Source organism: Zootoca vivipara, chromosome 14 (genome assembly GCF_963506605.1).
Source record: "Zootoca vivipara chromosome 14, rZooViv1.1, whole genome shotgun sequence".
NCBI classification, from domain to species: Eukaryota; Metazoa; Chordata; class Lepidosauria; order Squamata; family Lacertidae; genus Zootoca; species Zootoca vivipara.
The window spans coordinates 6,893,141-6,946,961 of NC_083289.1; the positions used below are offsets into that span (position 1 = coordinate 6,893,141).

The 53,821-nt window shown below is 42.9% G+C and overlaps 1 protein-coding gene across 7 annotated transcripts; it reads left to right on the forward strand.

Moving 5' to 3' along the window:
• Positions 1 to 3,746: 3,746 nt before the first annotated feature.
• ZNF280D (zinc finger protein 280D) lies at positions 3,747 to 46,241 on the forward strand. 7 transcript variants are annotated; one of them, XM_035130599.2, is made up of 22 exons: positions 4,211 to 4,876; positions 5,006 to 5,089; positions 9,478 to 9,626; positions 10,922 to 10,987; positions 11,085 to 11,383; positions 15,836 to 15,929; positions 16,749 to 16,772; positions 18,377 to 18,496; positions 21,994 to 22,097; positions 23,321 to 23,544; positions 24,419 to 24,576; positions 25,095 to 25,195; positions 25,295 to 25,441; positions 26,263 to 26,397; positions 27,146 to 27,468; positions 31,326 to 31,463; positions 33,396 to 33,458; positions 34,095 to 34,213; positions 34,307 to 34,343; positions 39,877 to 39,925; positions 41,131 to 41,186; positions 41,830 to 46,241. In XM_035130599.2, exons 3-22 carry the CDS (start codon positions 9,485 to 9,487, stop codon positions 43,814 to 43,816), a joined length of 4,386 nt encoding a protein of 1,461 aa, XP_034986490.1. In that variant the 5' UTR covers positions 4,211 to 4,876; positions 5,006 to 5,089; positions 9,478 to 9,484; the 3' UTR covers positions 43,817 to 46,241. The 7 variants fall into 7 exon arrangements, with proteins under 7 accessions (XP_060138656.1, XP_060138657.1, XP_034986489.1 ...); XM_060282673.1 differs by adding an exon at positions 3,747 to 3,885 and having other exon boundaries at positions 4,758 to 9,626; XM_060282674.1 differs by lacking the exon at positions 4,211 to 4,876 and adding an exon at positions 3,747 to 3,885 and having other exon boundaries at positions 5,006 to 9,626.
• The last annotated feature ends 7,580 nt before the right edge of the window (positions 46,242 to 53,821 follow it).

Sequence of the window (53,821 nt, forward strand, 5' to 3'; positions counted from 1 at the left end):
CTCTTTAACGTAGAGTGGCTTTATCCACCAAAAGTATACCTAGTGGGCCCTTAAGGATAACACGGGTTCTTCCCCATAGTGGGAGTTGGCAACCTCTGGACTGACTGAAAGTGTTCTGCTGGCTGGCTATTTGAGGATGCAGTGCAGCTTGCAAAATGTGTCATCTTTGCCACCTGTACTGCAGCATGGTAAGCACAATTATGCGCCCTAACTGGTGTTTGGTCAACGTCAAAACAAGACTTGTGTCCTAGTCATCATCTGGCTTGCTTTATAGCCTACAGTTTCCCAGAATACTAAGACGCCATCTTGGCTCAGCAACACTGGAAGGAACAAGCATCCATTGTGTCAGCCACTCATCTCTTCTCACCATTCCACAGCAACAGAACACTTGGATTTCTTCATTATTTTGAATAGTTATTTTATGATGCTTGCTTTTTCCTATGTGAAGTCTCATGAGGAAGAAAACAAAACAAAACCACCAAAGCAATATAAATGTGCTAGTATTTATTGATGGTCAAGTTTGGTTAATTAGAGCAGTGGGTGTTGATTGAGAGAGATTAATGCTTTATTGATCATACACACCATAGTTTGCTGATTGAAGGTATTTATCTACTGCAATTGACCTCTTTTTTCCCCCTTGCTGCTGCATACCATAGCTACTAATAGTTTGCATTTTATTCAGTTCGGTTTTTTTCCTTTGTGTTAATTGTACTTCTTGACATGTATCTTTAATGAACCTCAGTAAAAAATAATTTTAAAAAATATATTTTGGGACTGAAATTATTTTGTGACGGCAAGAAGAGTGCAGGGGGGACTGCAGCTTTAAATTTGTTAGAATGCAGTGCAGGCATGGTGGCTTTAAATAATATCCACAACTTATTCCCAGTTGTGATTAAAATACTTTATTATATTTACATCCCATCTAGGTCAGCAGTCACCAGCCACTGGCATTCATTGACAAACAGCAAGTGATCAGGGGCCATTAAGCAAGCATCTTCAGCTAAACTGATCAGCTACTCATCATTGCCCATTACAAAGCTAGCAAGCTAAAAATAAATAAAAGCGGAAAGGGCCATCTCTCAGTTGACACCCTAACCCAGGCATCCCCAAACTGCGGCCCTCCAGATGTTTTGGCCTACAACTCCCATGATCCCTAGCTAACAGGACCAGTGGTCGGGGATGATGGGAATTGTAGTCCAAAACATCTGGAGGGCCGAAGTTTGGGGATGCCTGCCCTAACCTTTTACATGCTGTAGTTTCAAGGAGGGGCCTGTTACAGAAAACAATAGCAGATTGTGAAATAGTCCCATTTGAAATAAAGAGCAAATTAAGAGCTATAAAGCTTTAGAGTGGAATGCCTTAACAAACAGAATTTATGTCAGAAAAATCTGTGCTGCTTTTTCTCTTTCCCCCTTTCAGATAGCTCCTTGTCCCAGGAAAATATGGGAGTTGTTGAAAGTATAGGTTACATTTGTTCCCTGATGTAACTATTCTGAATGGAAAGCAGCCTCAGAAAAAATAATGCTGCCACCTTCTCCTGCCATTTTTCTAGCCTTATCAGCTGGCTGAAAAATAAAATATTAGCCTGTCTTCAATTGTCAAAGTGATGAGCTCTTTTCCACTGACTTGAACATGGTCTTCTGAAAAAACTAATTTTGGGGATTGGCAGATCTGGTGGGTAATCCTGGATTCGAGTAAAGTATACGAATAGCTTTCACACGAAAAATGAATAAATATGACATTTTAAAGGATTGTCAAACATGGATAAGTATCTATGTGTTGCAGAAGTTTGACATCTCCACTCCATCTGCCCAAATGTCCAGAACCAGCTTGCTGAGGCAGTGTTGAAATTCTGTAGGGAAATCCTTGCACAAAAAGAAAGATTGCAAGGAAACAGAGTAAATTCCATCAACTAGCTGGTTTAATTAATTAAAATAATACAGATTTTAAGAGAGTTAATCTGAGCTGAGGCCTGTAGCTGAATCAGGTTGCAAATGTGAGCCCAAGAGGTTTAAGGGCACAAAAGGCAGCCATTCAGCTACATTTGGGACGCTTTATACAAGAGATGGGATGCAGGTGGCGCTGTGGGTTAAACTACTGAGCCTGGGGCTTGCCGATCAGAAGGTCGGCAGTTGAATCCCCACTACAGGGTGAGCTCCCGTTGCTCGGTCCCAGCTCCTAATTTCTCTATCACATTCTATATACTGTACTAATAATGGGCTCATTCCCCGAGCGTGGGCCCTAATTGTAGCCAAAATGGTATCATATATGCACAAGAGCGGGTGGCGCTGTGGGTTAAACCACGGAGCCTAGGGCTTGCCAACCAGAAGGTCGGCGATTCGAATCCCCGCAATGGGGTGAGCTCCCGTTGCTCAGTCCCAGCTCCTGCCAACCTAGCAGTTCGAAAGCACGTCAAAGTGCAAGTAGATAAATAGGTACCGCTCCAAGCGGGAAAGTAAACGGCGTTTCCTTGCGCTGCTCTGGTTCGCCAGAAGCAGCTTAGTCATGCTGGCCACATGATCCGGAAGCTGTACGCCGGCTCCCTCGACCAATAACGCGAGATGAGCGCCGCAACCCCAGAGTCGGTCACGACTGGACCTAATGGTCAGGGGTCCCTTTACCTTTATACAAGGGATGGGGGGTGGGATTGAGGTTTCTCTTCATCTGTTTTCTCTTCACTTTCCTCAAGCTAGAAGGGAGTGTTGTGTCCTGGGTGGGTGTGTAGAACAAGATAGCAGCCACGAAAGTAAGAGTCCCACGTGAATGTGGCATTCCTGGCAGCAGGGCTCCTATGTTTCGGGCAGTTGCCTGGCAGGTAATTCAACAGGTTTAGCCTGACTGTCAAGCAGAGTCAGTGCCTTAAAGAGCATGAGAAGTGCATGGCTGCCAAAGGGGCCATTCAGTCTGGCATCCACAGGGACCAACCAGGTGCCCATTATGGGAAGCCCACAAGCAAGATACGCACTCAATAGCAGTCATGTGTCCCAGTTATTTGTCCCCCCCAGTGACTTCACCCCTTTATAAAGCCCTCCAAGCTGGCCGCCATCATCACACACACCCAGAGTTTACCTTTGATGAGGCCCTAAGCTACTGAAGGTAATGGGGCCCTTTATATGTCCAGCTGTCCTCTGCCAACAACAAATCGTGGCTGTTTTTTTTTGTGTGTTGAATATATGCTATATGGTAATTTAAATGGACCTAATAGGTATCTAAAGGTTGCCATGCAACCGATCCATCCATGCAGAAAGTCGGCACCCTATATATAGAAATGAGCAAACCAGTGACATTTTAGGGAGCCGGCTAGCAGGTGGAGCCCATTACTTGTACATCATAGGAGCCTACACAACACAAACGCTGTTGCTGTATGTAAGTTTTTTAATCTTATATTTTGGAAATGTACATCCAGTTTTTCCCCTTTAATCTTTTTGGGGGCCCTAAGCTATAGCTTATTTAGTTTATAAGTAAATCCGGTACCGCTCGACCTCCCCCCACCCCGCCCCGCCCCGTCTTGTGGCGGCCAGTTCCGCAGCCTAAAACCCTCCGCGCCGCGTCGACAGCGCCTTCCTCTTGCGTTATACCCGGAGCTGCCTCCGCCCGCGCGCTCAGCTATCGCCAGGGACTGCGGCCGCCCTGAGGGGAGCGGAGGACGGCCCGGCGGCCTCACGCCACGCCCCTCGCGCGCCCGCCGCCAGGAGGCCGCGAAAGACGAGGAGGAGGAGGAGGAGGAGGAGGAGCTGGAGGCGGCGCTGCTGCTGCCGCTGCCGTTGCTGCCGCGGCGCCTCCACAGGCTCGGCCTGCCCCGCTCTTTCCACCACCCTCCCGGCAGCCCGCGCGTCGCCCCCCCTCCGCCCGCCCCGCTCCTCCTCCTTCCTCAGGCGCAGCACGGTAAGCCCCTTCCTTCCCTCTCTCGCCCGCCCGGCCCGGGCCTGCTCTCCGTCACGGTGGTCCCTCAGGAGGGATTGTTTCCCATGAGACCGCCGCCGCCGCCATCTTGGCTGGGAGGGCAGCCTGGCCTGGCTGTGACCCCGTGGCTTAGGCAGGCCACCTCGCCATCGCCGCCGCCTCCTCCTCCTCGGCAGGCCTGCCTGCGGGGCGGCTGTGCAGAGTGAGGCCTGAACGGGCCTGGGTTTCCCCTGGCGTCGGGGGCCGACGAGGGGAGGCGGGCGAGGGCTGGGCCTGGTTTGGCGGGAAGCTCCCTCTCGGGATGGGGAGAAGGTAGCCTGGAGCCCCGGGGGCGGGGAAGGGGGCGGTGGCGGCCCTCCGCGCAGCATCTCGGGCCCAGCCCCAAGCCATGTCGGGGTTGCACCACTTTCACACAAAGGGCATTCTGGTGTGCTTGGAGGGAAGTAGCGAGCGCTAAGCTAAGCAACTAGCTTTCTGCGCGCTGAGCTCAGGGCCGCCGCCCCCCGGCCCATGTACCCGTTCTGGCTGCTTCAGGCAACCTTGTCCCAGGAAGAATTTGAAGAAAGGCTTGCTGAGCCGGCTGTAGCAAAAGCAGCAGGGAGCCTTAGTTCAGGCACCCCCAAACTTCGGCCCTCCAGATGTTTTGGACTACAATTCCCATCTTCCACGGCCACTGGTCCTGTTAGCTAGGGATCATGGGAGTTGTAGGCCAAAACATCTGGAGTGCTGCAGTTTGGGGATGCCTGCCTTAGTTTGATGGGGAAGGGGGAGGGGTTAAAATAGGTCTGCTCTTGTTGAATAATGTGCTGTTTGAAGTGGGTTAGTTAACACGTGCTTGTTGTTTTTCATAGCAGACTTTCCCGGGAAAGGGGTGGTTGTGGTGAGAAAAATAATAAAGGCCAGGAACCAAGCTTTCAGCTCTCCCTGGATGATCTGTGCAGGGCTGCTACACTTGCAACACTACTTCTTCAAGGTGATCCCAGGATATACAGCAGTTTGTAGCCATTTCAGTTCATTAAGTAGGATTTATAGAATCATATACAGTATTTGTACAGTTGGAGGAGACCCACAGTGTCATCTTGTCCAACTCCCTGCAACATAGGAATCACAGCTGAAGAATCTCTGGCAGATCGTCACCCACCTGTTTTAAGAACCTCCCATGAAGGAGAGCCCACCATCTCCTAAGGTAGTCTCTTCCACTGTCAAACAGCTCAGGCAGTTCCTAATGTTTATTTTGAATCTTCTCTCTTGTAATTTGAATGCATTGGTGTGTGTTCTACTCTCTGCAGCAACTGAAAACAAGGCTTGCTTCATCTTTCATATGACAGTCTTTTAGATATTTGAAGATGGCCATCATATCACCTCTCAGTCTTCTCTTCTCTAGGCTAAACATATGCAAGTCCCTCAACAATTCCTCACAAGGCTTGGTTTCCATACCCTTGAGCTTGTTGGCCACCCTCCTTTGCACACATTCTAACTTGTCAGTATCCTTTAACTGTGATGTCCAAAACTGGACACAGTACTCTAGGTGGGGTATGACAAGAGGAAATGGAGGGGTCCTATTATTTCCCTTGGCCTGTACACTAGACTTTATTAAACCTAGAACAAGCATTATACCCATATCCTTCCATTCTGTTTGTTGCTTAATCAAAGATCTTCTGAAAATTAATTTTATTTATAAGATATATTTATAAACTGGTAACTCGTAAAAAAAACCCAAGTCAGTATACTGTACATTAAAATCATTGAAACTTAATAAAGCTTTAAAATTATAACATGCATAACAAATGACCAACACTATTTATAAATACAAAAGGAAATCAAAATTTTAAAGGCAAAATTTTGAAATCCTGAGCTAATAATAATAATAATAATAATAATAATAATAATGTGTACCCTGCCAATCTGGCTGGGTTTTCCCAGGTACTCTGGGCGGGTTCCAACAAAGATTAAAAATACAAAGAAATACATTAAAAACTTCCCTGAACAGGGCTGCCTTCAGATGTATTCTAAATGTCAGGCAGTTATTTATCTCTTTGACATCTGATGGGAGGGCGTTCCACAGGGCGGGTGCCACTACCAAGAAGGCCCTCTGTCTGGTTCCCTGTAACATCACTTCTTGCCATGAGGCTCTCTGTGCTGGACCTTAGTGTCTGGGCAGAACGATTAATATAAGATTATTATAGTAATCATCTTGGAATATCCTTTCTCTTATGTGGAAAAAATGCAGGGGGGCTGTTTCTTCTAATATACTACCAGCTGTATGAAATCCATTTTCATTTTAAATCTGAAGATATACGAACAAAACATTGAGTCTCCTGATGGCACCCTCACAAGAACTAAGGAATTGAAGTTAAACTGAGCACATACATACAAACAAAACACCTTACAGTCTTGAGACATTTCAAGTTACTGATTGGAAGTGGTGTTTTATTGCTAAAACAGAACTGTTTCATTTAAAATTGGTCCAGTTCAGGCATAACTATCTGAATCTATCTGAAAACACACTTTGCTGTTTTCAGTCAGTAATGCTGTTTTATTTGGGGCTGGGAAACGTGGCTCTACAGATGCTGCTGGATTAAAATTCCCATCATCCTTGACCATTGGCCATACTGACAAGGACTGATGGGAGATGTAATCCAAAAATTGAAAGACAAGCATTTGGAGAGGCCTAGTGAACAGGACTGCAGCCTTAGGTTACTTTTATTGTGTAACTGTAACAGACTGAATATTGAATCTGTGTGTGTGTGTGTGTGTGTGTGTGTGTGTGTGTGTGTGTGTGTAAAGAAAGGCTCTCGGTCAGTAAGGTAGTTTTTAATACGGTAATAGTGTCAGACCTTCCATAGTCAGATCATTGAAGGCAGCTTTCTAGCACTAATTGGAACTCTCCCATCATTTGTAAGACAGAGCACTTGGGGAGATACAGCACTGTGCTGCTTATATGGTAAAAAATTATATTTTAAAAAAATGTACACAGCACAGTTGATCCAAAGGCAAAGGAGTCCACATTACATTGTTTAAGAAGAACGTTAACATTTCTGATGTAACAGTTGCCCTTTGCTTTGCCTTATGTGACTTGCATGCTCTAGTCTGTGCTAACAAAAGGACAGACAAAGCTAACTACCAATTCTTATATTTTTAATAGGAGCTCCTTTGCTTTTTTCCTGCATAACCTGAGATCCTAATACTGTACGTTACACACAATGTTAAACACAATGTTAAGGATTCATCCACTGCCATTTTTAGTAAGTTGTAGAGAGGAGTTCAGTGCAGTTATTTCAGCTAAACTTTTTTTTTCATTTAAAAAAAATCTAGGCAGAAGGGTTCTGTAACTCTTAGATTTTTACATTGTGTTGTGAGTTCTAACAAAGATGGTATGTTGTTGCAGTAGACCAACAGAGCCAGGTGTGGTGGTGGTGGCTGTTTGCTTTTTTAGATTACTGTTGTTTTCCGAGCACTGATCCCACCGCATCAGCTATTATCTTAAAAGATACTTCCACCTTGCTGGAATAATGGATTTAACTGAGAAAATCACAAAAAAATCAGTTTCATTTAGGGATTTTCTTTCCTGACTGTAGTTTTCAGATGTTCTCAGCTTTGATTATTTGGGATGTGAAGGGAGAAATACAAACTGCAGAGCAACCTGGCCAAGCTAAGGCCATTAAACAATTGAGGGCCATTGGCAGTGCAAGTTGACTGTCCTTCCTCCCCTGCCCTGAGATGTGAACAGACACTGGGGTAAAGAAGGTTGCCACGGTAACTCTGCATTTGAGGAAAAGGAAAAGGGATTCTGGTAGCAAGATGTTAAAGGGAGGAGGGGGAGGAGGAGGAAGAGAGACTGGGATCCACCTGTGGGCAGGCTGGCTGGGGCAGATTCCTTGGACTCCAGGGCGACACTGTTGTGTGGACAAACCCCCCTTGAAATGATCATCCGTAAGATCTGGGCTTTCGCCATTCAAACGGAAGGTGTAAATAGGTGGATAAACCATATTTCTTAAAGCTACAACAGTCTCTGCTGTGTCTCAGTTCTCCAAAGGATCACAGATCCCGGGACCTCATGAGCTCTTGCCACTGCTCAGCAGAGAGGGGGAGGCATTCAACTTTTGTAACAATAATTATTAAATATGATTTTACTTCTGTTGAAGAATTTAATTCAGTTGACTGCCTTGTTTAGGCTTGTTGGTCCTCTGCTACAAAGAGATTTCACTACTTTTCTGTTTATCCTTCTCTTTGCTGCATGCAAACTGCCCTGCCCACCTGAGTGTTTTTCTAGGAACCATCACTCATTTGTTGTGTGTAAGGTTTGTGTTCAGCTGTTTCAATCCCTGCAATCGGTAATTAGAGAAGTCCTGTGTCTGAAACCTTGGAAAGTTGTTGCCACTTGGGGTAGACAATACAGAGTTTAGATCAGGCATCCCCAAACTTCGCCCCTCCAGATGTTTTGGACTACAATTCCCATCATCCCTGACCACTGGTCCTGTTAGCTAGGGATCATGGGAGTTGTAGGCCAAAACATCTGGAGGGCCGCAGTTTGGGGATGCCTGGTTTAGATGGACCAGGATCTGATTGTGTGTAAGGCAAAGTGTGGCTTGTCAGCATGTGGTTATTAAGCCTTAAGCTCTACAGTTGAGACCTGCTCAGTATTTCTGGTGATAAACCTGCTCTTATTTACCTGAGGCAGAGACAATCTGTAACTTGTAAAGTGAGGAGATACCAAGGCTGCTTCAGGAAAGAAACAGAATACCCTGGATGCAGAGGTTTATGATCACCCCAACCAACCCTGTCAGAAATCCACTCTTTCTCGGGAAGGTACTTGAGTAGGTGGAGGAATCTGGTTCCCTTGATCTGTTGCAGTTCAATAGTCCTGGTTTCAAGACTGTGTTAGCCTTAGTTGCCCTAATGAATAATCTTTTGGGGGGAACCATGCAACCCTCTTGGTTCTGTTCAAATCTTGTAACTTTTGATACCATTGACTACGGTTTCTTACTAGACTGGGTTTTGGGTTGGGAGTGGTGTTGCACTGGTTCCCCTGCTACCTATAGGACAGTTTCAGTGGGTGCCATTGGGTTGCTGCACTTCATCTCCTTGGCAGTTGCTCGGTGACATGCTATAGGTATCATTTTGACCCCAGAGCTGTTCAACATCTATATGAATGTGTTTGGAGCATCATTAGGAGATTGGGAGTGTGGTGCCATCAATTTGCATCAATAGGCCCATCTCTCTTTCTCTTTTAAATCTGAGTTGGGTGTGACTAGCCTGCACTGGTGCCTGGATTCAGTGGTTGGCTGGATGAGGGCCAGTAAGCTGAGGGGGAATTTTGACATTACAAAGGCCTTGTGGGTGGCTAGTTCCTGGTTCTGGAATTGGGCAGACTGCCTGATCTAGATGGAGTTGCACCTGCCCTCAAGAAACATACGCTTAATCTGGTGGTTATTAATCTGCTTAATTATTTTTGTATTTGTTTATGTTTCGTTTTATTTTACATGATTTATATACCTCTTAATCATTAGAACCTCCAAGTGGTTAACATAAAACCTCTAAGTGGTTTACACAAAACTATTGTTTGTTATCTAGTGCCACGATGGCAGAGCTCTTTATGGAATGCGAAGAGGAAGAGCTTGAGCCATGGCAACAGAAAGGGAAACCAATTGTTGTGGATGATGATGATGACGACGAACCCATATTTGTCGGGGAGATCCTGAGCTCAAAACCATCGAATACCTGTAAGGTGACATTTTTGGAAAAATATTGCTCTTAGTGATATGTCTTATATTGAATGTTTCTGTTCTTGTTGAGGGTTTTCTAGCACCTTGTTATAAATGAAGGGTGCCCCAAAATAAGTGATTTCTGAACAACTACCAGAATGATTTTGTTTTTCTATGTAACTCACAGTGGATGATTGCAACCTGATCATGTCCATATTTCTGACTTCAATATAATTTATTTTTAGTGTGCAGTTGCACCCTTATTTTGACACTTGAGATAAAGGCTTACACAACTAGCACAATCCAAGCTTTTAGGATCCCATTTTAATGAATGACTTGCTCATACAAGTTTTAATTTTTTAGCAAGTGTTGGAGATGTTTTGGGAAACCCAACGGCATAGTTGTACATGTGTGTGGTAAGAACTGCAAGATGAAGATACGGTGGTACCTTGGGTTACAAACACCTTGTGTTACAAACACTTCGGGTTACAAACTCTGCTAACCTATAGTACTGCGGGTTAAGAACTTTGCCCCAAGATGAGAACAGAAATCGTATGATGGCGGCGCGGCAGCAGGCCTCATTAACTAAAGTGGTACCTCAGGTTAAGAACAGTTTCAGGTTAAAAACGGACCTCCAGAACGAATTAAGTTCGTAACCAGAGGTACCACTGTACAGGTGAAACTCGGAAAATTAGAATATCGTTGAAAAGTGCATTTATTTCAGTAACACAACTTAAAAGGTGAAACCAATATATGAGATAGATGCATGACATGCAAAGCAAGATATGTCAAGCCTTTATTTGTTGTAATTGTAATTATTTGTCGTTATGCGGGTCAATTATAAATGGAATGTAATTAATGAAATGTAATAGCGATGTTTATTTATGTTTATTTTTGTATTATTGTAACTATTTATTTTATTAATGTGGAATTTCCAAAAGAAAGCATTTGTAAAAATTAAAAGAATAAAAAATAAAAATTGCATTACTGAAATAAATGCACTTTTCGACGATATTCTAATTTTCCGAGTTTCACCTGTACATTAATTAGACAGGCATACTGAAAAGGACATGCCTATGATTGTCCTACTTCATTCTTAGCGGGTATTTGAAAGGAATTTAGCAACTGGCTTTACTTGTGTGAAGATTGCCAAACATTTGGGTACTTATTTTAGAATTGCTTGTAACTTCTTGGTGAGGAGTAGCTTGATTTGTTTGCATTCTCTTCCATATGTTCACACCAGTATATTTTACATCTCCTTACTTTCTAGTTGAACTAATTAACAGACTTAAACAATTCTCACTTTTAAACAGATATATTGAACAGAGTCAACTCCAGTTCACCACGGATTGGAATGCAGAATGGTGCACCCAAAAGAGGTATTCTGATGTGCTCAATCTGGTGACTTTGTAGAACTGAACTCCTTATAGTCTGAATGTGGTGGAGTTTAATATATTTCATAATTATTTGTGGCAGGTGCTGTGGCTGTTTCTCCAGGGTTTCCCACTGCAACAAGACCTGTAACTAGTACTCTAGCTGTTCAGCCGCAGCCAAGGGTCAGTAATGTTTCAGGAACCTCTCAGGTCTTGCAGAGACCTCTTCCTGGGTGTTCATCACTGCAGGAGGCAGCCAAGGCAAGCACTGGAATATCTCAGCCCATCAATAGATCTGCCACCACTCAATCATTAGCAAGGAACCTCGGCATACCTGTAATGGCTCAGTCTCCATCCAAGCCAGTGGCCACAGTAACAGCACAACCAGTATCATTAAATCGGGTGAGAATTGACCCTTTTATTTTATTCAAAGAGGGGTTTTCTTTTATTAACTGAACAGTGCTGGCATAACAGTACTCATTAAAGACTCTGAAAGTCATTTGGTTTTGCTGACACAGCATAGCTTTGCCTGAAAATTGGCATGTTCAGAAAGAGTAATTTGGGAAAACAAACTGATCAAAAGTTGAACTCTTCAAGACTTTTAAAATAAAATTACTTAATGTTCTTATAATAGTAATCATGACTTTTCATATGGTCTGTATCCTATCATCTCTTTACAATTAGTCATGTTGACTGAGGCTGATGGGAATTGGAGTCTTCTGGAGGACTGTAGATTCCTCCTCTTTGACTTTTATAGATTTTAGAGTTGCAATGTGTAATTAATTAAAACATTTATGGTAATTCACTAAAGAGCTCAGGCTGCTGATTTAAAAGCAAAGAAATCATTACAAGATCTCATAAAAATTGCAGCTGGCATTCCTTCCTCCCTTTTTCTTTTGCATAGGAAGGAGATGTCCTATAATATGATACCTTCTATGAAATGTGCATGCATAATTTGGCACATTCTTTACTCCTCCCTGATCCTAAATTGCAGAGCTAGTGAGGACCGATTAAATGTTTGCCTCCTTTCAAAGACACGCTCCCAGCATTTTATAGGTAGATTGGTAGAAACAACAAGGTCCAGCAGAACTGGTGAGAAACGGGAAAGATTTGTATGTCATTTTAGCCACTGCCTGTGGGCTATTTTGCATCTTCCCTGAGTTCTAAGGCAGGAAGGAGTGAAACCAGGATAATGAGGATTCCTTTTATGCGGACCTGTTGGTGGACATTTCCCTGGATACCCGTAGGGATTTTCTCAGTTTGGAATCTATCCAATCACGATTTCTTAGAGCCATCCTTAGGATCTCCGCTTCTTTAGCGGATGCGGTCATGAGATTAGAGGTTGGTTGGCAAGCATTCTGGTACGTGGCCTTGAAGGCAAAACTCTGGCTATGGCTTAAGCTATGTTTTAACCCATGGCCCCCTTGATATTGAGGGATGATTTCCAATCATCATGGGAAAAGGAGATCATAAATGAAGTGCAGGCCTGCGGATTGTCACATCTTTTCCTGGAGTCTATGACATTTAGTCAAGCCAGAGCTGTGATCTCTCAAAGACTGAGTGACATTGCTAGACAAGAGGACATTGCCGTTGTGAAACCTGGGATGTTCTTGGGGGATCAGCTATTTCAGATTACACCAGTCCCTTATCTTGCGGAAATCCACTATGTGGAATACCGTAGACTCCTCACAGCTGCTAGGTTTAATGTCCTGGAATCGGCGGTATTGTTGGGAAGGTACAGGGGATTCCCATATGCCCAGAGATCTTGTCATTGTGCCCTGGGGGTGGTTGAGTCAACTAAACATATTCTTTTGATCTGCCCATTCTATGCAGATCTTAGACAAAAACTTATAGCTTCACTCCTATGCCAACTTAGCTCTCTAGCCAGAGAAAGACAGGTTTTGTTTTTGCTGAACAAGTTTACTGGAACAACAGCCTCCTTGGTGACCAAATTTCTTTTTCTGGCCCTTAAGCGTCGTAAGGTTAAAATTGACAGCATTGGCATGGGTCTAGCCTATTTCTTATTGTCGGTTTAAGTCTTAAGTTCCTTTAGATGTTTGATATTTTAATTTTTGTATGCATAAATGTTTATTTCTGAATGACGGTCGAATAAAGTCTGATTGATTGTTTGATTGACAATTGAACACTTAACTCTTGCTCAACTGTTTGTGTGGAGGAATAACTCTGAGGTGAAGTTATGGCCACCCTATACCTTTAAGAAATCTAAGCTGCTCGAGGGAGAGGTTTGAAGACAGTGGGAATGCTTGCAAAAATTAATAATTTAACCACTGCATCTTTACCGAACTATTTCACTGTGGTTCTATGCATGCTTACTTGGAAATAAGCTCCCTTGAGCCCAGGCAGCTTAACAGATTTAACTGAGCTGGTTTTGGTCTGTTTCAAGGTTTATTGTTTGTTCTGTGTTTTATTGTACAATTGTACCTTGGTTTTCGAACAGCTTAGTTCTCGAACATTTTGGCTCCCGAATGCCACATACCCAAAAGTGACTGTTCCGGTTTGCAAACTATTTTTGGAAGCCGAACATTCGATAGGGCTTCTGTGGCTTCCGATTAGCTGCAGGGGCTTCCTGCAGCCAATCAAAAGCCACACTTTGGTTTCTGAATGTTTTGGAAGTCGAACGGACTTCCGGAATGGATTCTGTCCGACTTCCAAGGTACGACTGTACTTATTTTTTGTTGTATACCATCCTCAAATCCAATATGAAGGGTTGGGAGAGACGTCTGTCTGACACCTGAAGAACCATTGACAGTCACTGTCAGCTTCTCATGTTTCCTGAAGCAGTAATGTATTTAATTTGCTAATTACAGTTAGCAATCGATTTAAGATAGGGATGGAGAAACTGGTCTTTCATTTTTTGAACTCCAGCTCCTATTTTCCCCTGTCAGCATGGCAGATGGTGAGGAATAATGTGAGTTAGAGTTCAAGAACATTTGGTGGGCTACAAGTTTCCCACCCCAACTGAAGGTGTAATTTTAAGCATCTTAACTCATAGAAAGAACAACAACAACCCACTGAAAATAGTGTAGGATCAGTATATTATTCTATGGTTTGTACGTTGCAAGTTGTGCCTGCTGCCAAGTTGTAAAATGAAGTGAGTTGCTGTGGCTATTCCAAGTGGGAGGGCTGGAATTGATAGCTGAAAAGTCAAAAGTAGAGAGCCAGTGATCAGAGCTGGGAGCAATCCATTTGAGATGAGGAGTACAGAAAAGATGTACCTGAATGGTAAAGTATCCAGTATCATGAAGATGGTGGCTTGTTGTACTTGTTTTGCATTGAAATACTACTTTTTAACGGCAACTGAAATGGCTGTTGCTTCCTGCCAATGTTGTAACAAGTTTCACTTGGGCCAGTTAAGAACTCCTATGGCAGAGCTGGAATTCGATGCCTGTGACCACTAAGGAAAGAATAATAGAATTGTAGCATTGGAAGGGACCTTGAGGGTCGTCCAGCCCAACCTCCTGCAATGCAGGAATCTTTTGCCAATGTGGGGCTCAAACCCATGACCCTGAGATTAAAAGTTTCATGCTCTACCTACTGGGCTATCCCTGACTGGGACTCCAGCTCCATCAGCCCAAGCCATTGGTTCGGAATGATGTTTCCCTATCCTGTAGGGAGGGTGTTCCTTGGGTTGCATTGATGTAGATAGAAATGAAAGCAAACTATCACTCTAGAACTGGCAGAGGTATGCAGTGCCTCAGTTACCTCTGTTCTGGAAGACTCCCCTGCTTACATCAGTCTTAGTTTGATTTGCTATTTAGTTTGATTTGCTATTGTAGCATTGGTATGTATTGGCACTTCCCTCCCCAAAGGAGCTTACAGTCTTATACCGGTGACTCCCCACTTACACAGGGGTTACATTCCTGGGCCACTGTGTACATGAGGGAAATGCACTTAAGTGGAGAGCCTGCCACACTACATAGAGTTTCCTGCCCAACAGTTGTTGAGTTGGGTAGCATGGCAGCAGTGAGAGTTATTGTGCACCTTTTTGGAGTCCTTTGAGTCTTTTTTGTGGACTTTTGGCTCATTGGCATCCTCTTAAGGGTCTGCTTGCGAGCTCCAATAACTTTCCAGCTCTCTCAGCATTTCAGGTTAGAATTGATTTATTTCAATCGTACGCAAGTGGGGGGGGGGGGACGCTATTATTCTAAAGGATATAGGTAAACAGAAGCAAATTTCAGTCCTTTCAGTTGCAAATGTTTGGTTTAATTTGCAGACTCAGTTACATTGGACATGGGAATTAAGAGGTTTTGCCAAAGACGTCTTGGAAGCAATGAGTTCTAAAAAGGGAAGTAAGAGAGGTCCCATTGGAGTACACCCCATTACAAAAAAGAAGAAAAAACAAAATCCCAACTCTTTCCCCCCTCTTCCCAGGACAGATCAATCTAGTTAGGTTTGTCTAATATATTATTTCGGTAGTTGCCATTCTTCAGGGTTACCAGTAAAGTATTTTATGTATAAAAGGATGCCATCTGGCATATGGGACCTTTGGACTATTGATGATTGAAAAAAGATCCAGGGCAGCAATATAAGAATGAAGGGCAAGGCAAGTTTCTGACTGAATCTTAGAATACAAGCTGTGACTTGTACAGACTTCTACAGAAAGGAAAATATTTCTTTGCAGAAATTGGGTGACATATTTAGTTAGATTTGGATTTGGATTTGGTTGATTTACCTATTAAACACAAACATTCCTAATTGCTTTGGATTATTTTTTAAACCCTACTGAATTTATGCATATGAAGGTAGCATTATGTGTTGTTTTTGAAAAGATAACCCAGAAAGAGATTACTAATTGGAATATTACAGCTGAGCTAATTAACAAATTCTTCACAGGTTATACCAAATAATCCTTCGCCTGTAGCTTTTGGTTTAAGGCAAAATTCAGGAGTAATGCAGTGCCAGAGTGGATCTGCAGTGACTACAACAGGTATGAGTAGTACATTTTCAAAGTTTATTATTCATATCATTAAAAGCAAATCTATAATAAAAAGAAAAAAGAAGCATTGCCAAAACAACCAATAAAATGTGTTTTTTCGGGGGGGAGGAGAGGTGCTTTTTAAATTGTGCATACGTTTGGTGCACCAGGATCATATTGGTAAATTAAGGGTTATTGGACATATTTGTCATGATCCTCAAAGTAAAGAGGATTGCTTGAGCCTCCATAAGTATAACTAATATAAAAACAGACATTGAAATCCTTATTCTGGCACCTGGCTGTATTCTTGAAGAGGTGTTTTGATGATGGTGTTGCTTGTCTTCTGAGGTTTTTGAACATAAGGCATCTTTATTTTAGACTTACTCTGAATTCTTGGTTGAATTTCTTCTAGCATGTGCAGACTAGCTTTGCAGTGATCGTCCCCCATCATTACACGGAGGTTATGTTCCGGGCGCCCACACACACAAATGAAATTGTGTAAATTGGGGGGCACCCTCTAAAAAACCTCTAAATGCCTATTTCCTCCTGTTCTATGGCTCTTTTTCCATACAACTTTCTCTTCAACTAGAGTTGAAGCTTTTGGGCCAGTGAGAGGACGTGTGGGAAAGTGGCGGGTGGCAGCTGCTGCGCTTTGCCACACATCAGCTGTTAGGCAGGGAGGCTGAGCAGCCTGAACAAAGCCTCGCTGCACCCTAGGTCTTTTGAGGGCTTCGTCTACCTTCACTGACACCCTCTGGTTCTGGGGAGCTGAGCCACAAGGACTCTCCTGCCATTTCCAGGTGTGATTCTTTTTATTTATTTATTTATCAGCACCATGTATATATGCAGTCACATGTGAGTATTTATTTCTTTGCTAGCATGCTACTGAGAAGCTAGATGTCATTCTCAGTTACTTAATTATACTTGCCTGCTGCTTGCCTAGTTCCAGCTGAGATGCAAACCTTGCAAACCTTTACCTGCAGACTTCTCATAACTCTTCCATATTTGGGGGGGGGGCCTTTGGGGGAGGCCAGATTAGAACCAGTCTTCCTAAGTGGCCAGTTTTCTACATGGTGATAATTTATTTTTGTTTTATTTGTGGAGGAGCATTCAGCTATGTAACTTCATTGTAATAATGGCTCTGAATACAACCGGAGCAGGTTACTCCACCTCTGGGTAGGAGCAGCTTCACCTTCAGAATTAGAGATGGCATGCCTCTGAATACAAATTACTGAGGGAAAACTCAGACAGGGTGGTATATAAATTTAACAACAACAGCAACAATAACAACAACAGTAAGGCATGCTCCTGCAACCTTAGTGCTGCTTTGAATTCTAGAGATGGCTGAGAACTGGATATGGGCCTACTGGTGGAGGCTGAAGTAATCATGGTTACTGGATCAATGATTCAGCCCTTCTGGGCCGTCTTGAAAGCATCAGGAGCTCCTGAATTTGTTACTGGATTGTTACAGTGGGTAGGAGCAGGGGTGTTCCAAGGTGGGGGTGGGGCGGGTCGCTCCGAGTGCCATTCCAAAGGGTGTGGGTGTGTGTGACAAAATGCTGACACCCGATCGGCAGCACCTCGGATGAGCGTCGCTCCGGGTACCGGAGCAGGTAACTCCACCTCTGGGTAGGAGCAGCTTCAGCAACTTTTGTCTGGTGGGGAAAATGCATCTCTTTGTAAAGGTCAGACCACAGCAGACTTTCACCTGGTGATAGCCTCCAAAACCTTGCAATGCCCTTTGCCTTGGACAGCCTTGGACTAGTCAGAAACTTCAGCTAGAGTTGAATGTATCAGGCTGTTTCACAGTGGGGTAGTGGATGGAGCACATGTCAGTGAACCAGCACGTGAACTGGTTATGATTCAAGATGCTGGTTTTCACTTTTAAATTCCTAAACAGCTTTGGATCAATGTTCTTGAAGCCTTGTTTCCTCCTTTCCTTGTTCTCTTGCATTGCATTGTGATCTTTTAAATCATCCACTAGTGCCTGCTCAGTAAAAATGACAGTTTACCAAATTATGTGCTTCTGTCTTGAATAAACTCTTGATATGTCTACTGATGCTGAATGCCATGTATGTCCTAAAGCTAATAAAACAATCAAATTTAATTAATTCAAACAAATAACATTTTGCACAGTTGTTATGACTTGATAACTCTGCTCACAGTGACCTTGCAAGATATGGTTTTGTGGGTTGTGCCATTTTTGTTGATGATTGTACTCATTTCTGGGATGCTGATTTCCTGCTCTAAGATAATTTAGTCCAGGTTAGAGGACTTTGACTCCTCCACAAAGGCAGTGATGCTCCAAATTCTACCATACCTTGAAGGACTCTGCAGCTTGAATCAGCTGGAATCAGAGTATTGGAGAAGAAAGCAAGTCAAGGCTTGTTTGGGTTGGTGTTAGCAATAGTACAGTATATTAAAATTAAGACTTACTTAATTTTCAAAACTGTTTTTAGGCCTGTCCAAGCGTCCTTCCACTTCTGAAGCTCACAGTATTAATCCAAAAAAGGCCAAGGTTTCTGGAAGTGATTCACCTTCAGTTATATCTCCAAATGACACATCATTGCTTCAGAAAGGTAGGAAAGCATCTTATTGTCCCAGCTGTTACAGCATTTTCATGAAGAGATATATCAGAAATGTTTTTAAAAAAACAGAACAGATGGTCTTTACTGGAAAAATTTAGTGTCATTACACAGTGCATTGGTGCGGCAACTATTCCAGTCCTAGAAGAATTCCACAATTTTTGGTGCAAAGAGTGACTGTTTAAAAATGTAAGATTAACTTTCGAGAACATGTAATGTAGGTGTAGAAACCTGGGGTATTGTACCTAGGAAGCCAGAGACAGGCAGGTACCACTCCCTTGCCCCAGGCAAAGGTGGAAGGCTTCCACAGAGAGGGCACACCAACTGTGGATTCAGTGGCGTAGCATGGGTTTCTAGCACCCAGGGTTCTAGCACAAGTGTTGCACCCCCTTGGTAGACTGGGCAGCTGGGGTGGAGGTGTACGCCAGGGGGTGCACACCCTGAGCTCTCGTGGAGGGTGAACAGAACCTGTGAGGACCCAGCAGTGAGCAGCTCTCGGTGACCACTCCCTGAAACACAGATGGGAACATTAAAATAAGCTACTTTCGAAACTTCTTTGTGGGAGGGGGTTGCTGGTGGTCTGTATGTCACTTTGTAGTCACATCAGCACCATCTTCAGTTGGGGACTCCAAGTATAAGGTGGCTATTTTGCCTAGAATACCCCCCCCCCCCATGTTGTTGGTTGTGTCCCTAATAAACTTATCTTGCATTCACAGCCAGAGTACAGAAAAACAGTGAGAGAAATATGCTTGTACAGTGGTGCCTCGACTTACAAATTTAATCCGTTCCGAAGGCACCTTCGTAAGTCAAAAAATTCGTAAGTCGAAAAACGCCATTGGAAACATGATTTTTCATAGGAATGCATTGAAACGGAAAAATTCGTAAGTCGAAGCAAACCTATCTAAAACCGCTGCGGGTTTTTTCCGGATGTCAAGACATTCATAAGTGCGCGGCCATTACCCCCATTCATAAGTCGAAAAATTCGGTTGTCGAGTCATTTGTAAGTCGAGGTACCACTGTATAAGAGTGCTGTTTGAAGGTGCACGATGCAGTGTGATTTTCAATAAAACTAAGGGTGAAACATCAGGGCTTAGATTGAAACATTTTAAATTTTGGCCATGCTGGAAATAGACATGCTGCCAAGGAGTGTGGTGGAGTCTCCTTTGGAGGTCTTTAAGTAGAGGTTTGACAACCATATGTCAAGAATGCTTTTATGGTGTTTCCTGCTTGGCAAGGGGTTGGACTGGATGACCTTTGTGGTCTCTTCCAACTCTATGATTCTATGACATACCGTGTTTCTCTGAAAATAAGACACCGTCTTATATTTATTTTTCCTCAGAAAAAAACACTGGCTTATTTTCAGGGGATGTGTTACTTTTTCCCCTCCTCCTGCCGTGGGCGGCATTGCTGCTGCGCCTATCACTATGTCTTATTTTCGGGGTATGGCTTATATTCTTTGAATGCTTAAAAATCCTGCTATGGCTTATTCATTACCTGGAGATCGGACTACATCAAATGAGTTTGTGGAACCAAAGGGGATGGGGGGTGGCCCCCAAAAAGTGTTGGAACCACTGCACTACACCCTGGAGTAGACATTACTGGGACAGATGGGGAAATAGTACAAGACAGCTTTTGCATTTATAAAGTAGCTGTCATCATCATCATCATCATCATCCAAGACATCTGTTCCCCTCACCCCCTGCCCTTGCACAGGGCAAGATGCTCTGAAAAGGAATTCCCGCATCTGCAGAAACAAAACCTGGGGAACAACAAACTACACCTGCAGTCTGCTGGGGTCCCAGAGAAAACCTTCTGGCCCTTCCTTTTGCCACTCTTTTTGTCTCAGAGGAGGGACCTACTGTGGATGTGGGCCACTCCACACAGCCCAGGGCCAGCCGATGGTGCCAGTAGGGAAGTGGGGGGGGGGGTTGAGCGTGGAAGGGACATGCAGAGGGGTGAGGGTAGCAAAGAAATGGCCAAATGTCCCCTCTGCATGAAGGCACAAAGCATGCTGCAGACCATGCCATTCTCGGCACTGTAGAGGAAGGAGGAAGGGAAGTGGCAAAGTTTTGACTGCTAGCCATGCAGCATAGTGCTTTTCTTTCTCCACACAGATTTACAATTAAGAATTTGCTATGGTTAGGTTTCTTTAAAAAAAAAACAACAGCAAATACGTGCTTCCTGTTTCAGAAATGGTTTTCAATTGAAGATAGGCAGGACTGTATCATTAGTTTTAGCAGGTTAGTGAAGGACTTCTGCATTTATATATTTATTAAGCTTCAGGGGAAACTGAGTGTTGTTCACTCAGGTTTGTTTGAACAGAAGAGAGTGAGGCCAGAGGCCATTCAATGCAGGAAAGCAGTGTCGCTCCCACCACCTGCTTCCCCTACCATTGCCTTTTATTTGCTCAGGGTGGAAAGTCAGTGCCACCCATTTGCATTACTTTCTTCCAGCACCCTGCTCTGATTCTGCCCCTTGATCTGGCATATCCCCGCCTCCCCCAATTACCTGCCTCCACGACTTTGCGAGGAAGCACAGGGGAAGCAAAACACAGAACAGAAGCTCCTCGCTGGCTTGCAGCCTTCCCTTCAGCTCTAGGAATGACAGCTCTTCTGCTGCTATTAACCCTTGCAGAACTGAGCGACAGGAACCTCAGAGGGACAAGGGACACTTGTGGGTTTTGCATTAATGAGGGAACCTGTCACGGGGGTACCTGAAAGCACCTCTCTGAAATGTGTGCTGGGGCAATTGCACCCTCACACTGCCCATGTTATAACTCTCCTTGTGAATCCTTCTCCTTACAAGGAGTGGCTTGGTGTCTACCCATCTTACCAAGCTTTAAAGATTGCACTTTAATCCTGTTGACTGTTTTATACCGTTTTTATGATTTTGTGCCTTTTAGTGATTTCTAGTTTTTGCATTTATATTTTAATTGATTTATTTTTGCAAAGCACCCAGAGAATATAATAAGGATGGTATGAAAATACTTATAAATTTAAGAGTCTGGAATACAGCAACTGATTTCGATAGCATGTAGAGTGCAATTATTCTCTCAAAATTATCACCATTTCAGAAGGCCATATAAGCAGCAGGTCAAGCATAAATATAAGTCCAAAAAGTAATTAGTTCACTTTTGCATTTCTACATTAATTAGTGATAACACATTGACAGCCTGAAACAGAAAAGTTTCTTTCCGTTTACCAAAACTACAGTACTTGTGCCACTTGGGGAAATCTTTTGTTTGTTGCAGGCAAGCTAGCAAATGACTTACATGTTGCCCTTTGAGGAATATGCACACAAAGAGATGAGGTGTTGTTTTTTAAAAAGAACAATTATAATGTTACTGGTTATATATCTTATCTGCTTTTGTTGGTGAACTCTGTATGTTTGTCATAGTTACTCAAGCAGTACATCATAAAATTGTAAATTTGAAGAAAGTGTCCGATCAGAAGTGATAATTAAGTGATAGGGTGTACTTTTCCTTTTTACAGGTATTGCATCAAGGAATGTTAAAAATGGAGCACCTTTTCCACAAGCATGTCCAAAGTGTAATATTCATTTCAATCTTTTGGAGCCATTAAAAAATCACATGAAGGTAGGGACCTGTTTTGGCAGGGGAAGGGGAACAAAATGAAATTATAGATGTGGCATTGAGTATTAATATGTTTTAAAGATGTTAGAACTTCAAAGTTAATTATACTTAAGCATGTAATGGTTCTAGGTAGTTGCTGTTCTGTGGTGCTTTGAACATTATCCGCTTTCAAAAGCAAATTTCATGCATGGCTGTCAAGATGATAAATAAGAATGGAAAATGGGCCTGGCTTCTGAGTTGTGCCAAAGGCCCATCTAGCCAAAAACTCTGTTCTCACAGAGGCCAACTGTTGCCCTTTGTGAGAATCATGATTTTTGCTTTTAAAAAATAACTTGGTTTTGCATATTAATTTTTATGGCTGCTTGTGGTTTTTACTGTGTGAAGAGCACTTTAAATGGCAGAATGGCTACAGCATTTTCTGTTTGCTATGTTTGTTTCTATGTATGTAATTAAGGATATTGTAACTCTTAGAGAAAATACATATTAAATTAAACTGACTAGTATTAGCCCTGTTAGTACAGAGTTGTTGTATAAATGTGCAGAATTCTGTACAGCTTGGATCTAGTAGCCCCTTCCCTTGAAACCATTCCAGCTTCGTTATAAATATATTATGAAGAGATCTTAAATTTTCTCTCTTGTTGCTTTTGATTCTTTGCATTGCTTCCTTATATATTAATAATAACAACAACAACAACAACAACAACAACAACAACAACAACAACAACAACAACAACAAATTTATTTATACCCCACCCATCTGGCTGGGTTTCCCCAGCCACTCTGGGCAGCTTCCAACAGAAAAATAAAATACAGTAATGTACATCCCATAGAAGTCAAAGCTGGTTCCACTGTTATGTAATGCATAGTAAGCTAAAGATGCATTTTTATAACAGATTGTTTATGGAATTGGAGACTCCATCAGTATTTATGCTAATCACACTTGGGTGGAATTAAGTACCCTTGATCTCAAGTTACAAAACCGTCACAATTCTAGGTGTGTTTCCTTAGAAGTTATCTGAAATCTGTGGCCCTTGCTTTGTTACAAATGTGTTAAAACTTCTGGCCCCACTTATATGCATGCAGGTTACCCGGGCTCAAAATACCAGGTCTTGGGTTTGGAGAGGAGGGTTCACAAACATATTTTTGTTAGGTTCTAGGCTATACTTCAGTTATTTTCTTTAAAAGAGAAAATTGTTTAGTTGTTCTTTAACTTGCTTTTCTTTCAGTATTGTTGTCCAGATATGGCACATACCTTTCTGGGAATAACGCAAACAGACAGTTCAGGGACATCAACTAAAATGGCTGAAACTGAAGGAAAACTGATCATGTTAGTTAATGACTTTTATTATGGCCAACATGAGGGTAACATCCAGCAGGTGCGTCAGGAGCAGAAGACTCATACAACCTTCAAGTGTGCCAGCTGCATGAAGCTTCTCAAGAGCAATATCAGGTATTTTTATATCCTGAAAAATGTATGTGTGATAAAAACTTTGAGCCCAGGGTTGGCCAGTGTGTCGCTCACACTGTCACTGTAAGACATCTATTGTTTGTTGCTTAGTTGTCTAAGTCGTGTTCGACTCTCTGTGAACCAGATCATGCCTTAGAAACTCTCACTTTCTTCTCAAAGCTTCTCCTTTTTTATGTCCATGGAGTTTTCTTGGCAAAATACTGGAGTGGTTTGCCAGTTCCTTCTCCAGGTGGATCACATTTTAGTCTAAACTCTCGGCTATGACCTGTCCGTCTTGGGTTGCCCTGCATGGCCTAGCTCGTAGCTTCTTGGAGCTATTCAAGCTCCTTCACCACGACAAGGCAGTGATCTATGAAGGGGAAGACATCTATAGGTAGTGTTTTTTCCCTTTGCTTTTGTTTTGTTTTGTTTTTTGTGCAAAGCTGATTTTACATTCTTTCACAAAATGGTGTTTTCCTAATGCTACACTCAGAACAGTCTGAAGATCATACTGGAGATTTAGACAGTTGATCTTTGGGAGTCCTTTCATAAGAGAAATGTAATCCCTGGAAATGGGGGAGTGACAGTGTTTCTCGGGAGAATCTGCCCTATTTTTCATTTATAATCTTTGAGATCCCACTTGCACTAATCTGCTTGAAATGATAAATAGTGATAGCAGCGCATTTTAGGTTACTGTTTTTTTCTGTTTCCCCTCTTTTCCTTTCACGTGTTTGAGGAGCTTGCACAGAGGAAGGTACTGCAGTCCATTAAAGGGCATTTTTAAAAACATAATATGCACCTGTCCAGTTCATTCATTAATGGTTTTTTTTTATTAAAAAAATGTGGTCTGTTGAGCTGTTCTTTGTGTCACTCCAAGGTTTATGAACCACATGAAGCATCACTTGGAGCTGGAGAAACAGAATAGCGAGAGTTGGGAAAGTCACACCACCTGTCAGCACTGCTACCGTCAGTTTCCAACACCCTTCCAACTCCAGTGCCACATCGAAAGCAGCCACACCCCTCATGAGTCATCGAGTAAGTTTTTCAGATGCTGTGCCTTGTACAGCAGCCATTGGTCTAGATCAGGGGTAGTCAACCTTTTTATACCTCCACCCACTAATGCATCTTTCTTGATGGGAGGAGGATTCAGCTTGTGCTGTAGAACCCCCTACCGCCCACCTAGAATCCTGAAATGGCCACTAGTGGGCGGTAGGGACCAGGTTGACAACCCCTGGTCTAATTGGCAGCTGTGCTATTTTGTCATGGTGGGGGCACATGCCCTCTGCCCTAGTTGGGGCATGGGCATGCAGCAGCCCAAAGAGATATGGGGTATTATGGTTAGAAATATTTGGCTTTTGTTAGCTTAAAAGCATCCCTGCTTCTCATTGGGAGCAAAGTAATAGGCAAATATTTTTGCCACAGCATGATTAAAAAATTAGGCTGCCAAAAGACTTGAGAGCTGTCCTTGGATTAATAGGCACCACCCACCATGTCCTCCCCCATGGTTCTGATTAAGAAAAAAAAGTTCACCTCTTGTTTCTGCTCTTTTCTAGCTCTATGTAAAATATGTGAACTATCTTTTGAAACCGAGCAAGTTCTTTTGCAGCACATGAAGGACAATCACAAGCCTGGGGAGATGCCCTACGTCTGCCAGGTACCTCAGAGCATCCTCCCCCTTGTGCATGGATGTATGTCAAAGACTTGTTTCTAAAGAATGTTGCTTCAAGGCGGTCCATCTCTTTTTCCATTCTAGGTGTGCAATTACAGATCATCAGCATTTTCAGATGTGGAAAAACACTTTCGAGCTGTTCATGAAAATACAAAGAGCCTGCTGTGCCCATTTTGCCTCAAAGTTATTAAACTTGGGGCACCATATATGCATCATTTCTTGAGACACCAGGTAAAAATACTTCATTATATTTGGAGTATAAGCACTAGGCAAGAGGGATGCAAGATGTCTCTGTAGAAGCAACAAGTAACTAATAAATTGTTAACCCCCTTTCCCAAAAAGCCCTGGTCTTCTAGAAGTTATAGTAACAATAGAGCTTAGAGCCTTATCCACAATGAACATTTGCTGACAGTTAGCATACTTAAGAAAAGTTCAGTTATGTTCACAAAGCTCCAGATGTCAATTTAAAGTTGAATATGGCTAATGCGAAGAGTTTTAAAAAATGTTTTCAAGGTGGCAGACGGAACTTGGAAGAAGTGTTTGATAGTAGGAATGGATGGTGCCTTGACCCATACTGTTTTCTTGCAAAGGCTTTGTTTAAGGAGCTGGAAACTGTGTGCTGTATCCAACATTCTGTGTCTGCTAGTGCGATTGTGAGCTTTAATTTTGCCTAACAGGAATCCAGTGCAACAGTTGTGCTAGTAGAAACTCACTATGCAGTGCATTGGTGATAACTTTGTGCCTTCTTTGCGGCTGCAAGGTTCCCCTGGTGCAAACATTTCACTAGTGGAACAAGTGCACTGAACATCACATTGGATACAACCTTATCTGATGGTGTGTAATTAATGTGAATTGTTTGTGATTATTTTCTATCAATAACTTAGTGCAGGGTTTTGTTGATAATGAATACAATTAGTCCTTTATTGCTTGCAGCCACTGCTCATCACTTTTGCACTGTTTATGATTTTTGAAACCCCCTGGAATGTTAAGCTTCTATTCTCCATTTCATCAGTATGTTTTGGCTTAAATATATTTTTCTTTTTTAAAAAAAGAAAAAAGGAGTACATCGTTGTACCAAGTGTAGACTCCAGTTCTTGACATGCAAAGAGAAAATGGATCACAAATCTCAGCATCACCGGACATTTAAAAAACCTGTTCAGTTAGAGGGATTGCCTCCAGGAACCAAAGTAAGCTTAAAGCATCATGTAGTGCTTATTTGGGGGAAATGGCTACAGAGAAATGGCAAGAGAGAGTGGTGTGTGTTCATGTGTTCTCCACTGCTGCTGGGGTTTTTTGTGGGGAGGGGACTTGAAAATCATACAAAGGCTCTCTAGAGGCTCTCTGCAAAAAGGTTCAACTCTAGGCACCTTTTAACAACATTTAAAACCTTCCTGGGAAATCTGCAGCAGATAGAGGCCTTCTTTGTGGTGGCATCTGTTCTGCTCTCCTAGATTTGCAGAAGTTCAGCCCTGCTTGGGTTGCCTGACCTGACATTAGATGGGTGACCAGCTACAAATAAATTTGGACATACACTATGCAAAACAGATAGTTTCATCCACCATGGACCCTTTAATGGATTTCCCCCTGCTGTGTGTATGTGTTTGTGTGCTTTATATGAGTAGGTGGGAGGGGAGTTTGGCTTTCATTGCTTTAATGTGTATTGCAGCAGAGGCTCTAGCTGTGATTGGTTGGGCACTGATCTCATGGTGGGCATGCTGCTAGCCATTGCCTCTGACAAAGTAGTCTGAGGGTTACAATAACAGAATTGTAGCGTTGGCAGGTACACCAAGGGTCCTTTATTCCAGCCCCTGAAATGCAGCTTGCTCAGAACTGCTCAGCCGTGTGTTATCCATGCACAGTTCTTGCAAGTCTTTTCAGCAAGATAAATGATTGCCATTCATTTAGGAGAGAGTTTACCGGGTCTCATGTTTCTAGGTTACCATCAGAGCTTCTGCTGGATCTCTTCAGCCTGGATCAGCAACTGCATCTCCTGTCATCCCAAGTGCATCTACTTTACACTTGTCCACCAGTGCAGCTAAAGTGACAAGTGCAGCTAAAGTGACAAGTGCTAAAACGGCTCATAACAAAACGAATGCAAATAAAGTAAAGCCAAAATTGAAGCCGCTGAGCATACAGAAAAAGCAAGGTCTGAGGACCACCCATGATAACAGTAGTAGTAGCAGCAGCAGCAGCAGCATTGCCGCCAGCGGCAGCAAAAGAAACACTAAAATTGCAAATACAGCATTAAATAATCTAAGGTATGTCTTCTGGTAGCTTTCCAGAGTGTAGTTTTGAATGTTAACTGATCGGAATAGAAAAGGAAATAGAACTTGAGCTCTTCTGAATCAATAGAATGGTAACAAGATTAATTTTGATTGGAATGGCCAACTGTTTGGGCCTTGTTCAGTGGGTGGGTATGTTCTGATCATTAAAGAGGGTTGGCGATGCAAGTGTCACTTGGATCAGTTCCCCAGGATAAGGGTTCCCTTTCTCCCAAATAGGACCTTTAGAGGCAGCAGTTTAAGTAGGAATTTATTTCAATAGATCATCTTAAGGACTGTACAAGTAAGAATAGTATGTTTTTCTTAAATTGTGTAGGTTTTTAAACTTATGGGCTATCGGCTTTCAAACACTTAGTGACAGCAGCTAGCTTAATGCGAACCTTATATGATACACAGTAGACTTAACTGAGCCAGCCTAAGACAGGGGGCTGGCACTCCAGTTTGAGCACTTTTCCTTTAAATCCTTCCCAAAGCTTCCCCACTGCTCCTTTCTTTTGCTGTGACTGACTAAATAACCATGGCTATAAAAGTGTGTGCACAAAAGAGACTTTTTGCCCAAGAGCATGTGCCTCTGTAGGGAGACATTGGCATGGAGAGATGCAGTGAGATAGAATCAGAGTTAAGTTCCAAGTGTCATCTAGTCCAACCCCCTGCAAGGAATCACAATCTCTTTTTTTTAAAAAAAAAGATTTTTATTGATTTTCAAACAAGACAGACACAAACAAAACATATAATATAACACTGTCCCTTCGTTTTCCCTCCACCCACCGGTCCACTTCTGCCACCAGTGGAACCCGTGTGCTTTAAGAATCAAAGGGGTCCAATTGAGAGTTGGGTTCAGCTTCCCCCCTCCCTCCTCCCCCCCATATCCCCCCCCTGCCACTGAGAGAACAGGGAGGAAGGAGTTATGGGGATTTGCATCCCCCAACTCTTTCATAATCATATTTGCTGACATAAAACACAGAAAAGAAAAGAAAAAGAGAAAAAGAAAATTGGGAAAAGTTGGAACTTCCCAGTTCTTATTATTTTAACATTTTGATTGCGACTCCCTCGATAGTCTTCCTCATGGTTTTCCTAAAAAAATTCTGATTACTTGTGGCGAATTTTCCAACTCAGTTTCAAATCTTAATCTTATAGTAGTTAACTCAATCCTCCTCCTTTTCCATGCTGCCCTCCCACAGTTCCCCTCCTGCCACAAGAAGAGCCCGCAGGGCACAGCACTTCCAAGGTTCCATTTCCTCCTCACCCATCTGGACACCCCCTGCCACTGAGTGTCTCAGAATAAGGAGAGGGGGGTAGGCAGCTTTCTGCCTAAACACCTCACTTAACTTATAAAAATTTACAATAACTTAAAAATTCTTTCCCAAACCATTCTTATACTCCCTTAGGAAAACATAACTTTTTTTCCCCTTTCTTTTTAACCTTCCATCTCCTCTCCCTAAGTCTTTTTTCCCCCAATTGGTTCAGCAATTCCATTATCAGGCCAAGATTTCGAAAACCGTCTTTCAGAAACCAAAACAATACCTTTTAACTAAAAATTTTACCCCACACCCATTCTTTCCCAAATCCATCTCCAGACCTTTGCCCCCCCCTGCCCCTGTCCTTCCCATCCCTCAAAAATACCACTCCACATTTTAACCCCTCCAGGATTTTCAATTCCATTAGTCTTTAAGTTCCTTTGTCTCTCATCTTCTTGTTCTGCTTGTTTTTCTCCCTTTTGAAATCCATATTTTGCTTCATCCCAAACAAGTTTGTCATAGTCCAAATCCTCTTCAATGCTTTCATCCAGTTGTTTCTCCTCACACACAATCTCCGACTCAGCTGTCTCCAAATCTAAATTATCCTCTAAGTCCTGGACTTGGACTTCAGTCTCGACTGATGATAAATTGGGATGTTGCCGTTCCTTGTAAAAGTCTTCCCATGACAGCAAATAGCTCAGCACAGTCTCCTGGAAGGCTCGAGAAAGCTTTGTTTTCATACTTCTCGTAACCGCAGATAAACGGGGTAGGGAACAATGGATACTGGAAAATTCCTTTCTCAGACGATCGACTCCATTTTGGCTGTTCTTTTCCTTGGTTCTTAACTCAATCCCAAATCCGTTCTTATTTCCAATTTACAAAGTTCTATCACGTTTTCAAGCAATTTTTTACTGTTCACAACAATACAGTCAATCCACCCGGTCTTTAACAGTTTGACAGCTTTTGACAGCTGTCAAAGCGCTCTTCCCCTTAATTCCGCTGTACCTCAAGGGGGGCCGGACTCGGGGGCTGAGATGGTTCCAAAAGAGTCTTTTTTTCCCTTTCGGGTCCACAACTCCAAATTCTTTCGTTGTTCGGCTTAGGTTTTTTTTAAAAAACGCCTCCCAGTTTCCCATTAGGAAGAGACCGGCTTCCGTTTCTTTAAAGTCTCTCCTATTTTTCCAATCGGCAAATTTAAAGTCCAGATCAAAATTCCACTTACTTCTTTGGAAATCTTTGATTTAAATCGGAAGAATCCGCCGCTTGCCGGGTCAGGACTCGGAGCTTCGCTTCCCGGAGGTAAGATGTGGCCCAAAATGGCTCCCGCGGTTCAACCCCGCCAGTTCGCGATCGCTCTATTGAGCTCTCGCGCGGCGGGGGATCCGCCAAACGGAGCAGCCGCTGGACGCCTAAGTCACCGGAACTCTCTATCCGGTGCTTTTACGGGGAGTCCGCTCGCTCTGCGGACTTCCCCCCCCCTCCGAGAAGCCAGGGACCTCGGCACGCGAAGTCCCTGCGTCCTTCTCACCGCCGCGACGAACCGGAAGTGGAATCACAATCTCTTTGTTCCACTGTCAAACAGCTCTTACCATCAGAAAGTGCTTCTTGATGTTTAGTTAGAATTTCCTTAACTTTTGCCGCCATTGGTTTGGATCTAGCCCTTTGGAGCAGCAGAAAACAAGCTTGCTTCATCTTCTTTGTAGTGGCCCTTTAGATATTTGAAGATGGTTATCATATCTCCTCTCAGCCTCCTATTATCCAGGCTAAACTTACCCAACTCCCTCAGCCATTCCTCATAATGCTTGGTTTCCAGACCCTTTATCACCTTGGTCACTCTTATCTGTACACGTTCCAACGTGTGGGGTCTGATCATAGTCTTGTATTGGTTCTCTGCTACAGTAGCAGTAAAAACTATGCAGATAAAATACATTTACAGTAAAAACAGTCTTGGGCATGTGCCTGAACTGGAGCCAAGTGGAGGGCGCCTCTGCCCCATTGCTGTTAAAAGCAAGAGAGAGGAAGATGTTCATATGAAGAACCTTTGACAGTTGCAACCTTTATACACATTTATAAACCTTTTTCACTTCTTGAAGTTGGTTAAGCATTGCAAACCTGTTTGCCCAGTATCCATAAGGCCTTGAAGTAAAGAAGGCTATTTTCAGAATGCCACATGCCCCTTGGAGCTCCTCCCATCAGCTTCCCAGCGGCCCTTCCCACTTCATTCCCTTATGCCACACCGACTCCCACCCTGGAAGGTCCTCTGGAAAGCATATTTCTAAAGATTGGGGGATGTTATAAAACAGAATTCAAAATCCAGAGTCTTTTCTCCAGCCCTGTTTAGGGAAGCTTTTAATCTTTAAGAAATTAGTGTATTATAATATTTCTGTTGGAAGCCGCCCAGAGTGACTGGGGAAACCCCGCCAGATGGGTGGGGTATAAATATATTATTATTGTTGTTGTTGTTGTTGTTGTTATTATTGTTATTATTATTATTAACAACTAAGCAAGCTTTTCTGGAAATAAATAATGATTTGAAACGGGAACTTAACCTTTTTCTTAATACTGCATACTAATTCTGACATTGGTTCATATTAGGTGCCCGAATATTCAGAAGTGCATTGAGTGTTATTCTGATATAAGGACATTCGCCAGCCACTTTCCAGCCTATGTTCACTGTAGTTTATGCAGATACAGCACTAGCTGCAGCAAAGCCTACGTGAATCATATGATGAGGTAGGAAATCTTCAGCCTCAAGTTGTTAAATTATGTCTGTAGTTTGTTTCTGTTCTGGTAGATTTCTGGTCTTTTTATATTGCAGCAAGCCTGTGCCTCAGTGCAGCCCTAACACCGCCTCCCCTTGTATGGGCACTGACCCTAACCAGGATTACTCCTGGGTAGGTTTCCCCCTTAAACAATATTTGAAACCTGCTTGTTGGTGGTTGGAAGCCTGGTTAGTTTTCAGTATGGTTAAAGCTGAGGCTGGGGGCTTCTGCTCTGGGAGAGAAGAGGTGGGCAAGGAGCATACTGTCTCTCAGCCAGTGCTATACTGCAATGCCACAGCTGCATTAATGGAAGATTGGGGCTCTGCATGGCTTTAGTGTCCTCTGTCACCTGATTTATAAAGGTAAATTGGCATTTTATGCTTCATTTTTTTAGAAAAAAAAAAGCTAGGCTGCTTTCTTCCACTAAGGAAGATTACAGTGTAAAAATAGAAAAATAATCAAAGCAATACCAGAGCAGCACAATAAAATTCTGTAATAAAATCAGTAGTCAGAAAAGCAGTGAAGAAAATCCAGCTCTTCAGAAGTAAACAAACAAACAAACAAAAAACCTCTGTTGGTTTAGCCTCCCCCAGAGATCTCTTTAAAGAGTCAGGTTCTCAACTGGTTCTGGAAAGTATATAATGACGGAGCCATAAATGCCTTCCTAGGGAGAGCATTCTGAAGCATTCATGCTACAATTGAAAAAGCTCCTGTTCCTCTTGCCCATTTTTTAAAAAACTCAAGTTTTGACCTAGAGCATAACGTATTGCCATTTTAACATGCTACAATTTGTTATATTTTAGGTTTTTGTAAACCCACCCTGGAAGCACTGCTGAAGGCAGTGGATAAAAATATTTTATTCATTTTATTCATTCATTCAGAATACTTATGTCTTGCTCTTTAACCCCAAGCAGTTCTCAAAAGCAGATTACAAAAGATTCTCAAAATTTGGCCACACTCAGATCTGGTACAGGAACAACTACTACTTGGCATGCCTTTGGAACCAGGATAGTTGAGCTTATTATTCTTTCCTGATGTTGTAACCAGGGAGCAGCTGCTACCAAAAACTTGGGAAACAAAGGAGAAGAGGCTGGGCAAATGGGTCTCATTCTTTTTCCTTCCTGACAGTAGCCATCTTGAGAAAGGGGGCTGAGCCAGTGTCACTGGTTCCTGTCTATGATAGAACATATTTAAAATAAATAGGTGCAGCACATAAAAAAGTAGACTTCCCAGGATAGGTTGTTGAAGAAGATTGATCTCAGATGGACTCTCCTTTCAGTCTTAAAGGTAGAAACAAAACTAGAGACTAGGAGAACATATAGGTAAGACGGTTGCCTATTGTTGCTTTTGTTTATATAAACCAATTTATATTAAATTAAAAAAATAGTCATGCCCTTTAGCTGTTATATGTTTCTTCTAGCAGTTCTGGTCACGTGGACTTTGCAGGGAAGTGGAAGCCCTGTAGAAGCCTCTGTGGCTTACTCTGTATATCACTGGTGTAGCTTTGACAAGCAAAGCAAGAGATGCTATTTCTGGTAATGTACATGAAGTTGTAGGAAGATATATTTGGATCCAAGGAACCTGTTCCATACACTTTCCTTTGTATGGATAGGCTTGCCGATTTCTCCCTGCTTCTCCTCTCCTCTCAAAAGTTGCTCTGGAGGAATCTCCGGTTCTTAACAGAGGTGTCTGGATAGCGGCTGAAATCAGTGGCACACCCTCCTTCACTAGCAGAAGCATCTCCCAGTCATGCAGCAGAATCTTTGGGCTCAAGAATGACTAGGCATCTGCTTGTTTTTATACCTTAGATTGCAGTCTTATTGTTTAATGTTGTATTATATAATATGGGGGGACGGGGACATTTCTTTAGGAAGTCCATTTCAGCTATTTTATTATCTTGTAGTTTTCACAGTGCTCGACAAAGTAAACGATTTTGGATTTATAAGACTCATTCAGAAGATCTGAGGTAACCATCTCCTTTTTCTTTTTTAAGGTGTACATTTTTTGCAACATGCATCACAATCCTTGGATAAGTCCCCAAGTGTATTTTAGATTGCAATTTCAGTTACTGTTGAATTGGATTTAAGATGTGTGCATGTTATCTGGATTCCATCTAACTTTTATTTCTTATATAAAGCTTTTGTTTTGAGAATGCAAAGCTTTCTTCATAAAATGAGACAACCCTAAACTAATATCCAAGCCAAAATTCTTGATTTTTCTGATGTTCTGAGATGTGATGCTGATTCTTTTCTTTGTTAAATTTTGCTCATCATCATGATTTGTTGTTTTGAATCCATTTTTCCACATGTCAGCAATTGCACGTATCCAGAAGTTATAAGGAAAACCATCCAGGGAGGGGCGGGCACTGATAACTTTGCTTACCAAAAAAAGTGCAACCTTTACTGTAGTATTGTTCTTTCCAATAATATTATTCATATATGCACTGCTTATGAGAAATTCTTGGAACAAACATGTTCCTAATATGTTTTATGTATATATTAGTCCAGTGCATAGTTGACTTCACATGACATGGTCAGAAGAAGCTTTTTGTAACCTTTTGCCTCCCTTGCACTCAGGGTTACTTCTTCCTTTTTTTCCCTAGGGGTGTTACTCTTGTTTGTCTTAATTGTGAGTTCCTAACTGATGCTTCCGGCTTGGATGATATGGCTACGCACTTGAACGAAAACCTTACTCATACTTGTCAAGTGATTATCGAAAATGGTATGTGGCTCATGTACCTCTGACATAAGCCAGATGTTAGCCTGTTGTCTTTTTGATGGTTTTTAACACTACTGATCTTCTCTTTAATTCCAGTTCCCTCAGACTATCTGGTTGCTGAAAACCTTTCTCAGTAAGTTTCTGGGATTAACTGTTTGTCAGTTGGGTGTTTGTGTTGATGGTCTTTCAGCATAGAAACAAAGAGTAGATACCTATTCTATGATACAGAAGCAAGTTTGGTTGCAAATTCCCTTTTAAATATTTTTATTAAGCTTTATTACATACACCATAGAGTTTTCTTGGCAGGGATACTGGAGTGGCTTGCCAGTTCCTTCTCCAGGTGCATCACGTTTAGTCAAAACTCTCCACTATGACTTGTCCATCTTGGGTGGCCCTGCACGGCATAGCTCATAGCTTCTCTGAGTTATGCAAGCCCCTTCGCCACGACAAGGCATTGATGCATGAAGAGTCGGACACGACTAAACAACTAAACAACAACCACATTACATACACAAAATAAGGGACGCAGGGGGTGCTGTGGGTTAAACCACAGAGCCTAGGGCTTGCCAATCAGAAGGTGAGCTCCCGTTGCTTGGTCCCTGCCCCTGCCAACCTAGCTGTTCGAAAGCACGTCAAAGTGCAAGTAGATAAATAGGTACCGCTCCTGCGGGAAGGTAAACAGCGTTTCCGTGTGCTGCTCTGGTTCGCCAGAAGCAGCTTTGTCATGCTGGCCACATGACCTGGAAGCTGTACGCCGGCTCCCTCAGCCAATAAAGCGAGATGAGCCCTGCAACCCCAGAGTCGGTCATGACTGGACCTAATGGTCAGGTGTCCCTTTACATACACAAAGGCCAGGATTTTTTTAAAAATGCAACTTGCTTCAAGTGTTTTTGGGGACATGAGGTTTATGTTTGGCAAATAATACCCCCCAATACTGTGTGTCAAGCCATATTTCAAGCATATGTGTTTGAGTGTGTGTGATAGACAGTTGTTGTTGTTTTTTTTGGGGGGGGGGTTTAAAATCTCTGCTTAGCATCCCTGAAGTGCCTTCTTTTGGAATCACAACCCAAGTCTAATTACAGTGCTTTATCTAATAAATTGTAGTGTTCTGATGCATCCTTATAAATGAGGAAGCAACCACCCAAGCTGATGGAGTTCCTCTGTGTACTGCATCAGGCCAAAGGGGGCCCATCTAATTCAGCCCCCTCTTTCCCACAGTGGCCAGCCCTTCTCTGCTGCTGCCCCCACCATCCACAATTGGCATTCAGGGTACACTGTCTATGAATCTGGCAATTCTGCCAGCAATCATAACAGTTGATGAAGCTCTTCTTCATGATTTGCCTAAATCCACCTTTAAAACCATCTGAGCTAAACTATTAGCCACCTTCATATCTTGTGACAGTGAGTTCCAAAAGCATATTGTGCTTTGTATGAAGAAGTAGTTTGCTGTTGTCGAGCCTAGCCTGAGCCTGTTGCCAGTTGTTCAAATGCCTTTTGTTACACCCTGTTAAAAAATGAGCTCCCATCTATTTTTTGTAGTGCTAACCTGTTTGAGGGATGTGAAATTTACCATTGTTGCAGCAGCTTGTATTCTTACAGTGGTACCTCGCAAGACGAATTTAATTCATTCCAGGAGTCAATTCGTCCTACGAAAAATTTGTCTTGCGAGTCGCGGTTTCCCATAGGAATGCATTGAAACTTAATGCGTTCCTATGGGCTCTGGGGGACTGGCGGCGGCGGCGCTTGCTTGCTTGGCTCGGGGAAGGCAGGGAGGCAGGCGGCGACAGCCCCGGCAAGCAGCGCCCACTGCGCTTTGGCTCCGGGGGTTCTGCCGCCTGCCTTCCCCAAGCAAAGAGAGCAAGCGCCGCTGCCGCCGCCAGTCCCCCGAGCCAAGTGCTGTGCCCACTACGCTTTGGCTTGGGGGACTGGCGGCGGCAGCAGCGCTTGCTCGGGGAAGGCAAGCACCGCTGCTGCCGTCAGTCCCCCGAGCCAAGCGCTGCGGGCGCTTGGCTCCGGGAAGGCAGGCAGGCGCTTGCTCTCTTGCCTGACTGCCTTCCCCGAGCCAAGAGAGCAAGCGCCGCCACCGCCAGTCCCCTGAGCCAAGCGCTGGAAGCTGACAGCTGATCTTCCTTTGCCTTCTTTCCGTGCTACAGCTGGTTCCCTCTTGTGTTCTGCTCGTCTCTGCCAGGGCCGAAGCGCAGCAGCGGTGAGCGGCAACCGGAAGAGACGAGCGGAACACAAAGGGGAACCAGCTCTGGTGCGGGAAGAAGGCAAAGGAAGATCAGCTGACCCGCGCTACAGCTGATCTTCCTTTGCCTTCTGTATCAGCTGTAGCGCGGGTCAGCTGTTGGGCGGCTTCGTCTTGCGAAGCGCGGCCATAGACAGCTTGACAACAGCTTCGTCTTGCGAGTCAACCTCAGATCGCAAAACGCTTTTGTCTAGCGAAAAATTTGTCTTGCAGGGCATTCGTCTTGCGAGGTACCACTGCATTTAGTTGGTCAAATTAAATATGTTCAGTGTCTCCCATACAGTGGTACCTCAGGTTACAGACACTGCTAACCTGGAAGTAGTACCTCGGGTTAAGAACGGGTTAAGAACTTTACCTCAGGATGAGAACAGAAATTGTGCACCAGCAGCAGGAGGCCCCATTAGCTAAAGTGGCATCTCAGGTTAAGAACGCTTTCAGGTTAAGAATGGACCTCTGGAACGAATTAAGTTCATAACCAAAGGTACCACTGTATACAGATTTTTTAATTTTTATTTTTGCTACGTCAGACAGGTTTTAACATAAGACAGCTTATCATACTTTTTTTCAACTACAGTAACAAATTATCAACCTTCAGTATAAATAAAACATTATTTTCTGTATCTCTGGGCCAGCTGCTGGCACAGATAAAAGCCTGTTCCTCCTTTCTGAATATACATTGTATTTGGTAACGGGGGTTCTCCACAAAGCTGATACATAGCAATGCAAGAAAAGGAAGTCTTTTTTCCCTGGTCACTTTCAGTAACAGTATTGATTGTAAAAGTTCCCTCCTCTTCCATATGGCTTTGACATAACATATTTTGCACATGGTGGGTTGTTTTCCTCTCACTACGTAGTAGAAACAATAAACTGCTATACAATGTTTCACAATATAAATGTGATTTTCATGTTCTGCATATATTTTTGACATATAATCCTGGTTCTATGTAGTATTTTAAAGTCATCAATAAGACCTTACAATAAGTTAGATATGCTTTTAAATACAGTATATGCTTTTAAGGCCAATCCTATGAGGAATCTTTTGATAATTGTCAAATGGGTGCTAATGACATACATCCTTTTAAAGTTACAAAAAATGGAATGAGTTATGTCAGCCTGTTAGCACTGGCTCTCGCCTTCATAATTAAACACATGCAGCTCCTTATTATGCCAAGGGCCTTGTATGTTGCTGCAGCCTTAGTAGGGTCATTAATCATTTAATTCATGATTAATAACATTTCTGTGTAAGAGGTGCAGTTCCATACTTCAGCAGATTAAAATTGACTTCAGTGCCACATAAACAAAGAAGATACAATCATCAGAAATTTCTTTAAACAAAAGCCTTTTGAAAGGTTAAATTGTATGTTAAAAATTATGAGTCTACAAGGTTTTATAGGAGAGGTGCTCTTCTTGCTCTTTCTGCAGTAGAGTTCTAGCATAAAATATGAAAATCAATCATGGTGATGTGATAAGTTGCTTGTTTATTGTGGTTTAGAAGTCAATACATTTAAATAATGTATAACTAATGAAGTATGCCTTTGGGAAATATTTGCAGAAAAATCTACCCTTTAAGTGATAGATTGAGGTCTATATTTACCAACAAACACTACAGGAAAGCCCTTCATTGTGGGACAAAAATGCAGAGTTATGGCTGGAAGACTTTTTCCATGAGCATCTCAGTTAAAAATAGGCAGGGAAATGGGAGCCCATTCTTTCCAGCAAATCTCTGAACTTTTAGGTATGCATTTTGCTAATAATTTGGTTCAGGAATGGCAACAACCTTGCAGTTCAGAAAGTGCAGTTGTTGGGCATTAGTGCTTTACAGAATGCAGAGGCAAAAGAAATGCAGGCCTTGCCCAAGAAGCTTAGTCTAACCTAGGTGTGAACAGGAGCTGCCATGCTGGTTGCTCACATGTTAGTCCCATTTCTATATAATTGGGTGGGATTAAACAAGTCTGGCTGCTCCCGTCAGATTTTGTTTAGCCCCAAAGTTGAATGGGAAACACAGCAGAGGGGAGTGGAATTTCCTCTTAAATAGAAATTAATTTACTTAATTTGAGCAATTCATACCTTATCCTTCTATTCCAATAGCAGCACTCATGGTGACTTGAAAAAGAAAAAATAATAAAAAATCTCACCAACAATAGACTATTAAACTATTAAACTGAGACAAGCATCACAGATGAAAATGCATTATGCTGCAGAGTTATCTGCTAAACCAATTCCTAACAGAAACAACTACCTGGAACAAGCTGGGGAGGAAGAGAGAGGTGGGGCCAAGTGGGCCTCTATCTTTAGGTAGTTCCACAACCTGCATGCAGAATGTTGTAGATGGAACATGGAAAGAGTAAAACAGCCCTACTTCTCCTTGTTTCATTAGGGAAGGAGGAAACCAATGACTCACAGTGGAGATTTTCAGAATACCGTATATTCTGGCGTATAAGGCGACTGGGCGTATAAGACGACTCCCTACTTTTCCAGTCAAAATATAGAGTTTATCCCAAACTTCCAACACACACCAAATAAAAATTTTCTGTATCTCTTCCTCTCCCCGCTTTTTAAATACCAGTAAATGAAGCCAAAAGAGAGACATCAGTGCTTAAATGCACAGATGTTTAAATGCACTTACTTGCAGGCATGCTAAGAACTACAGGTAGCATTTTGAACTACCGTAGATTTCATTCGGAGGGAGGGGAGGGGAGGTGGAGAGAGGGAGAAGGGGAGGGAGCGCAGCCCAGAGCCGGCTCCACTCGCACTCTGGAGGCGAGTGGGGGGGGGAGAGAAAGAAAGAAGCTGCTATCTTTCCGTGTTTTTCTTTCCCCTCTTCCTGCAGGGAAATAAAGCAGCAGTTGCTTACATGCGCATAAAAGGGTGCCGCTTTCTTTCTCTGCACGGAGGAGGGAGGAAGGAGGAGGAGGGAGGAGGGAGAAAGAAGCTGCTTCTCTTTCTGTGCTTTTCTTTCCCCTCTTCCTGCAGGGAAACAAAGCGGCAGTTGCTTACACGCGCGTAAACAGATGCCGCTTTCTTTCCCAGGAGGGAGGAGGGAGAAAAGCTCCATGAAAGAAAGCGGTGCCTGCTTGCATGCGAGTAAGCTGCTGCTGCTTTCCCTGCAGGGAAGAGGAAGGAAAGCCCCGTGCCGCGTCCCCTCTCGCTTACACGGTCGCTGCATATGGTGGGGATGCGGCTGCGGCCGTTTTTGAGCTCCCCCCACCGTATGCGGCGACCGCAGAATCTTATTCCCGGCGGATAAGACGGCCCCCCAACTTTTGAAAAGATTTTCCTGGGTTCAAAAGTCGTCTTATACGCCAGGATATACGGTAGTTGAAAATTTTAAATGTGTGTTAGTATTAATTTCCTGGACTTTAACACATTGATGATAATATGCTGTCTGAGAATTAACAAATGTTGTTTCATTCTTTAGCCTGGTTAGTGATGCATTATTGAACACTGGAAGTGAAGAAACATCCCAGGTAGCGTACATTTGTGTTCTCAACCTTTTGAACTGGCATGCACCTAGAGTGTATTTAGAAGTGTGTGTGTAGCTTTATTTTTATTTATCTGCAGCATAATAATCTCCAGTGTGTATATATTCTAGTGGTCTGTTAAGCCAACTTTCAATAGCGCAACTGTTACTTTCCTATGTGTATGTTGTGTGATATTAATGCTTGAACTATTAAAACGGGATCCGTTCCGGAGGCCCGTTTGCAATGTAAAAAGCCTGCAACCTGAAGTGCCGTATCTGCACAGGTGCGCAGTGCGATTTGGCACTTGTGCACATGTGCAAAGCGCGATTTGGTGCTACTGCGCATGTGCGAGTGGCGAAACCCGGAAGTAACACTTTCTGGTACTTCCGGGTCACTGGAGGACGCAACCTGAAAAAAACGTAACATGAAGCAAACGTAACATGAGGTGTGACTGTATAGTAACTTTGGAGTGAAAAAAGAATCCTAGATGGAATCCCAGATCCCAAAAGAATTCCAGATGGGCCCTGCCCATGTGGGTGGGGAGCAGAAGTTGCCACAGCACATCCACACTCTGCAGAAAGCTTTCTTTTAAACTAAGATATCTCAAATAGAAGGCATGCCTAGGATGGGAGCAGGTGAGCAAGGTGGGCTAGCAATGTGCTTTTGTCATTGGAAAGCTTAGGGTGTTACTGGCTTTGCTGAGTGAAGGAAATCTGAAGAACTTGCACTGCTTGGGTTCCTTAAAACTACAGGGCTAAGTCATATTTTGCAAGCAGGTCTGGTAATACCTTGTGTTCCCTAACCTGCATGAAGATGCATGGCATGCCTCCATCTGGTAAGCCAAAAACCTGAGAGGCCATGTCCCCCTTTCCTCTTTAGCGACAATTCCTTCCCTCCCCTCCCAGCCAGAAAAAATGGTTCTCTTTCTGATTCTGTCCTTGCCACAAATTTTGGGCCTGTGTGATCACCAGTTCTCTGTGCATGTCCCCAATGCTTCCTTCTTCATTTTCTCATTTACTGCAGTTCTAGACTCATAATTACAAGAGCTTTTGGGATCCCCGTTGTTCTACAGGTCTTGTTAGATATTCATTGAAGGTCACTCTTCATTGGGAGCCCAGGTTGTCTTTTGGAAACACTCGTTTCTCTTTAGCAATACCTAAAATTCACTGCATTGCATTGCATTGTAAAAAATAATATTATGTATATTTCAGAAAATTCCAAGGCTCAATACACCTGAAGAGCAAAAAGAAACATCTGTCTCTGCAAGGTAAATATAAGCACTGTGTCTTCTCACAAGGTAAAGTGAATCCAATATATTGCAGTTTCAAACTGATCTCCAAATTAAGTATCCCAAGTGGGAACCTGCAATAAGTTTATAATGCTGCTCTTCTTCTTCATGGTTCCAGACAGTGATGTCCTTTTTCAGGGTAATCTACTTCTTTCTCCTGGTTTATTCTTTCCCTTCTCTATCCTGCCTCCCGCCAAAAATGAAGAGAAAAGAAAGAAAAACATTCCATGCCTTCTTGGCATGATCAGTCCTAATTTGGTTGTTTTGTGGTGTTATTGTCGTCATCTTCCCCCCATGCTTGGACTCCCTCATACTTGTTCATGGATGGTGCCTTTTTGTCTACATAAGAATCTTGTTTTTAAGGTAGGGACCTGCACATATTTGAGAGAGAGAGAGAGAAAGAAAGAAGATTTAAAGTCCATCTCTTCCCCTCCTTCACTTTTCTATGTCTTAATGCACAATAATGGACAAAGTTGGGTGAATTTATCCCAAGGTGTGAGCTCTTACTGCTTTATAGTAAGGGAGGAGTTATTTAATTTCGAGGTTTTTTTTAAAAGGCGCTACTAAAATATAAGCAGTATGTTTTCTTAAAGTACTAAACTGTTGGATTTGCTTTTTTCAGCCCAGAAATAAAACACATTACAGAAGAAACAGATAAGGACCATCTGGAAAATCAAAGCAATGAAGCTGCTTTAGAAGTTGAGTGTGAAGAAAATAAATTGCCTGTTCTAGAAAACAGTCTTGCTTCAGAGCTTCAGGCCTGCTCAAATGACTTCATAAGCTCTGTAGATGGGGGAGAGACAGAGGGCCTTGGAAATCAAAGGGATGGAAGCCCTTTCACAGCTGAGTTCAAAGAAAAGATACCTCCATGTCCAGAAAACACTTCTGGCCCAGCGTTCCAAGCATGCTCAAAAGATTCTTTGGGAGAAGGGAACTCAGATGACCTTGCAAATCAGGGTGATGAAGAAGGTTCTTTAGCTGCTGGGTGTGAAGAAAACCCAACATCTCCGGTTTTAGAAAACTCAAATAACCCAATAAACCCTGCAGAAAAAACAGACATAGAGAGCTTTGTAAATCAAGGTGAGGAAGGTCCTCTAGCTGCTGCTTGTGTAGAAAATATGCCTATGTCACCCATGGAAGACTCCTCCATTTCAGAACATCATACTTTTTCAAAAGGCTCTTCAGGAGAAGGGGACCTTGCAAATCAAGGAGGTGATGGTCCTCTAGCTGCTGGGTGTGAAGAAAGAACACTGCCTTTGGTTCTAGAAAACTCCTCTGGTTCAGGACTTGACTCAGCCAGCTCAAATGATCCTGCAAAAGAAGGGGACACAGGTGCCCTTGCAAATCAAACTGATGAAGGTCTTCTAGCTACTGCTTGTGTAGAAAATATGCCTATGTCAACCGTGGGAGACTCCTCCATTTCAGAACATCATACTTGTTCAAAAGGCTCTACAGGAGAAGGGGACCTTGCAGTTGACCTTGCAAATCAAGGAGATGAAGCTTCTTTAGTGGTCAAATGCAAAGAAGAGAAATCTCCATGTCTAGAAAACATTTCTGATCCAGGGTTTCAAGCCTGCTCAAAAGACGGTTCAGGACAAGAAGAGACAGGTAACCTTGGAAATCAAGATGTTGAAGAAAATCCATTGCCTTCAGTTCTTGGAAATCAAGAAGTTAAAGAAAATTCATTGCCTTCAGTTCTAGAAAACTCCAAGTCAGGATTTTCAGCCTCCTCAAATGACTCCATGGACCCTGCAAGCAAAGACACAATAGGCAGCCTTGCAAATCAGGACGGTGAATGTTATTCAGCAGATGAGTGTGAAAAAAGTACATCGCCTTTGGTTCTAGGAAACCTCTCTGGTTCAGGACTCTTAGACTGTTCAAATGACCCCATAGATCCTCTAGAAGATGAAGATGCAGAGACTCCTGCAAATCAAAACGATGAAGGTTTAGCTGCCAAGTGTAAAGAAAGTCCATCAGCTGGAGAAGAATCCTCCATTTTAGAACTCCATTTCTGTTCAAAAGGCTCTGCAGAAGATGCTTCAAAGGACCATCTTGAAAATCAAACTGATGAGCATGAAGAAAGTACTTCTGTATCAGCTGTGAAAGACTCCTGTCCAGGATCCCAAGCCAGTTCAACTGAGACCTCTTGCGAAAGCACAGAATCTAATGATTTGGGTAATGGTGATCAGATAGAAGAAGGAAAATCCCCGAATGCTTCAGATAATAAAACCAACTCTTTCCAAAGTTCAAAGGATGCAGTCTCTGCTGCCGAGACAAAGGTGGCTGATTTGGATGAAGCTGAGCTAGCAGAATTGGCATCTGATGAAGAAAATGTCAGTTTTGAACAGTTTCTGAGGAGAAGTGAACCTGAATCTGTGCATTCTGATGCGAGTGAGCAGGGCAGTGTTCATCTGGAACCTCTGACGCCATCAGAGGTCCTTGAATATGAAGCTACAGAGATTCTCCAGAAAGGTGGGGCTCCACCTTCAGCAAAGAAGGCTGAGCCAGGTTCTGAACTAGAGGATCCTGCTGCTTCTGGAGAGAGCAGCCCTGCTAGCCATGTGGAGTCACCAGTAAGCCAGGCAGAAGAGAGTGAGGAAGCAAGCTGAAGCAGAATATTTGCATCACTTTGAACCAGTTGCTGTGTATACTCTTACAGGTGCCAATTGGGAAGGAAAGTGGGGAAACAGAACCATGGATTATGTAATAATGCCGAAGCTCAGCAGTGACAAATGAGACATTAGACCCTCTGATATGAAAGAGCTATCAGAAGCCAGAACCATTGCCTGCAGTGACCCAACCCATGAAGCCAAGAGGGAAATATGTTATTTATTTGATTCAAAGTAAGATCCCTGTAGGGGCCGCAGTCTTTGTATACTTGGGGTACCGGTGTTTCTCTATAAAAGGCTGTTTGGTCCACCGTCAGTCTGGAGAACTGTGAGCTTGGGTTTGATGTTGCATTCTGTTCCCGTCACGTCATGCTCAGAAGGAAACTGTGTGAAGGTCTGGCACCTCAGGATTGATGTGATCTTACATGATAATATGCTTACCTTAAACTTTCAATGAAAGTGGAATTATTATTAAAAAAGTAAATAGAGTTGTGAGTTTCTCAGTGTGCAAGCTGTGCAGAAACCTGACACTTTACTTGTTTGAAATAGGGCATGTGATGGCCTCTGTGTCTTGATTTTATTTTTATTTTTGTTAATTCGCAGCAGGTCCCCAAAACACAAGGTGGGTGGGAAGAGTTTAAAAACTAATATGGAAATGTGTAAACTGTTACAAAAAAAAGGACTTGAGAGTCATTGATACATTCTTAGTTGAAATTTATGTAAAACAAACAAATGGGTAGGGGTGGGGGATGGCATGAAAATCATTTTGATACGTAGCTAGGTTAAGGAATGTGTGTGACATCATTTAAAGTAGCTTGCCTCAAGTATTACCCTGATTTAAGTGCTCTATATGAACTTTTCAGAAAGTGATTTTGAACTTGTTGAGAATTGTTTTCAATAAACTTACATGTTTTGAACTTCCGTTAGGACACCGATGTACATATTTTGGATTAAATATTTGCAAGAAAATATGATGAGTTATTTTGTTGTTCATGTGTGTGTTTTTATTAATCACTTCGCTAGCTTGTGTTTTGCTCACATTTCTTTTATTACCCCCAGGCTGTAACTGTTTTGCATCTCCACCCCAGAATTACTGAAGGAAAACCATGTTTAAATAGTTAAAGACCTTAAACCACAGCCTGGACTGCAACAAAATGTGAATGTATCATAGGAACAGTGTTCAGTTTTATGCGCTTATGGCACGTGTGAGGTTTTCTGAGTCGAGGCAATCCCTCTCTTCTCATGGGTCCTTCTCCTGCCTATGCTACAGTTGCCTGTAAGTTCCTTGTTTTGTGCGGGGATACATTCTGGATACCCACATGTATCAGCAGAGCACGCATAAGCCTGTTCTGCCCCTTCTTGTGACATCTATATGACGTTTTGGGGCTGCTTCTGGGTTTGTCATGTTTGCGATTATGCGTCATTTGGCCACTCCTAAATCGGTCGTTGCCTGTGCATCCACTTTGGCCTCCCTTCCTGAAAATAGCCAACCTGTCAGGTCCACTGAAACTCTGGCCTGGGGATGTTATTTCATGCACAAGTCCCTGTATACCACACAATATATTTTTCTTGTGCCCATCATGCCTCTTCCTACCATCCAGCTGCCTGAGAAGAGCCGTATGTGGAATTGGGAGGCAAAGTGAGGCAGCCAACTCTGGCACAGTGGGTCTTTGGGCATTGGTGGGTGGTAGAGTGGAAGAGTTAACAGGACCAGTCCATGTGGCACAATCCCTGGGAATGTTCTCTTGTGTAAGTCCACCAGCTGGAATAAGTGGGATTTTTATCATGGAAGATTGTGCAGGGGGGGTGTCCCAGTGGATTATGCCCCGTTTTGATTAGGGTGTAAGGGCTGCGTCTGTGTGCCCTGCACCACTCATTCCCCCTCCTAGATAGAAACGCCATGCAGAACTTGTGCTTGATAAGATGAGATTAGAGAGCTCAGTAATGTAACTGCTGCTGACAGACCAGAACATAATTTCAAATATTTGAACTGTGTGGCACATAGTGCATATTTTTCTTTGTTTAAACGCAGCACCAGTCTCTGAGCATGAGACGGAATCTCAGCCAAGCTCCCCGAGGTCCAACTAATTCAGTAATGAGCTGCGACAGCTCAGTACGTGGTAGCTGTACCAATGCCTGAAACCGTAATATCTCTAGATAAAGATGTGTCTTTACTTTTCAGAATTCAAAAGGGAGGTCGATGTAATTGGGCCACCTTCACTTTGGGTGAAACATAGTGGCAAAATCGATAACAAACGAGTTCAGCCTAAGGCTGTGTAAAAACATTTCTGGACTTCTGAAAATTAAGTCCAAGAGCCTTATTGTCAGTGAAAAATGATAGGTTTATTAATGACTCAGCACAAAACAGCATCTGAAATACAGCTTTTAACTGATGCAGTTTTTCTCCTTAAACTGAATTGTGTATGCGATGGATGTTTCAGAACATCTGGATGTAGCGGGGGGGGGGGGTTCTTGCCTGCACCTGCAAGCAGAAGTACACACATAAAAAAAGAAATTAAATATTTCGCAGAGCAAGAGAGGAAGGAGAACTCCATCTAGCCATGAAGCTCAAGGGAACCTGATGACTAGAGCAGAGCTGTAAACATGTTTTAGATTTAATTCTTCTGACAAGTGCCAGTGGTGGCCCCTCGCACAGGCACAGCATATGCCCACATTTTAGTGGAGGGATCATGGGAGGCTTCATGCAAATCTGAAAAGGCTCAGAGCGCACCAGCCTCGTTTTTATCTAAAAATAGTCTCGCAAATCAGGAAGAACTTGTGTCATTATCTTGATTTCCTAGAATTAAAACAGACTCTTTCCCCTGAAACCCCAGTGGCTACAGATGGCAACTCTCATATGCCCAGAAATATTGTAGTGTTCAAAAATTTACAACCAGCTTACTTGCCCATGGCTGTCTTTCGACGTAGTTTTCAATATAAAATAAGTAAAATACAACGAGAAGAAAACTAATTATAGTTGAATCTGGATTACAGATCTTCCCTCTGGGTTTTGGGAGAGTGCTTAATGCTTTGCTCTGCAAGTGCCTCTTCCATTAGGGCTAATTCCAGCATTCACATTCAGGGGTGGTTACTCCAGTAAATAATTAGTAATAGTATGTTAAAATAATTTAGAATACAACATTACAAACTGCTTTAAAACAAAAGTACAGTCACAAAAATGGGCTGGATCCTAATGAACCACCTAGCAGCTGCTTTCAAGAGGTTTATGCTCTTGATCCTGAGCTCCAATTCATTATGTCTCAACACAATATCTGGGAGCAGCACCACTTTAGATCCATCTTCACAGACCCAATGACCAAATAGCTGATTTTGACCCACATTGGAACACGTGCTCATTTTACCCAACCCTACCAGCTTTTGTGAATTTGTTGTGTTTGTGTGTCTGCAAACATGACGTGAAGTCTGCCAACAACAACCCCACTCTCTAGGAATCTCTTGTAGACTACTGCAGTGTCAAGCTGAGCATCCATAGCTGTGCCCAAAGGAGAAATGAATGCTGGGAGGAGCGCAGAGAGAAGAAGAAGGGCCCCAGCTGTAACAAAATGTGTGTCTCCCATATCAGTCTCTACAGCCAAAGCACGCTCTGCAACCTTCCAACAGTTTGATTTCGGCTGCAAAGGCGTGCTCCTCCATTGTCTCCCGAGGCAGACTTAACACCAACCAGACTTTCTAAGTGCTCCCAGAGTTAGCTTTGTGATGCAGGGAAAGAAAATATATCTAAAGTCGTATTGTCTACTTGACCGAGTAAGAATTTGGACCTGGGTTTTGTAACAACCGTGCCTGTAATTTTTTTGAAGTGATTTGCTGCAACGGCAAGAACATTGGGTTGTTTTTTTTATAAACCAAATCATCAGGATTTCCAAGGGCTCTAAATGGAGAATTTGATGTTCTACATTCTTAACATGATTGCTTGTTCATAGTTCATACTGGCACCTGCCTTCAAATGCTTACTGCCAGTTCTGTTGCCATCATTTCAAATAGCCCCTGCCTCAATTCCAATTCCATTCATGTAGAATAATACAGAGTGCAGTTCTCAGCTTTCTCAGATCAAGGACCTGTCTTAAACAGCATTTAAAACGATAAAAGAATATAGTGGATCTTTAGGAAACAGCAGTATGTAATAAGGGGAAAACAAACCAGAAGTGGAAGTTGGGGGAAGCCCAGGAGGTGAGGGAAGAGGTGATGTAATATAAATGTTATTGATATGAGATGTATGTAACAATAGAAAAAGAAAAAGTGAATAAAAATTTAATAATAAAAAAGATCTAGGACCTGTCTTTAGTCCAAATACGCATTTAGGAACCAACTTTTTAATTTTGCACACTATTTTGTATGTTGGTAGTGTTGCTGCAGCTCACTAGTTTCATCTCATCAATCTTCTCTTAAAACATTCTTCCCCTAACCCTGCTTATGTAGCACTACACCGCTTTGCATCATGAGGTTGGGCTCTCTACTGGCTGGCTGTAAACTGGTTTTTGTCAATACTGCCTGCCTGCCATGGTGCTTTGTCCATAACACTAGTTTTACCCCATAGGAGAATGCAGCCAACATTCCATGCTTTTTCCAGGCCACCTATGCTTTCCACTTCAACAATCAGTGGGGCAGCGTTGGTGTCCTCCAGCCTACTTTTCAGTGATTTATGTTTAATTTAAAAAATTAAGCACTTGCTCCTTCAGAAGGATTGCAACTCCATCCAGAACATGCCTATCTCCTGTACATGGGAACCTCCTCCTCTGAGTCTCTGGTATCCTAAGATTCGTCTAGTTTATTGGCCCCATTCATAGCCTCTCCTGATTCAGATGTTCTGGAGAAGCAGATCTACTTGATAAACCTAATAGTAAATTCTGTTTCTATTAGTGGTTCCAGAGTGTAAAAATTATGTGTAGTATATTTAGCAAAGTTGAAAATAGTTTTGTAGAGAGCCTTGCTATTAACAATGCATGAAATTTTGGCTCTTAAGGAGATTTAATACTTTATTCAGTGCCTTTTCTGTCTGAATTATTTAAAAGCAGCTATTCTTTTTAAACTATAGCTCTGCATTAGGAATGCTATTGGCAATTTGCATCCTAAATAGAATCCTAGCCACAAGGACACACAGAGAATCAATGATACCATTTCCCTGTCACTGCCTGTAGGAAAGCTGTACTTTGTTGTCAAGAAAGATAGCTATAAACAGAAGACAAGCTTCTTAACCCCTCCTGCCCTCAGAGGAGTTCCAGAAAAATTCCCAAAGCTCTCCCATATCAGCCAGGTTCCATTCCTTTGAGCTCTACTGCCATCTGCTGACAGAAATGCAGATTTGCAACCTTGATGTTTCTTTCCTGGTCTGCAGTAGATTACTTGGTGAACTCAGGTTGTTGCATTGAAGCAGCTGGAAGAAAATGAGGCTTTGCATTCTGACCTTAGCAGAGGCTCTGGGCCATTGACAGGTGTGTGATAATCAGAAAGGGAGCCAACATATTGTTAGAAAAAGCTTTAGTTTACCTGTAATCTCAACTGCCAAACAATTGGCAAAAGCTAGTGTGGTTTAGTGGGTAGAGTGCTTGCCCAGGACCTGCGAGACCAGGGTTCAAATCCTCATTTGGCCATGCAGCTAACTAGGTTACATTGGACCAGTCACTGCTTCTCAGATTAAAGCTTCCTTGTGGGTTTGTTGTGGGAATTAAATGAGAGAGGGAGAGAACTGTGTATGCCTTCTTGGGCTCCTTGGAGAAAAATATGGGATGTGTGTGCAATAAATAAAAGGTAGAGTGCTTCCATTTGGGAAAGGATAGTAGGGGTAGGGCATATAAGTATATTTAACTTATATGCAGAATTCATCATGCGAAAAGCTGGACTAGATTAATCCCAAGCCGGAATTAAGATTGCCGGAAGAAATATCAACAACCTCAAATATGCAGATGACACAACCTTGATGGCAGAAAGTGAGGAGGAATTAAAGAACCTTTTAATGAGGGTGAAAGAGGAGAGCGCAAAATATGGCCTGACACTCAACATAAAAAAAACACCAAGATCATGGCCACTGGTCCCATCATCTCCTGGCGAATAGAAGGGGAAGAAATGGAGGCAGTGAGAGATTTTACTTTCTTGGGCTCCTTGATCACTGCAGATGGTGACAGCAGTCACGAAATTAAAAGACGCCTGCTTCTTGGGAGAAAAGCAATGACAAACCTAGACAGCATCTTAAAAAGAAGAGACATCACCTTGCCTTCAAAGGTCCATATAGTTAAAGCTATGGTTTTCCCAGTAGTGATGTATGGAAGTGAGAGCTGGACCATAAAGAAGGCTGATCGCCGAAGAATTGATGCTTTTGAATTATGGTGCTGGAGGAGACTCTCGAGAGTCCCATGGACTGCAAGAAGATCAGACCTATCCATTCTGAAGGTAATCAGCCCTGAGTGGTCACTGGAAGGACAGATCGTGAAGCTGAGGCTCCAATACTTTGGCCACCTCATGAGAAGAGAAGAATCCTTGGAAAATACCCTGATGTTGGGAAAGATTGAGGGCACTAGGAGAAGGGGACGACAGAGGACGAGATGGTTGGACAGTGTTCTTGAAGCTACGAACATGAGTTTGACCAAACTGCAGGAGGCAGTGGAAGACAGGAGTGCCTGGCGTGCTATGGTCCATGGGGTCACGAAGAGTCGGACACGACTAAACAACAACAAGTAGGGGTATCTGTCTCTAGCTGAAGTCATAAGGTGAAGAGAAAACATGTTCTGACAGAAATATCTGCAACCTAATTTACTTTTAACTCATCCATAGGCTCTCCATAGTTTGCAACTGCTGTTAATTATAAAATGAGAGATCTGTGCCTCTACTGGGCTCTGGACAAAAAGTAGAGGAAGTTAATATTTCTTCTTCTTGATTTTCCTGTTTTGTACTCCACCCCTCCATACAGATACAGATACAAGTACAGGCCTCCCAGCTTCTTGGGGGGAGGGGCTGGGAAAAGGGATTAAAAAAAGACTAAGGCTGCATTCAGACAACACTTTCTATTGTCTTCTCCTTGTTGCCTTACCTATCAATTCCCCCCCCCCCTGGAAATCTAATCAGAGTTTAGCACTTATGTTGGGGGTGGTGGTGGTGGGGAATCTACTTGCAAGCCTGGAAACCCAGGATATCACACATGTTTTGCATTTAAAGTTTTCTGTGGTTTTTCTGGATCACACCCCTACAACTATGTAATAAGTCAGCTCATTAAGACCAGGTTCCACAGCAGCTGCTGTTGGTGCTGGTGAAAGGGCAGGTGTCAACCTGTGATAATCTAGTGTGTGTGGAAAATACAGAGAAGAGACTTGCCCTCCCTCAGTTTTCCAATCCCAGTTCGTGGATGCTCCCTGGTGCCCACAACCAAAGCAGGTGTGGCAATGAATGTGCTGAACCGACAACTCACACCCACAAACCATCCAGATTTGACTGGGCCATCCTAGAATTTTTGTAAAATTTGCTTCGAGACTTTGTAAAGTTGATGAACAGGTGTAATAAATGGTAACAGTGGAATCCAGCTGCATCTGAGATCTGGTGAGGAGCAAGGGCAACCTGAGGAGTAGTAACAAATTTCCCTCCTATCATTGCTTGCTTGCTTGTCCCATATGTTGGTATAGGCATACATGCACACCAGGTTCCAGACATCTAGGCCAGGTGTAAAGAGCACAGGCAGCTTCAAGTCAGAGGCGCCTTCATGGCACTTGCTATTTTGCAACAAAAGGACAGGCAGCATTTGCAAATTGAAAGCCAACCAGGATGGCACAGTGAGCTCCTTCTCCCTTGCAGAGTGAGCCAAGCTCCCTGGCTGGCTTCTCCACCCTCTTCATCTTCCTGTTTATTCCAAGTTTCATTAACGTCAATCTTCTGCAGACGGACTGTCATTCACGCTTGCACTGCCTCAGCCATGTCCTCTCTCCAGAGAGCCCCCTTCATCATTCTGATAAATGGGCTGTTAGCAGAGTGCATGATAAAACAGCAGGGATGAGAAGAGGGTTCTCTGCCGCCTATTTCTATGGGCTGTGATGAGGAAGGCAATTCAAGCTGGATTGGGACAAGGAGCTACTCGAGGCTAGTCCAATGAGTTAAGGCAGGCTTTTGTTAATTTAGCAATGCATGTGAGTAGCAAAGAGTTTTAAGAGAAGCCCAAGAAGAGACCTACACACTCCAAGTTGGGGCACTTACAAGAGGAAATAAGTAGGTAGCCGTGTTGGTCTGAGTCGAAGCAAAATAAAAAAAATTCCTTCAGTAGCACCTTAAAGACCAACTAAGTTTATATTTTGGTATGAGCTTTCGTGTGCATGCACACTTCTTCAGATACTTCTTCAGAGGAAATAAGATAGCCTGCTCTATAGCAGGTAGGGAGCCAGCCTGGTCTGGTACCGGAGTTTTCTTGACCTCAACCTCCATCTCAACAGGGAGGTCAAAATTATGCATGGAGACAGAATAATCTATTGACACCCGCTTTAAGGTAGGGGCTAATCATGGGCAGCTGGGGTGTGTGTCTCCAAAGGGATTCTAAGTGTGCAAACATACACAAATAAGTGTGTAGTCTTGCCTGTAACACTTTTTCTAAATGGCGATCATATTCATACAATAAAAAGTGTGTGTCCCTCACTTGCAAATTGCATAATTGTTTGCTTTTCCACAAGACGTATATAGTGCTCATTACCTACAAATGTTCAAACCTCTACATTGTCCTTGAGTTCCAACAGATGAAGGTCAGGTTTATAATAAACGTCGTTGGGAAGACTTGTGCATCAGCTTTCATTTGTGTACATTTATTCTAAGCCACCCAGAGCACTTTGTTGTGGGGTGGCATTCAAATGGCATAAATAAGCAAATGTGTATGAACGGAAAATGGCCAGAGGCCTGGAAGCAGGCCTTTGTTCTGAATTTTCCTCCTTTATCAGACGTTGGCACAAGCTATCCCTGTTGCTATCACTATTGTTATTATTTATTTATTGCCTCTCACGAATTACAGGGCATTGCACAACATGATAAAACAGAATGCAGCAATAATAATTAAAAGCAATTAATTACACCAACTCAACAAACAGCAAGACATAAAGAATAACACAGAATCAGCAAGTCTTGAGTGTTGTTGCTTTCTGTTTGATAGAAAAATCATATTTAATGCATCTTTGTTTATATTTCCAGTTCTTTATCATTTTGTGATCTATCTGGAAAAGATTGTTAGAAATGTACCGTAATTGAACTGTATGATCAAACCCACCAGCCCCAGCTTGACCCATTAGATCTGCATTTTCTTAGCTTTCCCCTGGGGCTTGGGGGAAGAAGAAGGCTGCTTTATTCAGAGACAGTCACCCCTGAGCAGATGTGAAGCGCTGCTTTATTCTCACAGTTAGGGTCTTAAGCAGAGGCTGATTTAAGTGACTTGTAAAAGTAAGGTCCTTAATTCTTGAAGTTCAGGAAATGCCCTTTTGAAGATGGCAGGTCTCCTGGCTCATGCATGTTTTATTCCCAAACAAAAATTGATAAAACAATGGCTTGCTAATCTCAACAAGGCAGGACTGGATGGAATTCCCAGTATGCGGCAATGGCAGGCATTTGACCATCATAGCCAGCATGGGCGTAGGCATGAGCTGAAAACACTCAACATTAACATTGCTGCTCTACAGGGACAAGACTTCCTTCGAATGGCAGCCTCAGAGAGAACTACACCTTTTTGCGGCGAGGGCATCCTGAAGATTCACTGCGTAAGATTTGCAGCGAGGGACTCCCTTCTGTCTGTGATAGAACTGCCAGCTGAGAGCTCAGAATGCTTGCCTTCTCTCCATCTCTCTACCACCTCCATTCCGGTTAACATATTGAGTGTTTACGCTCTGTGTGCTCTGATATGCAGATCAAGAACAAGTTCTGCGAGGACCTGGACCAGGATGTCAGGAGCCTGCTAACACTTTCTCAGTAGTGGAGCCCGCCCTGTGGAATGCCCTCCCAGCAGATGTAAAAGAAATAAACAACTATCTGACATTT

What these genes read in the sequence shown, in the direction of transcription:
- ZNF280D (XM_060282673.1), top strand. Translation starts at nt 9,485, where the DNA reads ATGGCAGAGCTCTTTATGGAATGCGAAGAGGAAGAGCTTGAGCCATGG. An exon ending in AGATGCCCTACGTCTGCCAG is followed by an intron (nt 25,196 to 25,294) that starts GTACCTCAGAGC and finishes TTTCCATTCTAG; the next exon opens with GTGTGCAATTACAGATCATC. An exon ending in TACGTGAATCATATGATGAG is followed by an intron (nt 31,464 to 33,395) that starts GTAGGAAATCTT and finishes ATTATCTTGTAG; the next exon opens with TTTTCACAGTGCTCGACAAA.